At 38.0% G+C, this 72,089-nt stretch overlaps 2 protein-coding genes across 4 annotated transcripts; both read right to left on the bottom strand.

Annotated features, from left to right (window-relative positions):
* Positions 1-18,457: 18,457 nt before the first annotated feature.
* On the bottom strand, positions 18,458-65,327 carry LOC140792319 (uncharacterized). 3 transcript variants are annotated; one of them, XM_073143240.1, is made up of 10 exons: positions 64,929-65,327; positions 54,117-54,208; positions 52,706-53,406; positions 51,330-51,400; positions 40,378-40,467; positions 40,164-40,295; positions 39,907-40,004; positions 38,384-38,486; positions 25,024-25,188; positions 18,458-18,813 (listed from the first exon to the last, which is right to left on the bottom strand). In XM_073143240.1, exons 1-7 carry the CDS (start codon positions 65,310-65,312, stop codon positions 39,918-39,920), a joined length of 1,557 nt encoding a protein of 518 aa, XP_072999341.1. In that variant the 5' UTR covers positions 65,313-65,327; the 3' UTR covers positions 18,458-18,813; positions 25,024-25,188; positions 38,384-38,486; positions 39,907-39,917. The 3 variants fall into 3 exon arrangements, with proteins under 3 accessions (XP_072999341.1, XP_072999343.1, XP_072999342.1); XM_073143242.1 differs by having other exon boundaries at positions 25,130-25,188; XM_073143241.1 differs by lacking the exon at positions 25,024-25,188.
* On the bottom strand, positions 35,153-38,377 carry LOC140792320 (uncharacterized). Its single transcript, XM_073143243.1, has 2 exons — positions 37,180-38,377; positions 35,153-36,824 (listed from the first exon to the last, which is right to left on the bottom strand). Exon 2 carries the CDS (start codon positions 36,803-36,805, stop codon positions 35,357-35,359), a length of 1,449 nt encoding a protein of 482 aa, XP_072999344.1. The 5' UTR covers positions 36,806-36,824; positions 37,180-38,377; the 3' UTR covers positions 35,153-35,356.
* Positions 65,328-72,089: the final 6,762 nt, after the last annotated feature.

Here is a 72,089-nt window from a genome sequence, read left to right as displayed (position 1 = left end):
GACGATGTTAGAGAAAAAGATGGGATGGCTCTTTATGTGCATTTGCCTTGGGGTAATAGTATTAAATGTCTATGTGGCAATCTTAGTGTAAATAATTGATGAGTGATGTATCAACGACAATCTTAGTGAAATCAACTAATGATCATGTTATGTATCAATTTAAAAACTTTTATGTTCTAAATAAAATTTGAAAATTGATAGTAGTTGTTGCTGTTGTAAAACTAACTAGTGATAATAGTTATTGCTGTTGTAAAGCTAACTATTGATAGTAGTAGTAGTTGTTGTAAAGTTAACTATTAATAGTAGTTGCCTGCAAAAACCTGAACTTTACAACAACTAAACGTACAAAATTAAACTGAACTTTACAACAACTAAACTTGCACTTTACAAACAAATGTACAAAACTAAATTTAGAACAACTAAATATACAATAACTAAACATACAACAACCTAGATTTACAGATTATCCACATTTATAACAACTAAACATATAAAATTAAACTAAATTTTATAACAACTAAACCTGAACTACAACAACTGTACAAAGCTTAGTTTATAACAATCCAGATTTATAAATTATCCATATTTACAAATAACATATAAAATTTGCAACCAACCAAGCTTCTGATACTATAAAAATTACATAACCTGTTATGCTAAAAGCTATTATAATCTGATACAAAGCTATTGAATTAACAAAGCTTATGATACAATTACACCATAAGATCTAAAATATTAACACCAAGTTTTAGTACAATTACATAGTGGGAACTAAATAGTAACTCTAAGTTCAAATTATAAAATGAGTAAATAGTAACTTCGAAAAAGAGACAAGATAAAGTATAGTTCCTACTTTGTGAGACATGAGTAACTATTGAGGCATGTGCATTATAAAATAAACAATATTTAATATTACCTATTGGGTGCTACATGCAAAATCATGCATAGCTCTAGTAACTGAATTACTCATCGTTCTTATAGCTATGGATGACCCCAACTTAGTAGCTGAAGTTCTCTCTTGTATCTCTCCCTCTACTCTGTCTAATATTGATATTTCTAGAATTTTCAGCCATTTGTCGTTGCTTTTACCCTTGCCTTGTCCTATTAGCTCCTTACAACTTCTAAAAAGGTTAATGCATCATAATAGTAATAAAACAATATCAATATATCACTAAACTTTGGCTTCACATGAACATACCTTCTCATTTTGAGCTTTCACCCAATCTCTAGTTGGTTGGGATAAATCTTCTAGTGATTTCTTGCAATCCTCCCAAACTAGAGAGACATAGGCCTTAGTAGCCTCACATATAGGCTTCTTGTATACCTTACCAGTGAACTTTTGCCTAAAGTTCTCATAAAAATGTTTAAAACATACTCTATGCTCCACTCATAGAAATACCCCATTGATAGCAGTATCTAATCCTTTTTGACAATCTGACATGAATGCGAGATTCTCTATATTTTCAATACCCTCCTTCAAATATTCCAAAAACCATCTCTATGTATACCCACTTTCAACATTTACTACTGGAAATGTTATTGAAAATATCTCATAGTTTGCATATGCTGTTGTAGTCAATAAATCACCAAAATACTTTCCCTTTAAGTGGCAATCATCAAGTCCAAGATATGACCTGCAACCTGCCTTAAACCCATCTGAACATGCCTTGAAACACACAAAAAATTTGACAAATGATTTATCTAAGTTATCAACATCAAGTTTGATTATACTGCCCGAGTTTCTCTCATTTAACTCTTTTTATAGTACAGGAAAAAACTGACATAATTTTTTTTATATTTCCATATAATTTCTCTAAAGCTATCTCATTTCCTCTCCATACATTCCAATACCCGAGTTCATTTTGATATGCATCCTTTAAACGATCTTTGATAACTTTAGTAGAAATGTCTGGCTTAACCCTAATCCAATCAATAATCTTGTTGCATATCCAACTAGCTTTAGCCATCTTATTTCCACAAATATTGATAGCCTCATAAGTATGCTCCCCTTTCACTATTTTCACATGGATTAGTGTGCCATCATGTACAGTTGAAGCATGCAATCTCCAAGTACACCTTTTTTTTGGCACATTTAATAGTTACATGAAATACAATTGATTGGATTAGTATGCTTCTCATTATGAAGATAGAGCGTCTAAAAATAGTGTTTGATTGTATAGTCACTAAGGGCATCCCTAAATATGTAAACATTATCAAACATGCTCCTTACTACAAGTGATGAATCCTCCGCCTCTAGCTCATATGTGTGGATTCTAAACTATTTAACATCATCCTTAAAAGATAAAATATTTTTAATTTCTTCCTCATTTATAGCAGCATTTTCATCACTATTACACTAGTAGAGCATTCTGAAGCACTTGTGGGAAATTCAATATCATCTACCAAAATATCTACAATATCTGTTTCTCCAACATTATCTCCAACATCATCTTCAACATCATCTAGAGATATATTTGGATTGTCTGCCACTGACTTTGAAGGTCCCTCAAGGCTTTTGATGAATTTGTGTCACGGATCTCAGTACTAAGTACAAACATATCAATATGATCTTCAGATTTATATAAACTAATCATTCTAAGAACATTATGATATGAAAATACAACATTATATGCTTCCCTTGGACCCAGTCTTCTATAACATATACGTAAGACAACTTGCATGTCATTTTTGTTTGATCAAAAATATAATCTAATAGATCTATGAAATTTACATAGTCTCGCTCCATAGTGAATCTCATTTGTCTCCCATTAACATATTTAGATTGTAAAGTACTTCGATTTGTCTTCCATGATCCACCATAGTGGAGCCGTATTGTCGAAACATCACATGAAATACAATTGTGTTGTGTTGGGATAAACAAACTCTTTAACATCTAAAATGAAACCCACGACCAAGAATAAACAAACTCTTTAACAGTAACATAATAATTTATTATGTTGTGTTAGGACCACACATAAAATACAATTAACAAACTACTTTACTTTATAGGGACTATAGAGAAATATTTAAAAGAAACAAATATTTAATTGCTCTTTGGGGATCATACAAGAAACACATTTAACAAACTTCTGTAGAGGGACCACATATAAAATATAATTAACAAACTATTTTACTGTATATGAACTACAGAGATAACATAAATAAATATTTAATTGCTCTATGAGGATTATACAAGAAATACAATTAATAAAAGGACCATATAAGACCAAATGCTTTACAACTTGACAGTAGGAAACATGTCATCCTTAAATGTACTATATAGGGACCATATAAGAAATATGACAGCAGAAAAGATGCTTTACAATATTACTTTTCCCTATCTGCGCAGTATAAGTGTAACGCCTTTGCCCGGCACGGGCACGTGCATGCCCACACGGCACGTGCGACGCAGGCGATAGGATGGGCGGGGCCCGTCACGCACAAATGCTCTCTTGTACATATATAATCATGACATCATCAAAAATTACTTGCTAACATATCCATGATCACATAATCCATCACCAAATAAATCATGCTATTAACAAAATAAATCTGTTAGCATATGAGTATCAAAGTTTATAATAATATACACTAGACCACTGCATAATCTGGTAGGACCCACACAGGCCACAACAAACTATCAAGATACAACTAAAACAACTAATATAAGATTACGCCATAATTCGACTTGTATTATACAAATCATCGTCTAATACAAAAGAGTACAAATATCAAATACTAGTACAACTTAATTTCTATATAAATTATCATCTATACCGTCTCGCATCTATAGCTCACCTGATCTTTGCTCTAAAATATCTCATCAAGATATCTCAAGGCGGTATCATATACCATAATATCCGTGGGGTTAAAAAAAAGAAATAAAGAAAGTCATGAGCAAAATGCTCATTGAATAGATCTTACTCTGAATCAGTGATGCCAAATATAGAATAAATTATGTACTGAATAATATGAATCAGAAAGAGCATCATGTTATATGAATGTTCCTCAATAATACATAAATAAAAAATAAATAACATGTCATGTCATAACTGATAAAATATATAATCCTCGATAATGTATAAATAAATCTCCATGTCATACCATCATCATAACTCTCTCTCAAATATAACACATATGATGCATGCCGATCATGATCATGCTATGATATCAAATACAACTACCTATGATGCATATTGACTATTCGATAATTAGGTATAACAGATGATAATGAAATCATATGCATTTCTCAACATCACGATCATCGCTGACATCTCGGTATAATATCATCATACTAGACCACTGTGCACAGTCAATACCCGGTACCCAGTCTCAACATCATGTCCGAAGGCTCAGAGCATACTCTGCCACCCGTAAAACTATCTCAAATATAACCATACCCTACCACCCGCTAGGGTATTAATATCCATCCAGACCGGGCACTTACATAGTTGATAGAAACCTCATGAGGATAACTCACCATATATGCCCTCTCACGTCCGTTAGTTAAACATCAACTCATCGTTAAGGTCCACAAGGTCTCACATAAGAGGCTTTAGAATCGGAAAATATTTTAGTAGTATGATATTAGCCGTTTACCTAATTAGAATTAATTCAATTAGAATATAAATATTTATTAGATTTAGAATCACTTCTATTTATTTTTTATTACATAACTAGGTCTATATTATAGATACGATTCAAATACTATAATTATATTATTATCATAAAATGTTAGTTATAATATAAGGAGAAGAGGTCTGTTTCCTTTTATATGAGGGTATTTCTAAATATATAATTATAAAATAAAATAAAAGGCTTAATAACTATAAGTATAGACAAGGTCTAATTATAATTAATTTTATAATTCATACACTATCTTGATTAATTAGGGACAATGCAATCTTTACTTGATAAAATAATAAATAAATAACTAAATAAGCCTAGTATTTTATTTGTTTAAGAATAATCATATATAAAGAAATTAATAGAAATACTTAAAATATATATGATGAGGGTATTAGAATATAAATCTAATAATTATAATTTACAAATCTATTTATTAATCTAATAGGCATATAAATAAATAAATATAAGTATTACCTATATTTATACCTAATTAATCATTAATTATAAAAATTATCATTAATAAAATTATATTGAAGAATATATAATATTATTAAAATAGTTAATGTCTAAATAATCTATTTGCATTAATTAAGAAGAAAAATACCTAAATAAATAACATAAATAAAATAAATAAATAATTAATTCAAGCAGTGCTGGGCCGAGCAGAAAGTAGGAGAAGAAGTCGAGGAAGAAGGAGAAAAAGAAAGAAAGAAAGAAAGAAAGAAATAAAGAAAGAAAGAAAGAAAGAAAGAAAGAAAGAAAGAAGAAGAAAAGAAGAAGAAGAAGAGAAGAGGAAGAGAAGAAAGAGAGAAGGTGAGGGAGGGGGTTGCAGACCCGGGCCGGCGAGGAGGGCATTGATCGCTGCTGGCCAGCCAGCGGCTGGCCTCTCGCCGGCGGCTCGGCCCCGACGAGCCCGAGCTCGGGGCAAGAAAGAGATAGAGAGAGAGAGAGAGGAAGAAAAGGAAAGAGAGGGGGAATAAGGGATCTCACTGACGGTGGCGGCTTCGGGGAGGTGGCGGCGGGCCGACATTGGCAACGAGGAGAGGAAGGAGTGCGAGAGAGAGTAGAGAGAATAGAGTGAGAGATTGACAGAGAGAGAGAGAGAGAGATGATTGTATTGTTAGAGGAGGCACAAGACCCCCCATTCGAACTCTCACACCTGCCCAGGTGGAGAAGAGAAGAGTGAAGGGCTTTTGCTTTTGATATGATGAGCGTTTCACCCTCGGTCATCGGTGTTCTAAATCGATCGGAAGTGTGATGCTCATCGATGGTCTCGAGGAGGATGATGAGGTTGTTGATGATGGAGAGTGTCTAGAGGAGGTCCATGAGGAGGCCGTTGTGGAGGGTGCAGAGGAAGATATTCAAGCTGAAATATCAATGCATGCATATTCAGGTACTTTCGCGCCGAGGACGTTACGGGTAGACGGACTTGTTAGAAAGCATTGTGTGCACATCTTTATCGATTCGGGGAGTACACACAACTTTCTAGATGAGAGTTTAGTGAGGAGATTGGGTTTGGATGCCGAACCGACCACGGGATTTGACGTTGCTATTCAAGACGGCACGAAGCTTAAGGCGGAGAGCTTATGTCGCCGGTCGGTATACCAGATACAAGGACATGACATCATTGTGGACTTGTATCTGTTGGCACTGCGAGGAGCGGACATTGTCCTTAGTACTTAGTGGTTACAGAGTTTGGGACCCGTCACAATTGATTTCTGGAGCATGTGGATAAAATTTAAATAAGGAAACAAAGATGTGCGGCTTGATGATGTTCGGTCTTCGCCGATTCCTGCGATGCAGCCTATGGTGGGACTGCTTTGTGCGTATGATTTGGCCTATCTTCTTCAGTTAGGACCAGTAGGAGATGAGCCTCAAATGAGTTCAGGTACTACCATTGAATTGTCTAATTTATTAGATAACTTTTCTAGACTATTTGAGGAGCCACAGGAGTTGCCCTCGAGGCAAACGTCGGATTATCACATAGAGATTATACCTGGGGCTGCACCAGCAAACGTGAGGCCATATCGGTATCCACATGTGCAAAAAGAAGTTATCTCCAAGATGGTAGCCGAGATGCTAGAGCAAGGCCTCATTCAACCAAATCATTGCTCATACTCATCCCCAGTGCTATTGGTGCGAAAAGAGGACGGGACATGACATTTTTGTGTTGACTATCAGACACTAACCGCTATTAATGTCAAGGATCCGTATCCTATTCTGGTTATAGAGGAGCTACTAGATGAGCTTGCATGAGCAACTATATTTAACAAGCTTGACTTGAGGGCCAGGTATCATCAAATTAGAGTTCACCCGGATGTGCATAATACTACATTTTAGACTCCGGACGGGCATTACGAGTTCCGGGTTGGTTTCACCAATGCTCTAGCTACCTTTCAAGGCCTCATAAATGATATATTAAGGCCTCTATTGTGAATGTATGTCTTGGTATTTTTTGACGACATTTTGGTGTATAGCATGACTGAATTGGAGCATTGGCGGTATTTGGAGGACGTGCTGAATTTGTTGAAGCAAAATCAATTGAAGATCAAGAAGTCCAAGTGCCTATGGGGAGTACCACAAGTGAAGTATTTAAGCCATATCATTTCAACGGATGGTGTAGCAGCGGATCCTCAAAAGGTTGCATGCATGACCGCTTGGCCTATTCCTATTACTGCCACCAGATTGAGAGGATTTTTGGGGCTAACCGGATATTATCGTTGCTTCATCGCTGGATATGGTAAAATCGCTGCTCCTCTCACTTCATTGTTAAAGAAAGACTCTTTTAGATGGACGGATGAAGCCACTATAGTCTTTGAAAAATTGAAAACAACAATGACGACGATACACGTTCTAGCGCTACCAGAATTCACCAAAGAGTTCATTGTGGAATGTGATACGTCGAGAGTTGGCATAAGAGATGTACTAATACAAGGTGGACGTCTCATTGCTAATCTTAGCAAGGCTTTATCACAAAAATCTCAGTAATTGTCGACTTATGAGAGAGAGATGTTAGCAATTCTGCATGCGGTGACAAAGTGTAGGCCTTATTTGATCGGTAGACGATTCATTATACGAACTGATCAAAGGAGCCTTTCATACTTTATGGGACAACGTATACACACTCCGACACAGCAGAGATGTGTCACAAAATTGTTGGGGTATGATAATGAAATATAATACAAGAAGGGAACGGAAAATAAAGCAGTGGATGCACTATCACGCCAACCCGATACCGCCGAGCTTGCAGCCTATTATTTTCCTACTTTTTCCTTTCTTAATGAGTTGAGGTATGCATGTACATCTGACCCAGATATTATGAGATTGTTGCAGGAGATGATGGATGATCCGAAGCGTCATCTAGAGTTGGAGAATTGAGGCGGTTTGCTGCTGAACCGCGGATGCATTCGGGTGCCCACAAATGATGGATTGCGGCAGAAATTATTAGAGAACTTTCACCAAATTCTAGAGGCTGGTCATGAGGGTATTTTGAGGACTTATAGGAGGATATCCCAGAGTTGCACGTGGCCAGGATTGAGACGGAATGTGAGGAGTTTTGTCCGTGCTTGCGAAATCTGTCAAAGGGCTAAGGCAACCACATTGAAACCGGTCAGATTACTTTAGCCTCTACCTATACCGGACCGTGTTTGGGAAGATATTTCTATGGATTTCATAGAGGGTCTTCTGCTGGTATGTAGTTATTCCGTTATCTTTGTTGTGGTTGACAGATTGAGCAAGTATGTGCACTTTTCGGCATTGTCACATCTGTTTTCAGCCAAGTTGGTGATTGAAATTTTTGTTAGAGATGTTGCTCGGTTACATGGCATGCCATGCACGATTGTCTCAGATCGTGATTGTATATTTATGAGCAACTTTTGGACAGAGTTTTTCAGATTGTAGTTGGAGTTCTTACCATGGGCGGAGTGGTCCTACAACACCGCCTACCATAGCAGTATTGATATGACTCCATTTGAGGTGGTGTATGGACGTACGACTCCAACGTTACGCGCTTATGATCTAGTGGCATCAGCAGATCAGACGGAGATAGACTTAGCATTGATGGATAGGGACGCCATATTGACGAGGTTGCGTGCTCATCTTAAACTTGCTCAAAACTACATGAAGCAAGTTTATGATCACAGCCATAGAGAGTAGGAGTTCGACATCGACAGTTAGGTATTTATGAGGGTGCAACTGTATCGACAGGTGACCTTGCATCCGAGCGTAACCAAAAGTTAGCTCATCGTTACTTTGGTCCGTTTTGGGTGTTAGAGCGTATTTGTCCGATTGCATATCGTTTGGAGCTGTCGGAGGGGTCAAGAGTGCATCCTGTCTTCCATGTTTCATTGCTGAGGGAGCAGATTGGATATCATGAGGTCGTTGGATCAGTTCTATGGGAGCCATTAGAGGAGACAAAGATCATAGAGCCAGTTTGTGTACTTGCTAGGCACCGCCGACGATATGGTACCAGATTAGAGATGGAGATTCTAGTCGAGTGGCTTGGCAAGCCATCCGATGAGGCGACATGGGAGTTGGAGACTGATATCTTGGAGCGTTTCCCCGACTTTTCACCTTGAGGGTAAGGTGGGGGAAGTGTGGTGGGCTGATACATATAGTTAGGATCTTTTCTTACTATATTAGTTGTTTATTTTTATTAAAATAAAATGCTTGTAGGTCGCGTTCAAACGCAGGAGGCATCACGTTCGAATACCCTTGCGAACGTTTGGATCAGGTTTGCAATTACAGAGAACGCGTAATGTGCGTTCGAACGCCTGCATTGCGTTCACACATATAGAGAACACCTTTTGTATGTTCGAACGCGATCGATGGGAACCTCTAGAATTAGCGTTATTTATTGTTTTAGGACTTGTTGGCTAGCCTCTATATATATGTGGATGGCAGCCAAATTTATTATGCTATTGAAATATTAATTTCTTGCTTCTCTATCATCTATTTACAATAATCTCTCTCCTCCCTCTTTACCATCTTTCCACCTCTGTCGTTGGCAAGGTTTCTCCTAATTTCTAATCTCCCTCGATTGTCGAGTCACCCCTCATCTTTGGAATCTCGACCACTTCGTTCCCTTCGTCTACATCCTTTAACCACATCCATAATCCACCTTTATCTCCATACCCATCCATAACCCTCCTTCATCTCCATACCCATCCATAACCCTAACATCCACTCCATTCGTCACCATCACCATCAACCACATTATTTTGTGTTTTTGTCCCAGTTGCAGTTCGAACCTATGAAGTGTGTATACGAAAGTTGTAGATCAGGAAGTTATGAATCTAATCCACTTGGTTTCGTAATTTTCTAACTATAAGAGAATAATTGACGAATAGTTTCATACGGTTGCACGGACTGCTTCCTGCATAGCCGACCTTGTACAAGAACCCATCAAAAATATTCAAACAGTTTCCAAGAAAGAGAAAGCAAACAAAGCATTAAACATTCATTTGAATGGTTATTAAATGAATTTCAACAAAGAGCAATTAGAAAAAGATGACAAAAACTAAACCAATGTGGAGTATACGAAAACAATGAGGTCCTATAATGAGATGATGTTCTCAAACACTATTAAGATGCTACCGTGTCAAAAACTTACACAATGCCATCCAACCCACACTCACCCCTTCTAAGGGTATATTGCACATCTTTCCTTCTCCACTGTGTTCCTTTCCATCTCTTTACTTCATTCCTGAACTTAGTCTCCAAATCTCATAGGGAAGCAATGGAGGTCTTCCTTCCCGCCCGATCTCCAATAGGCTTTAATGATTATTGCTTTGATTGCTCTATATCTCCTCTCTTCCTTTGTTCCCCTTTTATTTGAAGAAATATAACTAGGCCCAACCCACTTTTCTCAACAGAAAAACTTTTTAGATGATGGTTCATGCCCCAAGTATAGAACATAGATTATCTTAGGTGACAAGAAGAGCTCAAGTGATTTCTTTGTTCGTCTCTAAGCTCATAGTACTAGCTTCCCCATGGAGATGGGTGAGGCTACCAGTGACATACCTTGCCTCCACCAATTCCTCTAGAATCTCAACCCAAACCTTGGTCGAACTTGCAATGGAGATTGGGCATTTTTTTAGAATTGATGATATCATCATGGTGGTTGCTAGAGGCTCTTTTGCTTGTGTTTGTGTTAAATTAGGTCTTACCCAACCCATTAAGCAAAGTTTCTATCTTGGTCTTTTGACAAATACATGCATCATGTTGCATATGAGAATATTTTATCTGTGTATTTTTCTTGTGGTGTCGTTGGTGACAGCTTGTTGGACAACTTCTAACAAATAGGCAGCGCACCCTATTTGAATGCAAGCTTGTTGGACGGTGATGGCTAAGGGAGAGGGCTCTAAGGGACCTCAACTATGTCCTTGGGCCCTTGTTAGGAGTAAGTCTGCCCCTAGAGGTTTTTGTGTGGCCAGTCGAGGTGGCCTTAATCACCCCCAGGGGAAACTCTGCTTGGGGAAGGAAGACAATCGAGTGAACTCGGGGGGTGACGTGTCTGACTTAGGTTCACATGAGTAGTATCTCAGTCAAACTCGGGTTGTGACTCAACTAGGTAGCTCAGTTAAGACTTGTTGAGCTCTAGAGGTGGTGGGCATGTGAAGGCATTGATGACCTCGCATTGAAACAATGCAAACTCTGATGCTTCACATGCTACAGATGTTGATCATACTCTAATAGATCTAGTCATGCCCCTTCCTTCTGATGGTGTAGCTCCCAAGATTGCAATGGCTAAAAGCGAACTTAATCATGAGTTTTGTGCTCTCTACTGCTCTAGGGCCAACGGATGCAGCATTGAAACATGGCACCAATAACTAAAGAAGCGTGCGATCGGATTCATTCATGTGGGGGGTTTTGCTATTGCTGTTTCTAAGCCTAAGCAAATAGGCTCCATTGATGGATTTGAACCATAGCGAATTGGATCTCCTACTAGGCTAGGAACAAATTTTGATATATGTATTAATTCAAATAAGGTAAATAGTATTATCACTAATGATACTCTACTATGTTAGGTATGGATGTTGATCCTATGAGCCAAGGTAACAACAAAACTAGGGTCAACCTAGATCCCTCTTTTGTATTGGAGGTTCATAATGACATGGTTGCTTATGCCACTAAAGCTTTGCCTTCCAAGCCGTTTTGTCATCATCAAACCCTCTAAGAGGAGCTGGACCAGCGAGGAGGGGCTAGGCTAGTGAAGATTCTGTTACGAATTAGATCTAGACCAATCTGGACATAAGAAAATTATTAGAATTTTTGTGGTTGTAGCCTCACGAGTACAAATATAGTGATTTTGGTTTCACATAAATCGAAGGTCGAGATGGAAAGATAAGAATAAAATAGCGAATATAGGTCAGAAAAGGATAGATCGATAAATATTCGACGTTGCGATAGTCGTTAGAGTGTGGCGGACGACCAAAGGTGGTGGTGGATGGCTATAGAGGAGGGTGGCTTGTGGAGGAAGATGGTGGCTAGGGTTTGAAAGATTGGAAGGGTTCTATGTAGGGCTGTCAAAAAAGCCCATGGGCTCGGATCATTTAGAGCTCAGCTTGAGCTCTAAATGAGTCGAGTTGAGCTGATTTTTTGAGCTCAAATATATTATCAAGCTCTAAATGAGCCAGAGTTGGCTTGCCCAAGCTCGGCACAATTAGGCTCGTATATTTTATATAATATTATATATAACAGATTTAGAACCATTGGATCTTAATGATTATATAAGTTAAAACCCTAGCACCCATCCCCAAACTCTCTCAACTGAACCCATTCACCATCAAAACCCATCTCCATGACTCCATCTTCAAGCTTTCCTCCTCCTCCGCCCTGCTCCACCTTTTCTTCCTCCTCTCCTTTGCCATAGAAAATCCTTCACGAAAGACACCGTAGAAAACCCTCCTCTGTTCTCTGCATCGGGAATCCGACGTTGAGATTGCTATTGGTTGCAGTGCGTCCGTTGGAGTCTGGAGCTCACCAGAGAAGAAGGAAGTCGGGGTAAAGGTGTCCAAGGTCCACATCCTCTACATCCTCTATGTCGAAGAGAACATCTCCTCGTCATCCGCTACCCTCAATGTGCTTGTCTCCGCCCTTCTTTGCCACCGTCGTTCGCCTTGTCTAGTCGCATTTAAGGTATAGAGATCGGTCGCTTCTGCCTCTACATCATTTTCTCTCTTCGTGCCTTTCACTCTCCTCCAGCTGCTTCTCCGGCTGCACCACCAGGTCCTTCATTGTCGTTGCCTCCATTTATACCCAATTCTTATCCTTCTATGGCAGCGAGGTTGAGGTCATCCCCAAGGCCATGCTTACCCTCTCCCCCCTCCTATTCCACCAAATTGGCATTTGCGTCTCCTCCCCCATCTCTGTTGACGCCTGTTGAGGAGGATCATCCTCGATTGCTCACGAGTTGTCGAGTCGAGCTCAAGCCTCATTAAGCTGGAGATGAACCAAGCCAAGCTCGAGCTAGAAAAATATACCTCTTGAGCCGAGTCGAGCTGGGTCCATCTCGGTCAAGTTCAACTTGTTTACACCCTAGTTCTATGGTTATGATCTAACAACTATGGTAAAAGATAAAGATGAGTTAATAAAATAACTTAACTAAATTCTCATTCCACAATTATTATTAACACATGACTACTCCTATTTATTGGAGTAGAAATCCTAGCGGATCGGATCCACATGTAGATTATCCAATTTATTTGGAATTCAAAACAATAAGATAAAGTTAACTAACTCAGTTGACTTGACTCGACTTGATTGACTCAATTGACTTGACTCCCATGGTTAGATAATTTGATGAAGCATGGAAGTATTAAAAGGTACATGGAGTTTCAGAAAGCCTTGCAAGCATCTACGAATGTTTTTCAGCTAGGGAAGGATCATCAGTGAAGGCAAACCTAGTTGGAAGGAAACCAAGAAAGATGGGGAATGCTTTTGCGAACATGTAGGAGGGAAGCTAATCTTAAATCTTCTCTTTTACCATGAAGTTAATTTTTTGGAATTGTGGAGGGGCCTCTAAAATTGCCACTTAAAATAAGATGTAGGGAGTTTACTGGTAGTCATAGAGTGTCTGTTATCTTCTTATTAAGGATGTGGATTTTCTTGAAACAGACTATGATTGTGGTGCACAAACTAGGTCATGATTTGGAAATAGCTGCGGTGTCTAGCCATGGCCTTTCTGGGGGCATAATTATGCTATGGAAAATTGATGAAGTAATGACAACTATCCTGCATTGATGCCATCTAAAACCTCCAGCACTTCATTTGTTGTGTCAAGTATCTATGTTAGCACCTCTTACATTATTAGAAATTCTCTTTGGAATGAATTTAATTATATTGCTAAGTCAGGCTTGCCTTGAATATGGGGTGATTTCAGTGTTATGTTTAATCTAAAGATAAAAGATATCGAAAGCCTTTTATTAGGGACATTGTTGTTTGATACTTTGCTTCTTCTGTGGCTAATTCTCACTTAGTTGATTTAGGTTTGAGTGGTCCGCCTTTTACTTGGTCCAAAAATCATGATGAGAGTGTTAAGATCTGGTGTCAAATAGATAGGGTTTTGGCCAATGCTAAATGGCTCCAAAACTTCCCATCGGTATCTGTCACCTAACTCCATCGCTATTTCCTTTTAACCTTGATGTTCTCTCAAGGTTTCAGTATCGTAGAAGGCCGTTTAGGTTTAAACATTTCTGGTTTGAATATCCTATGATTGGAGAAATTGTTGAGAGCACTTTTATACCTAGCTATATTGCTCCTCTTGAAGGCCTGAATCATAAGCTGTGTGAACTTAGGAGAAATGTTTATAGGTGGAATCGTATTGATCTACGAAAGATTGAAAATCTTATTGAGGTTGCGGCCGATCAAATTAAGGAGTTAGCATTCATGAGGTAGCTGGAACTAAAATAGATGTCTAAGGAGTGGGATAATTGGGTTAAAGCTGGAGATAAAAACTTCACATACTTTCATATTGTTGTTCTTATTAGACGTAGACGAAATCAAATTAACTCTTTGCTTCTTAATTTTGGGGTGTATGTTTCTGATTTTGATGATATTCAATTTGCCTTTTCTGAATTTTATAAATAATTATGGACCAATTATGATGATGTGGATATTTCTAATTGAAATTGGAGTATGATACCCTGTATATCTTTAATTGCTGTGATAATTAAGAACTTTCTGCAGAGTATGCCATTGGGGAAGGCTCCGAGGTTTGATAGTTATCATGTAGAATTATTAGCAATATGTGGGTTTGGATGTGTGCAATACCCTAAGCAATTTCAGCTCAGTGGAAGCCTACCGGTCAGCTGGAATCAAACCTTCATGTCTTTAATCCTCAAGAAGGTGGACACCACTATGGTTACTGATTTTAGACCTATCTCATTATGTATTGTCATATACAAGCTGCTAGCCAAACTCTTAGTGAACAGAATGAAATCATTGCTCCTGGTATTATTACTCGAGGAGGCGACTTTCGTGGCTGGGAGTTATACTGGGGATAACATTACTATGGCCCATGAGATTATGCATTATGTGGAATTTACATAAACTAAGGGACTTTACATGCTTGTAAAGTTTGATATGAAAAATGCTTATGATAGGTGAATTGGCAAACTATTTTTGTTGCTTTTTATATGGGTTTTCTGTCTATGTGGATTTCTTAGGTTAAATCTTGCATTGCTGATTTAATTACTCCTTTTTTATTGATCTAACTCTAGATGGATGAAGGGTAATTAAGGTATCAGGCAACTATGTCTTCTTACCTTTTTATGATTATATCCCAAATCCTTTCAACCATGTTGAATGCTTAAATGAATAGGGTCTTTTGGATGGGTTCTTTGTCCATACAAATTACAAGATTTGTTGTATGATTTATGCTGATGATGTGATCATAGTTACTAAAGCTTATACTAATAATTATAAAATTATACAAGATGTGTTTGAGGATTATGGGAGGCTGACTAATCAAAAGATTAACAAAATTAAGTCAGCTTTCTATGTTCCTTCTTGCACTAAACCCCATGTTATTTGTGAATCTCCCATGGCTCCTTTCCTCTTCACTATCCTGGGGTTGACATTTCCCCCACTAGGTTGTGGGCCACTGCCTTCCAAGACACATTGATCACATTGAGGCTAAACTCAATGGTTAGAGAAGAGTTACTCTTTCCCAAGCTGGCAAGGTTATGTTAATTAATTCTACTATTAATGTTGTTCTTGTGTATAAGATGAGTAATTTTGTGATTCCTCTCTCTATTATAGACTCTATTGACAAACTTTATAACGGAGTTCCTTTGAGAAGTCGAGACTACTCAAAAGGCAGAGAACAAACCCTCCTATGGAAGCTGCCCATAGCTCCTTGTATTCGTACCTTTCTTTGAAAGATAGATGTGAGGTAGGCTGCCTAGTAAAGATAGAGTGTGAATATATGACAATTCCATAGAAATCCTCTTTGTTCCTAGATATGATCTCACTTTTAATTCTACTAATACTTCTACCTATTGTATATGGAGAAATATGATCTTCATGACATATGATTACATACTGATCATAAAGGGGTGGAGATGCTCTTTTCAGACTTTATGATACACTTAGTTAGGATCTTTTCTTATTACATTAGATGTTTATTTTTATTAAAATACAATTCCTATAGGTTGCGTTCGAACGTCCTTGTGAACGCCTTGTGAACACCTTATGAACGCGGGCGTTCAAACGCCAGTGTCGCGTTCGCAAATCCAAAGAAGGGGCTTTTTGAGTGCGTTCGAACGCAATCGTGTGCGTTCGAACGCGATCGACGAAAATCCTCTAGAATTAGGGTTTCATATTATTTTAGGACTTGTTGGCTATAAATATGTGGATGGCAGCCAAATTCATTATGCTATTGGAATATTAATTTCTTGCCTCTCTATCATCTATCTACCATAATCTCTCTCCTCCCTCTTCACCATCTTTCCACCTCTACCGTTGGCAAGGTTTCTCCTAACTTCTAATCTCCCTTGATTGTCGAGTCACCCCTCATCTTTGGGATCTCGACCATTTCATTCCCTTCGTCTACATCCTTTAACCACATCCATAATCCACCTTCATCTCCATACCCATCCATAACCCTAACATCCATTCCACCCATCACCACCACTATTACCACGTTATTCTATGTTTTTGACCCTACTACAGTTCGAATCCATGAAGGACGTAAATATAAAAGTTGTAGATCAAAAAGTTACAGATCCAACCCAATTATTTTCGTAATTTTCTAACTATCAGAGAATATCTGACGAATATGTTTCTATGGTTGTGCGGACTGAATCTTGCAATAAATTCAGATCTTGAAGGAATCTTAGCGTAGCCTATCTTTAGTTCCAAATCATATCAATTTGGTATCAGAGCCTTATCAAGTGATATCTGAGCCTAATAGTTTGGTATTAGAGCAGGCGAACCTTAGACCTCCATTAATGGTTGAAACAAGGAAGATAGCATAAACAAGGAGACTTATGGAGAGCACACCGACAAGGGAGGACTAAATGAACGATGATCCTAACCGTGAGGTTGATTCCTTTGGAGCAACTACAGCAGGAGCGAGTCAATCAACGTCAATGCATTCGAATATGGATGAAATAAGGGGCATGTTCCAAACATTGTTGCATAGAGTTGACAACATACAAAAGGATCACAATGAATTCAAAGAATATGTCGTGAATCGATTGGGTTCGTCATCTCCTCGACGATGAACAGAGTTTCAAGAAGAACCAGCGGTGGGACCCTATAGAACCGATACCCCACAGGTCTAGGTGCGTCATATGGGTGTCAATGATCCCCTCCTACCTATGTCTTCACATTATCCTCTATCTCCGTTATAAAACCCAAGACCGGCGGTAGTGGAACTCGAGAGGCGTGCGGCACCGGGGCGTTTCATCGATGAGGAGGATTGGCACTTTGAGGATGAGGTTGATCCCTATGAAGATGGTGATGGACGTGCTCAAGGATTTAGAGAAGGTGATCAATATGTACAAATGTTTAGACCTGAACCAAGGATCTTTCGCGAACCTAACAACGCTATTCGGGGGAGAACCGCACGCTTGGACTTTCCAAAATTCTAAGGCGGTGATCCAACAGATTGAGTGTTTCAAGTTGAACAATATTTTGATTGTCAAGGTACAGCGAAAGATACAAAAGTCCAGATGGCAAGCTTTCACCTCCAAGGAACGGCATTGCATTGGTATAGATCGGTAATTTATGGTGGTGGATTTATCGGATGGGCTGATTTTTGTAGGAGGATTACACGCAGATTTAGAACAGCGGCATATGAAGATTTTGCTATCACATTAAGCAAGATGGTTCAAAGGACTACCGTATTAGAGTACCAAGCTGAGTTTGAAAGAGTTAGTAGTCGTTGTGAGCCACCATGACCTAAACGTATATTGATGAGTACATTTATTTCAGGGATGCGAGAGGAGATATAAGTAAATATTCGTGCTCTATGTCCTACTACTCTTGAGGAGGCCTTTGAGAAGGCCGTGAGGATGGAACAAAAGCATAGGGCTTTAAGGATACCAGCGAAAAATAATTAGGGCAACTGAGATAGGTGGTTTGCACTTAAAACGCCGGTTGGAAATTCTATGATTTTAAAAACAACGACTGCAAGTACTAGACCACGACCACCTTTGAGACCTTCTAAAATGCCCCTGCCTAGCAACGCCATGTGCACGCCCACACGCCAACACGGCACGCGCGGCGCATACGACAGGACGAGCAGAGCCCATCACACACAGATACTCTCCTGTGCACATATAATAATGACATAATCAAATAAAACCTGCTAACCTATCCATGATCACATAATCCATCACCAAATAAATCATACTATTAACCAAATAAAACTGTTAACATATGAATATCCAAGTCCATAATAATATACACTAGACCACTACATAATCTGGTAGGACACACATAGGTTACAACAAACCATCAAGATACAACTAAAAGAACTAATACAAGAGTACGCCATGATTCAACCTGTATTATACAAATCATCATCTAATATAAAAGAGTACAAATATCAAATACTGGTACAACTCAATTTCTATATAAACTATCATCTATACCGTCTCCATCTATAGCTCGTCTCATCTTTGCTCTAAAATATTTTATTAGGATATCTCAAGTCGGTATCATGTACCATAATATCTGTGAGGGTTAAAAAAATAAATAAATTGAGTCATGAGGAAAATGATCAGTGAATAGACATTACCTCGAATTAGTGAAGCCAAATAGAGAATAAATTAAGTACTAAATAATATGAATTAGAAAGAGTATCATGTTATGAATGAGTAAATAAATATGTCCTCAATAATACATAAATAAAATATAGATAACATGTCATAACTGATAAAAGTATATAATCCTCGACCATGAGTAAACAAATCTCCATATCATACTATCATCATAACTTTCTCTCAAATATGACTCATGATGCATGCCAACCATAACGATGCTATGATATCAAATGCAACCATATATGATATATATTGACCACTTGATAATCAGGCAATCAAAAGATAATGAAATCATATACATTTTTCAATATCTCAGTCATCAAAGTCATCTCTATATGTCATCATCATACTAGACCACTATACACAGACAACACCCGGTACCCAGTCTCAACATTATGCCCGAAGGCTCAGAACATACTTTGTCATCCGCAAGGAGTATCTCAAATATAATCATACCCTACCATCTGCTAAGGGTATCAACATCCATCTAGACTAGACACCCTTCTAGCTGATAGAAACCTTGTGGGGATAACTCACATATGCTCTAGCAAACGACATATGTCCGAATGTCTGCTGCGACACAGACTAACGACCTCGGATGTAAGGTCAATAGGATCGCGACTATGTCGAGCGATTAATCATCACCAAGCGCGTCCTAACCCTCGTGCCCACTCGAGTATCCTCATACTTTCGATCAACTATCCTATTAATCACATTTTATGCTTTCCTTCTAAATGACAGATCATATGCATATATCCAGTACAATAACAACTCAATACATAATAGGAATTTAGGTAGAATAGGAATCAAAAGAAAAACAATGCAATGTAATTTTCGATCATGTAGTTAACACATGCATACTCATGCAAATCTATTACATGCATACTCGTGCTATAGATCAATTGGACATAACATTATAACAGTATAATCATCTCTCATCATCTCTATTTATCATCATCATACTCATATCCAAGATCAGCATAATTATATGCATGATAAAAATATGCTCGACTGTAATCATCTCTAGATAAAGTCATATAATCATGCTGGAGGCCAAAACATGTATGTACATAATATATAATGTAACCTAATTTGAGAAAGGCGTTTAAGGGATAAGACTACTCACATCCAATCAGAAAACCCAACATACGTATCTCTCACGTCCATCAATCAACCGTCACACATTACTAGCAAGGTCCACAGAGTCTCAAATAAGAGGGTTAGAATCTGAAAATGTTTAAGTAATATAAAATTAGTTATTTATCCAATTGGGATCCGTCACAAGGTACTATATACCTCCTTATATTTGGATGGTAAACCAAAATCTTAGTTTCAAGACTACTATGAGTCCAAAGATTATATCACTTGGGAGAAATTCGAAGAAATCTGTGCTTGTGATTCGATGACTTGGGTTATGACAAAATTATTGGCGAATTTAATAAATTGAAGTAGGACATCACCGTGATAGCCTATCAAGAACACTTTGAAGAGCTTAAGTCACAAATGTTAGTGAAAAATAAGTTCTTCCCGTACGAGTACTTCGTTCAAAGTTTCATTAGCGGGCTAAGAGAGGATATAAGACCAATGGTATTCCACCCCTCAAACTTTTTCAGCATACTGTATTCATTGCTAAAATGCAGGAAAATTTGGTGGAGTCGACTAATAAGAACCAAAGAATGCTAATATGGGGTTCAACACTTGCTAAACCACCTGTATCAGCCTTCAATCAGACTATGAACAACCCAAACTCCAATTTTGCTGGTTACTCAACTAACAAAGGACCTTCAGCTCCATTGTTTACTCAACACTCGTCAATTGCCTCGATTTCTAGCAAACACTTGCCGAGAACACAATCAAAGCCTAGCTCTTCAACAGTTCTAGTACTCCCTATTAATCGGTTGACACATGCAAAGATGAAGGCAATGAGAGACAAAGGGCTGTGTTATAACTACGATAAAGTCTATAGGAAGGGTCATTGCTGCACCAAACAACTCTATATGATTAATTTGGAGGATCAAGAATTGGATGCAAAGAACCCGGTTGAACTTACTGATCCCAAGAGTCTAGAACTGACTAACCTGGAGATGGGCATATCGCTACATGCTTTGGAAGGGCTATCTTCACCAAAGACCAAAAGAATTCAGGGATTCATTAATAAGAGGGAATTGTGTATCCTAGTGGACAATGGGAGTACACATAGTTCTATTGACCCACTTGCGATAAGGGAAGGGCGATGCATTTTAAAATCAGCAACACCCGTTTTGTTACTATGGCAAATGGACAAAGGTTGGTCAGCTCCTCGCGGTGTACCGACCTATTCTGGCTTATGCAAGGACGCAAATTCAATGCGGATGTGAGAGTTCTACAGCCCGAGGGTTGCGATATGGTGTTGGGTGTCGATTGGATGAAGACTTACAGTCCCATCATATTTGATTTCAACCGACTTAAGCTCTCATTTTCACAAAGATGGATATGAGGTCACCTTAACCGGTAGTGAACCAAACTCCCCTTGTCAAGTGGTATCTGGATCTTCTATTCACAAAATGATTCGGAAGGAGCATTGTGCCTACATTGCGCAACTATTTTCTTTGGACTCTGGACCACTAATAGAGGACTCACATAGCAAAAAGTCCTTTCAAAAGCTTCTTTCAGAGGTCTTTATTGAACCCACTCAACTACCTCCACCTAGAGCACAAAACTACCATATGCACTTAAACCTAGAAGCTACACATCAAACTTAAGGCCGCATCAAATACCTTTTGCTCAAAAGTCCATAATGGAAGGAATTGTATAGGAAATGCTAAAGAATGGAATAATTCAGCCCAACCACAGTCCCTATTCTTTGATCTCTTGGTGAAAAAAAAAAGATGGTAGTCGGAGGATGTGTTGGTTACCGAAAGCTCAATAACTTCACAGTCAAGGATAAACACCCTATACCCATAATTGAGAAGCTATTGGACGAATTGCAAGGGGCCAACGTCTTCCCCAAGTTACACCTTAGATCGGGATACCATCAAATCAGAATTCACCTACTAGATGTTGAGAAAACATCATTCCGCACTCATTTTGGCCATTATAAATTTTGAGTGATGCCCTTCAAGTTTGCAATGCTCTAGCTTAGGAAGACACTTTTTCATCCCTTGATTAGAATATTTGTGCTTGTTTTAGTCGATAACATATTGGTATACAACCACACTTGAAGCTCACCGACAACACCTAGAGCAAGTTCTAAAAATTTTGAAGGACAACTCACATTTTGCAAAGCATTCCAAATGCAGCTTTGCAATAGGAGAGATTAAATATCTTTGTCATATTATTACAGAGAAAGGAGTGGCTGCAGATCCAGTTAATGTGCAACATATTGTGAATTGACCGGTTTCTTCAAACCTTGAGCAGTTGAAGGATTTTTTTTGGGACTCACAAAGTACTACAGAAAATTTGTTAAGGGTTATGAACTAATTGCTAAGCCACTCACTGATTTGCTAAGGAAGGATTTCTACAAATGGTCTACCAAGGCTGAAAGTGCATTCTAAACTCTTAAGTCGGTTATGTCCTCCACACCAGTTTTAGTCTTACCCAACTTTTCTAAACCGTTTGAGCTAGAAATGAATGTGAGTGGCATAGGAGTGGGGGGCTATCCTCCAACAAGATGGCCATCCAATAGCCTACTTTAGCTGAGCACTAGGGCCAAAATTTCTTTCTTACTTAGTTTATGAGAAGGAACGTCTAGGAATAATCATGACTATCTCAAAGTGGAAATCTTATCTTGAGGGGACTCATTTTGTGAAACATACTACTATTAAACAATTAAATATTTTTTGGAGCAGAAGTACACACTTCATTACAACAGAAATGGCTTTCTATGATTTGTGTTACAAGCAAGGCTGACTTAATTGAGCCGCAGCTGCTTTGTCCTGCCTACTAGAGGCAAACATTGTATTATCCTCCTGTCACACCTACTTGGCTAGAAGAGATATTCAACGCCAAGATAGTCTTGCTATGGAGGTACTACCCAAGTTAGCCATATTGAATAACCACGAAGGATACTCCCTTTCACAAGGGATCATTAGATTTTAGAGCGAAATCTATGTGGGAATGAGTTCGATGCTCAGCGGGACTGTAAATGAGGCGCTCCATGCTTCATCGGTGGGAGGTCATTCAAACATCCAAGCTACATAAAAAAGAACTAGACAAATTTTTTATTTGCCGAGAATGAAACAATCCATAACTGAATACATACATTGTTGTGACATTTGCCAATAACATAAATACGCCAACACACACCCCAATGGACTTTTGTAAACCCTACCTATCACTACACTAATGTGGACTAATATTACTATGGATTTTGTTTGGAAGGTAAAGAAGTTATATGGGTAGTCGTGGATAGACTAAGTATGCCCACTTCGTCCCCTTTTCCCACCCTTACACAACTCCACAGTTAGCAAATTTCTTCATTGACCACATCTATAAACTTCATGGGCTATTAGCTACTATCATTAGCGATCGAGGATTCATCTTCCTCAGCAAATTTTGGAGAGAATTGTTCAAACGACTCAGCACATCACTTCATTTCAACACAGCTTACCATCCTCAGTCAAATGGGCAAATGGAAAGGGTACATAGCTGTCTTGAGGATTACCTAAGGCATACAACTAGCTCCAAATCGAAGAAATGGGCAAATTGGTTATCTCTAGCCGGATGATGATATAATACCAGCTATCACAGCAACTTAGGCATCTCTCCTTTTTAGGCTCTCTATGGTTACGCACCTCCATAGAGCTAGGCCTCCTTACAATACCACATATCCAGTAGCTTTACTGGAGTCTTATTTACAAGAGAGGTAGCAAATGGTCCAGTTCTTACGGGAGGAGTTGTCTTGAGCTTAGACTCGAATGAAATAATTTGTTGACTGTCATCAAACTAAGAGACAGTATGAAGTCGACGACTGGGTTTAACTCAAGCTACAACCATCTAAGCAATCATTTGTGCAGATCAGGTAAAACTTTAAGCTAACTGCGAGATTTTATAGGCCTTATTAGATTGTGGCAAAGGTTGGCACAATTGCCTACAAATTCATACTGCCGGACTCCAAAATCCACCTCATCTTCCATGTTTCCTAGCTCAAACCTTATTTTGGTGCAAGCAACACCACAAGCTTAATGTTGCCGCTAACTAATGCTAACGGGGAGTCACTCCACTCGAAAAAGATCTTGGCTCGATGGATGGTGAAATGGCGCAAATGATGGACGAGAGGAGGTGACCTAGGAGGATTACCATGCCATTGTTAGCCAATTCCCAAAACTAAACCCTTAAGGACAAGGATCTTAAGGGCGAGTGACCTATCATGATCCAGAACAGAGGCGTTGTGAGCTATGGAGAAAAGTCCAACACTTTACATATAAGCCTTGTATTAGTGATACATAGATTATCTTTTTGCATTTTAGCCTCGTATTAGTAGCTACTTCATATATACACCATTCGTTAAAACATGTTGTGCACGTGTTATCGGTTAGTGAATCGGAAACTGAGTATAAAAATCAGAAATCCCTAATTCCTTGTAAGCTTTTTATCATCGCAACCTCCATAAAATGAAATAGCACCATCTCAGTGGAGGGGAAGGGCCTAATTCATCTGTTCTTAGGCTAATTGCTCCCGATCCAGTGGGATCTCTGCAATTATAACTCGAATCCATCGTTGTCCAAAATTAGAAACCTGACAAAGGTACTCTTTGCATCATACTATAGATAGAAAACAAGGTTGCATAGATCAATAACATAAAATGGTCCATAAATACATTTCTTCCAATGACTGAGATCGCACCTGGTAGTAGTGGTAGATTATCTCTGTGGTTTGTGGTCGCAAAAGTTGTTTCCCTCTCCTTTAATTAAAAAAAACTTAAAAACATTTCCCCGAAGAAACTTCAGCTCTTTCATAACACGACAAAAAATTATTTATCACTGAGCAGTTTCTTGTTCAAACTAAATATGTAGATTATTGTTCTGGTGCCGCTAAGCACTCACATGGAATTTCCATAATGCAAGAAAAAGTCGGTCCAGAAAGGAATCCAATAACTAGGACTTTAATTTATTGGATCTAGTAAGAGCAAGAGGACTCCCACCTGTGATGAATCCTCTGCAACATATATGTGTGTAGTGGAGTGAGCGATAAATAAAAGTCATACAGACTCATGCATATGGAAAATTGTTGCAATTGCTATAATCCACCTTTTTCTTTCTTGTGCATTATTCCTTACAACAACAAACTTTTGCGGATGAATCTGCTCCTACATGAAAAACCAAAATTTATTCAACTTAATCTTATTATATACATGATGATATGCAGAATTTTGATAACTATAGTGATTTAAGTGAAACCGAACTAAAATTTAATTACTAAAACAAAGGATTTAACAAACTTGTATTGTTTCATATAGTCACTGACAATCTGAATGGTGGTTTAAAGTCCCCTGCATAAAGACATGACCATGAAGATAGATATACAAACCATCAAATTAGGAGATATGCCTCAGTGAAACCATGGTGATTTCAGTGCCATCAAATTTTGGGTTTTTCCCATCCTATGTACCATAAGGTCAAGAATTTCAATGTGGTATTAGCAAAATTTTATGTCAGGCTTAGTCTACTGATTTTGGCGATATCAATTTAACACTTCAATGGTAAACTAACAATTTAAATTCCCTATTTGAGGTTCATGAAGTCCCTAGTAAAAGGGAAACCTTATTTCACCAAACCTTATCTTCAGGGGGAGTCATCTATTATGGAAGATAAGGATTTTTTTCCTTCTCGATCCTCCTCCATCTTCATCTCCTGTGTCTTATTCACAATCTCTCACTCCTATGTCAAACTCTTAGATCCAATCTGTACCTGAGTCCAACTGAAGTGAGCATGTGTCTCCTATTTTGACCCCTATACAGGGTAATAGAACTCTTGATTATAAGGTTCGAGAAAGGGAAGATGTACTCGAGAAGGCAAGGCCCAGCTCTTGATCCAGTGCAAGTACATCTTCTGAGAATGAGGTAACGGTATCTGACCTTCCATTTATAGGACACCAGCTCCCTAAACTTGAAACAAATGACCAAGATTTGCCTATAGGAAAGGAACCCGAGAATGTACCAAACAACCTTTATATCCTCTCACCCATTTTGTGTCTTTCAAAAAATTCTCACCAGGCTGTAGGAGCTTCCTTACGAGTCTGGATGAAATTTCTATTCCAAACAACTTATCTGAGGCTTTGTCTGATGGAGAATGAAGGAAAGTCATGAGAGTTGAGATGGACACATTTGAAAAGAATGGAACATGGGAGTTACTTGATCTACCAAAAGGGAAAAAGGCAGTGGATTGTAAGTGGGTGTTCTCTATAAAATACAAGACTAATGGATTGTTGTTGTGTTACAAGGTAAGATTGGTTACAAAAGGGTACACACAGACATATAAAGTTGATTACCATAAAATTTTCGCTCTAGTTGCGAAAATAAATACTGTGAGGATACTACTATCTCCTTGGCAGCTACCTATAATTGGGAACTACAATAGTAGATGTGAAGAATGCCTTACTACATGGGGACTTGGATAAAGAAATTCATGTGTATTCCACCAGGATTTGGAATACAAGGAAAAAACTGTGCAAGTTAAAGAAGGCATTGTATGGGCTGAAATAGTCACCTCGTGCTTGGTTTGAGAGATTTACCAAAGTGATGACAGGTACTGGATATAAGCAGAGTCAGGGAGATCACACTCTTTTCATTAAACACTTGGCTATAGGGAGAGTCACGGCCTTAATAGTCTATGTGGATGACATAATTGTGGCTGGAGATGATGAAGAAGAGAAGCAAATATTGAAGCAATGTTTGATCGAGGAGTTCGAGATTAAAGATTTGGGGAAATTGAAATATTTTTTGGGGATTGAAGTTGCTCACTCAAAACAAGGCATCTTCATTTCGCAGCAAAAATATGTTACTGATATTCTCAAGGAAACAGGTATGCTCGCAAGCAAGCCAGTTGCTACACCTATAGAGCCAAATCACAAACTTGGAGAATCAGACGAAGAACGAGCTGTAGATAAGGAGATGTATCGAAGACTAGTTAGGAAGCTCATCTATCTTTCTCACACTCGGCCGAACGTAGCATATTCTATGAGCGTCAATAGCCAATTTATGCACAATCCTAAAGAAACTCTGATGCGGACATCACTGATAGGATGCGATGGCATGTGTACCAGCGCAGGAGGCGCCGACAGTTGATGATCCCTCCTATAGGGATTTGGTTCTGTTTTTGATTTATTTAGGGTGTCTTTTATTTATTTTCTATGTAGGGTGTTTTTGCTTAATTCCATTGTAGGTCTATATATAGACCTGTTATATTTTTTTTGAAACTTAATGAAAGTTTATGTGATTTTATTTTCTGGAGAATTTTGGTATGAAACCATTTCTTAGGGTGGAGGTGTGAAACCCCATTCCTTCCCTTCTTATTTTCCTCTTTCATCCTTTTCCACCACGTTTTGCATCACTTTTGGTATCATAGCGAAGATCCTAGTTTATGAACGTCTCTCCTCCCGGGTTCTACGCCGCTCCACATTTATTCTTCGCACGACCAATCGCTCCACGAACACCGGAACGTCAAGAAATCTGGCGCACGACGAGCAAAGAAATTATCGTCGACAAGGAACAAAAAGAGTTTGTTATCATAGCAGAATCACCACCACGTAAGATTCCAAGTCCTTCAAAAATTTAATTGTTGTTGTATTATTCAGTGATCTACTGTTCCGTCATTATTTTTTTATAGATTGAAAAGAAAAGAGAGAGAGAGAGAGAGAGAGAGAGAGAGAATAGCACGTCTCTTTTGCTGTTAAAAAAAAAAGAAAAAGAGAAAAAAAATTTCAGTGTTTCAAATTTTCGAAAATTTTCATTTTTGGCTCTTAATTTCTATTAAATCCCAACCAATTCCTTCTTTCTTTAAACTTCCTACCAAAATTTCTATTTCTTCTCAACATCCCAACAAATCCTATCTTCCTAAACCTCTACCAAACTGTCTTTTTTTTTCTCCTTCCAATATTTCCGATTTTCGAAATTTTCCCTCCCTAACTTGAAACCAACCTCTTCAAATCAGCTCCAAATCCAAACCCATTAACCACCCAACCCAAATTCACTCACACCCATTAACCCTAACACTTCCAACTCAACCCAATCCTATTAAACCCATTAAACCCATGTAACCTAAACCCAAAACCCATTAATCCACAACCCAAACCCTGTTAGACTAAACCCGCAACCCGTTAGTCATCACCACCCAACCCGTTACCCAACTTCAGCCCCAACCTCCCCCTCACTTCACACCACGCCCTAGCCATTTCCCGTCATTGCCGGCCCGGTTCAGCCCAGCCCCGACGACCCCGCCCCGGTTCTGCCCCACGCCGACGACGCCACCCGACCCCACCGCTCCACCCGACGACGTTGTCTCGATGCCATTGCTCCACGACGACACTGCCTCGGCCTGTTTGTTCTACCCGACGACGACGACGCTGCATCGATGCCTCCCACCGACGACACCGCTACCAAGGTTTCTCGACAGCCCACCTTTTCCACCTCTGATGACTACGTTCTTCACCGACGACGCCATCCCTTTGACACCTGCAGCCATCACCGACGACGCCGACGCCCGTGCCGTGATCTCCTGTGCCTCGTTCCCCGCAGTAGCTGACTACGACCATCACTGCCGGACCGTCCGATCTCTCCACTGTCTCGGACCTTGCTGCCGACGTCGCCGATATTGATGCTGACCACTCACTGGTGCTAACGGAAGGGATTTGTACCACAACACATTGTGGACGAAGAGAGGAGGAAGAATGGTGAAAACAAAATAATTAAATTTCAATTTTTTTTCTCAGATGGTCAAGTACCTGCCCTTTTCATCGTATTAAATATTTTTGGGTCATTCTTTTCTAGTATCATCTCTAAACTTTTATAAATTCCTGCTGTCCACAAATAATGAGGGAGAGATTACATAGAAACCTTATATGCTTTATACCTGATATTAAGAGCTGAACTGTGACGAATAGAATATTAGTATTATGTTAATTTTTGGAAAGAAATTTAAAGGGTTTGGCATTTATTAAATATGACTTTTGTTTAAAAACCATTAAATCTTGACATTAGTCTTTGAATCTCCTGAATAGAAAATTTAAATTCAATTAAATATTCATTTTTAAGATTTTCTTGACTGCATAGCATATAATCTCATATCATTTAGACCAAGACATTTGTATTTGGATTAAATTTAGGAGACGTCCGTATTCCATTAGGTTAGAACACTATTTAATTTTGTTTAAATTAGCAAGCATAAAATAAAAAAATAAAAAAAATAAAAAAATAAAAAATAAAGCAATACCTAAATCACTCATTGCATATTAGTGTATGCCAACACGTAGAGGTAAGGCTTATCTCCTCAGTGATTCTAGTGAGTCCAGCAGCAGTATGGATCCCGAACTTAGTAAGAAGCTCGACGATATTATGGGACAACTAGGTACCTTAGCTCAACAAGTCAGAGATACTCAGGATACTTTGCTTGGGTATCAATGGGTGATCGATGAATGACTGTATAGGGTAGAAAGACCCCGTGAGCACACTGCTCCTCAAAATAATCACCGCCTTGACCTTGAACGTGGTGAATCTCCCACTCCTTTACCTCGTCAACACTTTCAAGGGAATAAGCAAGATCCTGATGAACGGTACCTTCGAAGCATTAAAATTGATGCTCTGATGTTTGATGGTCATCTAGATCCGCAGCACTTCTTGGACTGAATCAAAGACATGGACCGTTACTTTAAATGGTATGATATGTCGAAAATTCGTAAAGTTAGGTTTGCTGCCATGAAATTGACTGGGAAAGCAAATCAATACTTGACCAACGTTGAGACTCTTCGTGAGATTAGGGGTGAGCTTCCAATTTAAATTTGGGTTGACATGAAAAATGAACTAAAACGTAAATATCTCCCACCTTCTTATTACCCTAAACTTCTAGACATATGGAACCGACTTACCCAAGGGAGTAAGTCAGCTAAGGATTACGTTGCAGCTTTTGATGAATTGCTTGTTCGGTGTAGCGTGATCGAATCAGAAACCCCTATGCAAATCTTGTCCAGATTTAGAGCTGACCTACATGAAGAATTGAGAAGTGAACTTTTTCCCCGTAATATCGATACTTTGGAAAAGGCCTACAGCTTAGTTTAAGACTTAGAGGAGTCTAGACCTAACCACATCTCAAGAAATTACGAAATAAGACCTCAAATTCATAAATTCTGCATAGGTCCTCATCAAGCCAAATCTACCAATCAATCTTTTAACCGATCTACCCCTAGCCCTTCACAATCCAAGATAGAATACAAGGGTAAGAGCGTCGACAAAGACTTTTCTAAGGTTAATCCTCGGGTCAAATGCTATAAGTGTCAAGGCTATGGACATGTTGCTGCAAATTGTGTGAGCTCGTATAAAATAAGTTTAATTGAGGAGCCCTTCGAAGAAAACTCCAAACAAGACTTTGATGGATATGTTCACCATGTAGACGGTGAAGAAGGAGATTTTGAAGATGAAGAGGAAGAAAATACCCTAGGATGCCTGAGGCACATAGACTCCACAAGGTTACATGTTGTTAGATGTGCCCTCTCTCAACCTAAAGTAAATGATGATTGGAGGCGCAGCTCCATTTTCCACACATTCACGAAAATTGGAGGTAAAAATTGTAAAGTAATTGTAGATAGTGGCAGCTGTATAAATGCCATGTCTTCCACCATTATTTCAAATCTAAATCTAAGAACGGTTTCCCATCCTAATCCTTACAAGGTTTCGTGGATCAATTCAACCACGCTAGAAATAAAAGAGCGTTGTTTGGTTCCAATTGAATTCATGACTTATAAGGATAAAATCTGGTGCGATGTATTGACCATGGATGTGAGTCAAATTATCCTTGGGAGGACTTGGCTATTTGATAATGATCTACATATTTATTGCCATTCAAATATCTGCATGTTTGAAAATGAGGGTAAGAAAATCAAAATTCCTCCATCGCAGCCTAGATGTCGTAAGATGGAAAAGAAGTCTGATCCCATCCACTCGAATAGTAAAGTCAGCTTGATTAGTGCGAGAAGCATTGAACGGAGATGAGTAAAGGAACTCCTATTCTAATTCTTGCTGCTCGAGAAATTCTGAACAAGCCTAGTGAATCTATTCCTTTAGAAGCCACTGCTGTGATTGAGGAATTCTCGGATGTCTTTCTAGAGGATCTCCTAGATGAATTGCCACCAATGAGAGATATTCAACATGCTATCGATTTCGTCCCGGGTGCATCTCTTCCTAACTTGCCCCATTATAGATTAACCCAACTGAACATGCTGAACTCAAACAGCTTTTTGAAAGAAAGCCTAAGTCCTTGCGCAGTTCCCGCATTGTTAATGCCAAAGAAAGATGGAACCTGGCGCATGTGCGTCGACAGCCGCGCTATTAATCGAATAACGGTAAAATACCGTTTTCCCATTCCTCATTTGGATGACATGCTGGATACGATGGCAGGGGCCACGATCTTTTCAAAGATAGATTTAAAAAGTGGCTATCACCAAATTCGTATACGCCCTGGCGATGAATGGAAGACTGCGTTTAAAACAAAAGATGGGTTATATGAATGGACGGTTATGCCTTTTGGCTTGACTAATGCTCCGCGTACTTTCATAAGAGTGATGACTCAAATATTACAACCTTTTATGGGACAATTTTTAGTCGTATATTTTGATGACATCCTTATCTATAGTCAATCTTAGGAGCAGCATATAGATCATCTTCGTCAAGTCTACGCTGTCTTGAGGAGAGAGTAACTGTATGCAAACCCTAAGAAATGTACGTTTCTAACAAACAAAGTTATTTTCTTGGGTTTCATTGTTTCATCTGAAGAAGTGTCTACTGACCCTGATAAGGTCAAAGCTATTAAAGAATGACCTGAACCCCGTACCATAAGAGACGTGAGAAGTTTTCATGGGCTCACTACCATCTATCGTCGGTTCATCAAGGGGTTTAGTACCATTATGGCTACGATAACAGAATGCCTCAAGAAAGATGAATTTAAGTAGTCAGCAAGTGCTACTAAAGCTTTCACTAAAACCCAAAAGAAAATGGTAGAAGCCCCTATCATGCAACTCCCCGATTTTACTAAAGTTTTTGAGGTCACTTGTGACGCTTCTGATTGCCTACTTTAGTAAAAAGCTGAATGAAACTAGACAACGATATACTACTTACGATAAGGAATTTTATGCTGTAGTTCAATCTCTTCGCCACTAGAGACATTATTTGCTTCCTCAAAAATTCATAATCTTCTCTGACCATGAAGCTTTTCGCTACCTTAACTCCCAGAAGAAGCTTAACGCTAGACACGGCAGGTGGGTTGAATTTCTCTAGGACTATATGTACACCTTGCGACACAAGTCTGGAGCAGACAACAAAGCAGTTGATGCACTGAGTCGTTGCATGATTCTTCTTTCAAAGATGAATGCAGAAGTAATAGGGTTTGATAAAATCAAAACTGAATATGAATTATGTCCGGATTTTCATGAAGTTTACAATTTATTAAGCGATGGAGCAACTCAAGAAGTATATGGTTTCATCTTGTAGGATGGCTATCTATTTAAGTCTCGAAAGTTATGCATTCCTAGCACCTTGGTAAGGGAATTTATAATTTGGGAATTGCATGCTGGGGGTTTAGCTGGACATTTTGGGCATGCGAAAACTATTGAAGCTACAGAACATCGATTTTTCTGGCCAAACTTAAAGAGAGATGTTATGAGACTTGTTAGTCGATGTCATGCATGTCAACTCGCTAAGCAGCGAAAGCAAAATACCGGATTGTACACGCCTTTACTTGTTCCTAATTGTCCTTGGCAAGATGTTAGTATGGACTTCGTACTTGGACTTCCAAAGACCATCCGAAAGCATGATTCCGTTCTTGTGGTGGTGGATCGATTTTCAAAGATGGCCCACTTTATACTCTGTTCCCGAACTTTTGACGCCTCTCGAGTTACTAAAATCTATTTTGATGAAATCGTTAAGCTGCACGGGCTACCAAAAACTATTGTATTAGATAGGGATGTAAAATTCACTAGCTAGTTTTGAAAAACCCTATGGCATAAGATGGGAACCAAGCTTCAGTATTCAATCTCTTTCCACCCACAAACTGACAGGCAAACTGAAGTAGTCAATAGGAGCTTAGGTAACCTACTGAGAACTCTTGTTGGCGAGAATCTAAGAGATTGGGATCAAAAACTACCAACTGCTGAATTTGCATATAATAATTCTGTTAATAGATCAATAGGTCTGAGTCCAACTGAGGTAGTATATGGTTACAAATCTAGACAACCTATAGATCTCATTCCTATGTCCCATTATCATAGGTTGTCTGAGTCTGCATCTGCATTCGCATCATATATTCATGACTTGCATAAAGAAATCAGTAACAGAATTGCTCAAAATAATACTAATTATAAAATTCGAGCTGATCTAAGGAGATTCAAAGAATTTAATATTGGAGACTTTGTGATGGTCTAGATACGTCTGGAACGGTTCCCACCTGGAACTGTCAAAAAGTTGCATGCACGAAGTGCTGAACTTTTTAAAATTCTTAAGAAAATTAATGATAATGCTTATATTCTAGATCTCCCTAGTTGTGAAAATTCTTAAGATATCCACCAAGGTTCCCAGTATCGGGATCGGGATCGGTATCGGCTGTCCAGAAAAACGATACGTATCGGCCGTTCGTATCGGATCGGACTATTTTTTAATTATATAAAATTCTAAATATTATTTAAAAATGCAGAAAAATTTAGAAAAATGACAAAAAATAAGAAAACAAAAATTACTCACATATGAAGTCTAAAAACTTAAAAAAATGTATTAACTTACTCAAAATTTAAAACTTTGTTGAATACCGAGCTGGTTCTCGTAAATTTCTATAGTCTTCATCATCATAATCACCATAAGTTTGTAAATATTGATGTCTCGGGACCCGATGCTCCAAAAAGTGATTCCATCATACTAGTCATATTGTATGGATCTTGTTGTGTGACTTGCGTTTGAGGAGGATAATAACCAAAGATTTGGATCTTGTTGTGTGACTTGCGTTTGAGGAGGATAATAACCAAAGATTTGGATCTTATGCCTGAGAATACTGAGGATACTGAGGACAATAACTAGCATATGGATCTTGTGATGGCTCCAAACAATAAATACTCGATGTACCATAATCATAGGAACCAAAATGCATCTCATGACGACGTCGCTGATATGTATATATATCCTCAGTTTCTTTGTCTTCACTCCTTATGCCTCCTTGACTTTCCTCAACAAATTTAGATGGAACGATCTCACCACCATATGTATCATCAGGACTATGACTCGTACCAGCCTCTGCCCTCGTCGTGATCTCTCCCAATATTTCATCTAACCATGGGTTATCTCTGTCATCTAATAACCTGTCCTCCATTTCTCTGATCCATGGAGTCAAGGGGTCTTCTTCATCAAAAACATGATTTAAATCAATCAGTTGTTCATTTTCTGTCTTTCTTCTTAAATTTCTCTCCCTCAATCTCATATTATAATGACAAAAAACTAACTTATCCAATCTTTCCATTGTCAGTCGGTTGCGTGTTTTTGTGTGGATTAAGGAAAAAGTAGTCCAATTTCTTTCACACTGTGATGAAGACACAGTTTGACTTAAAATCTTCTTTGCTATTGGCGTCAAATTTGGTGCCTCCTCCCATCCATAAATAGACCACCATTCACCGAGAGTGTTATGAGATATAGCCACAAAGAACTTTAGCAAGATTGAATTGCCCAAATCTCAATCTATATCTCTCCATCCGAAATCGAAATATATTATTAGCTTATTAATTATATTGAAAGTTAAAACTTGAAACAAATAATAATAAAATTATTTAATTGAATCATAACTCACTTCTTTATCGCACAGATTTGTTTATGAATATCGGGCTCAAGCTTGCCGATTACCTTTCTAACCCCCAACAAGACTTCACTATCATTATTGACATTTTTAGAGAATTGAAATCTTGGATTAAGAAAATACCCCGTAGAAATTTAAAATTTGTAAATTGTAAGCATTCAAATTTTTAAATATTCATAAATAAAAGTAAATTAAAACTTAGAACTTAAAAGCATACTTACCAAATAATAAGTGTATATCTCTATGTAGTTGTTTGTTCCATCTAGAATCAATCATCTTCCACCACTTCCTATAACTTTGGCCCACATTTTTTTTTATTGATTCTTTAGCTATGTCCATTGCCTCATATAAGAAACCCATCTCAGACTTGTCATCACTGTCTACAAGTCTTAATACTTTGACAAGAGGCTCAAATACTGCGGTGGCAATTGTAATATTATTCTAAAATGTATTTCCAAAAGCCATATTTTTCAAAGTTTCACCTAAAGATTTATCTTTAGGTTTCATATTCTTAATTTTCATAGACCACTCCTGTGATGTAAACATCCGCATAATATCATCCTTGTAGCGCATGATGCTCTCCAAGGCTAAAAAGTGAGTGGCAAATCTAGTGACGCCGGGTCTGATGATCTCCCTACCACCAGTCATCTGCCTGAGTAAATTAAGAACCCACCCATAGTTATATATAAAATTTGTTAACCTCTGACCTTCACATATGACCATGTCAATTTCACGCTCTTTTGCAATATCCTCTAACATCAGATCAATACAATGTGCAGCACATGGCGTCCAATATAAATGAGGTCTTTTAATCATCAGTAAATTTCCAGCAGCTTTATAATTTGCCCCATTATCAGTAACCACTTGGACTACTCTTTTTTCACCAATTTCTTGTACCACCTCATCCATCAACTGACAAATATAATCTGCATTTTTGAAATGAGCAGTAGCATCCACAGACTTCCAAAATATTGTCCCCATGCCAGAGTACACTAAGAAATTAATTATATTTCTTCTGTTTTGTGTACTCCACCCATCACACATCAGTGTACAACCAAATTCATCCCAATACCGTTTAAATGTCTCAATATAAGTATGAAGTTCATCTACCTCTGAGTCAAGATATTTAGTAGCAATATCATTTAAACTAGGAGGGGGAACACCAGGCCCTACTGATTGTATAGCATCCACCATAGTGTGATAGTAAGGGCTATCAGCTACATTGAAAGGAATATGGTTGTAGAAGAAAAATTTAGAGATAGCTTTACCAATGTGTTTCTTTGCATTTTTAATTTCTTTGAGAGCTGTCTTGATTGAAGTCTGTGTACGACCCCTTTTTTTTTGAAGATATGTATCCATTGGTCCAATATTTTCAGACTCTGCTGTAACACCAGGAGTCCTATGGGTAGAACTACTGCCCCCATATTCTCTCTCTCCTCGTATATTAGCTGATCTAGATCTCTGAAAATTACCACCAGTGCTTCTTCTCATCTCTTCCTCTTCTCTATGCATATTTTTACTCTCTTTCATTGCCCTCCTCATCTGTCTGTCCTCCTCATTCTCCTCACTTTGCTCACTGCTATCATCATCAATGTGTACAGGATTATGCATCAATTCTTCACGAATCATTGACTCTCTTTGTTGTGCAGATTGTTTATCCTTCTTTTTACCAATTAAATGAGCCAACATCTGCTTTCTAACTTCCAAAGATACTTGAGTGCAAGCTGCTACATTTCCTTGTCTTCCAGCTAAATGTTCTTTCAAACGGCTGACACCACCACTCATTTCCTTTCCACACCAGTTGCATTTAACGCGTCTTTTATCTTGCCCAATAGTGCTGCAATGTTGCCACCCAATGTCGGTATCATATGACTTCTCTTTCGGAGCCATTGATATTTTAGCTTTGCAACTAAAAAACATAAATAAAAATTAAAATAAAATAGTCTCTACTCTCTATCATGCGGAAGAAGATGTCAGCACTTGCCATAAAGCAAGTGCGGCAAAGAAGAATGATTACCGCTGCTGCAGCGGAAGCTGCAGCCGCAAAGGCAAAAAGTGCAAATGCAAAGAAGTGCGGCAGCCGGCGGCCGCAGCGACAAAGCGGCGGACTGCCGCAGTGTGCGCGAAGAAGACTCCGCGAGTGCGCGAAGAAGCACTGCCGCAGTGCGCAAAGAAGACTGGCCGCAGCTGCAAAGCGGCACTTTGCCGCAGTGCGGCACAATGGAAAAAAAAAAAAAAAAAAAAAAACTGAAAAAAAAACTTACCGAAGGTCGCCGGAGATCGAGGTCGTCGGATAACGTCGCCGGAGGTCGAGATCACCGGAGAGATGGAGATCTACTCACTATTCAATCACCGGTGAGAAAGAGAGTAAGAGATCCGTCAGAAAGAGAGAAAGAAAGAAAAGAGAGAAAGAAAGAAAAGAGAGAAAGAGAGGAAAGAGAGGAAAAGAGAGAAAGAGAGAGAGAAAAGGGAGAGAGGCAGGTGGGGGGGTGGGGACATCAATTATTGATGTCCCCCGGGTCGGATCCGGGTCAGATCCGACCCGTTCCCACTGGTTTCGGCTGGGATCGGGATCGGCCGAAACTGGGAACCTTGATATCCACCCATCAAGAGATTATTTAGAAAAATTATGTTGAAAAATTATGGCCTTAATCATAATTCTTAAGAAATATAAGCATTATCATTAATATGTTGAAAACGTGCAAGGTTACAAGTTGTGACGTCTCTCTATTGTTATCATTGTTATTATTTAGAAAGTATGCATATTGCATATTGTTATGGATATTGTTGTTTTTAGTTTAATTTATTCAGCATTAATATAATTTAAAATTTATTTGGTTTTCGAGTGGATTCTACTCACTGAGCTATAATATAAGAACTGTCTGTGGATCTCCTCAGCAAATAATTGTCTACAAATGAAGTGTTTCCATCAATATCTCTTCCTGAAGCAAGTATTTTCACCCCTGAAGCCAGGAACTATTCAGATAAATTAAAATCAAACCTTGCCCATAATCAGATACATTGGGAGTCAGTAGCAGAATTTTGGAACTTCATTTCCAAGCATTATGGAGGCTACTGTTGAAATAACAAAATATTGCATTTTTGCCACATAGTGCATAGTCTTTGCTAATGTTGCTTCTTCAGAGATGTTATGTTTGAAACACTCAAAGAGCATAGTCTTTGTTAATGTTGCTTCTTCAGAGATGTTATGTTTGAAACACTCAAAGAGGTTATGATGTTACTGAAATTGTTCTCTTCCAAAAGAACAATTACCAATAATCTACATAAAGTAAAATACATTAGTGTTCTTTTTGCTTGCTCCAATATTCTAATTTTGTTATTCTTTTGTACAAGTTTCTAAAGATAAGCTGAAATTGAAACTTGACGCTGTTATTGCATCCTAAAAATTTACATGCAATCTGTGTGTTTCCATGTATTTCAATAGTTAAAAAGAGTAGTATATCTTACCAGAGCAAGGTATGTTTCCTTTTTATGAATAACTCACGTTGGATCTAATTCCCAAGCACTAAATTTATACATCTTGTCTACCGCCCTTTACATCCACATCTCCCTGTGACAGAATAATAAAAAAAATTGAAGTTGAAACAGATCACATCTCACAAACCAATATATATGAAGCAGGTTAGGACACTTGAGTTCTTTCTACCAAGGTACTAACTACTAATTGTCTATTAAAAACTCTGAATACATTATATAAGGAGAAATACGAACTTATAAAGTATTAGAAAAGAACATAAAATAACAAGACATTTCTCAAATATTCTTAGAATACTAAAATCATTTCAGTTTAATATCTATCGCTTTACATAGAGGAAGAAAATTGCTTTAGTAGGTATTATTGGTCATTAAACCATTATAAGATAAGAACAGTAAACTTATAAAGAGATGTTTCTCATCTGATGACTTGTCTAAGCCCCTGAAATTATCTGGAAATTATTTGTGTAACTCTACTTTACACATCAATGATCTAAGTTCCTATTATGTATCAGGCAAGAATGTCCAAATTGTAAACTAACCAACAGAAACAACATGTCTTGTTGTTTGTCACTCACATATCAGCGTACCCAAACATCCAGCGTGGTGATTGACGTCAGTGTTTTAGTAAAAGGCATCACCGATGAAGCCTCTAATTAAAAATGGAAGAAAGTTTGCACGTTTAGGAATGCAATAGACTCCAAAAACAAGATCCTATTCACTCTTCCATGCCCATCCCAATGCCAAACAGAGATGCTAATGGTATATAGGCCTAATATACAATAATGAGAATTTTCTCTTTTTTCCAGAACTTTTTCCAAATTGTTGCAGCGCAAGAGAAAAATTCATCGGACTAAAATAGAAAATTCTACTTCCATCTTCAAGAACAGTCTTATAACTGAAGAAGTTGATTAGCAGCATCAAACAACCGACCTCTTGTTGCCTATCAAACAGTATTGAAAATGAATTATTTTATAATATACATAAAACAACGTTCTACAGATGATTCGAGAATTCATACCATGTCTAATATATGTAACAGACATACCAACTAATAATATCAAGCATAAATACTTCAAGCATGCAAAAGATAGAAACTCTTAATATCATTGTATACCATTTACCAAAATGACCCTAATTAAGCATTACTATGTCAAATTGCTGTGGAATCTTTATGTTAAAAAAAAATAAAAACCTCGTAAAGAATGATGCGCTACAAAGAGTCCAAAAATTCACATACAGTAAGAATTAGTGTAAGTGTTGAAGGAGAAAGCATAAACAAGAATACAGGATGACTTCCAAGGAGACAATCATTCTGAACATACAATTAGGAAGTTGGAAAAACCAAATTTTAGAGTCGATGAATATTCAGAAAGTCAGTAAACAATTAGTTAGTGGAACATTAAAGATCCACATAACAATAAAAAATGCTTGATTAACAGCATAAGATTAAATTTCAAGAATAATATTGACAAAAGCAGATATGTTAAGCTCACATGTTCATCTTTCAAACATTCGAGAATCCTGTACTTATAGGACCATCCGAATCTGTTGACCTTATAGTATCAGTGAGAATAGCCGCTGGAAAAATATTCTGCATCAATAAATGATCATTAAAGTAACTTCTCTGAAAGTTGGATTGACATGCTAAAAGCATAAGCATGTGTTATCTCTTCACTATATGATAACACAAAGTGAATGCTCTCTTAATGGGAAAATCAGCCATTCTGTGGAAACAAGTAATCATTCTCACTATCTTTTTTTCATGGAGAAATCTGGTTCGGCATAAAGAATCTATCATTGCACTGCCTTGCCGTTTTCTGCCACTTCTGCATGTCAAATTTAAGTTACTCCGCCCCCAGGTGTACTTGACATATTTCCTTAACTGGATAAAGAAAAATTATCAACAGCTCTTAGGGGAAATAAAATTTGAAAATAAAATTATATCCACTAGGAAAACGAATTACCTTATCCCAATTTTGCTGGGCACGTCTCTGGTTTCTAATAATCCGCATAACATTATCTTCATTCCGCAACTCTTTTATCCTAGACTCACACTGATATAAATGATTCAGTTTCCAAAGTTTACAAAGCATGCTTCCATGCCTAATAGAGTAAAGAAAAGTACAAGCTTGATATTCACATAGAGAAGTTACAAATGAACCTTTTAGAATAGTAACGAGTAACTGTATAAGAAAGAAGAAAATGCAAAGAAGATCAGACTGTGTAGTTCTTTCATGTTTTGTGTATTGCTGCCGGTTTGAAGCAAATTGGTTCGATGAAATTTCAAAGTTTGTTAACCATGCAAGATAATGTCAAAACCAGAAAAAAAAATAAAAAATAAAAAATAAAAAAATTTGGGGGTTGAGAGAGGAGGGTGCGCGTGCTCTACACGTGCAGCCCCTCCCCTCTCCCTCTCCGGCACGGGACGAGGCGCTGTTAAGGGGGGATTTCATCTAATCCGAATCGGATTAGATTTGATCCTTTTCTAATCTATAAATTAAATCCTAATCCTCTCTCTCCTCAACCCCTCCCCCAGCCTTCTTTTCCTCCACCGTTTTCTTTCTTTTCTCACTGTCAAAGTCGTCGCTGTGGGATCAAATCGCCGGAGGAAATTGGGGCCACCACACTCCTCCCCGGTGGTCATTTTTAGTACGTGAGCTTGAGATTTGAGATTTCGATTGTCTTACCTAGACTTAGGTGAGTGGGTTCACTCACATATTTATTTTATTGTATTTCGTATCTTAGTCAGACCATGTAAATTTTCTATGTGCAATTTATTTATTTCACCCTTACGTGTAAAAAATTAAATTATTGCAATTTCTGTGTGCAAATCTATTTATTTTATCCGTACATGCGAAAATTGAATTGTTATATTTTCTGTGTGCATTTAATTATTATATTTAGTGCATTACCATACTTCGTGCGAATATTGAAATTTGTGAAAAGAAAAATGAGACTAGTATTGGTACGACTTAGTGTGACTCAAGTCTATCTGGAAGTCCAGGGGAAAGTCCTAAATTAGATCACTGCGGTGACTTTCTTAGGTGACTCTGGCGGGGTTAGGAAATAGTCCTAGGATGAATAAGAAAACTTCCTAGGTGACTCTAACTTCTCTCAACGGTTAGAGAAAAAGACAGAGTGTGTTGATCACAGGGTGATACCCTCTGATGACCCTGACCGGATCAGCTATGAAGAAAAGTCCCGAGCGTCATCTCGAGGTGACTTCTAGTTGATGTGGATCCACAGGGTTTAGACCCATTGAGACATATGACAGCATAAATATTGAAAAGATATTAATACGTTGAAACCGTGCAAGGTTACAAGTTGTGACATCTCTCTATTGTTATCATCGTTATGGATATTGTTGCTTTTAGTTTAATTTATTCAACATTAATATAAATTAAAATTATTTGGTTAGTGAGTGGATTCCACTCACTGATCTATAGTTGTTGGCTCATGGGTTCTATTGTTTTTGTATTTGTTTATCTATTTCAAGTAATAGTCAGCGGGGCGACTGAGCGAGATGTACCCGGACTCTACCTCCACTTAGGATTCACCTATTTACCTTTCCGCTCCTTTTATATTTTATGCTTTAGATTAGAAGTTTTATTCATTTAGTTTAGAGACTCAAAAACTTTAACATTGTTTTATCTTTATTGCAATTAGTTATAAAATTTAATAAAGCATATTCTCATTTTGTTTATTTATTTTGTCATCGTACACGTAGAGAGTATTAATAAGGCTTCGTGCATCTCAAGCATATTGAGATGCATGGTCGGTCATGATTCCTATTTTGGGTCGTGACAGATAACACCAAGGTTCTACTCACTAACATATTTCTCTAGGAACCATATAGCTATCTGATAGGTTCCAATTGGACGGAGACTTATCAAGCATTATCACAGCAAGAATAATGATGAAAAAGATTACAAACCCCAGCCCTTTGGCTAGTCTTGAGAGAGAAAAGAGAGAAAAGAAGAGAATATTGCCTACCAAGTCCACTTAAGGAAAGAAAATAAACCAAAACCTAATCAAACATGAACTAAACCTAACACGTCTCCGTGGGGCATTTGAATGGCGTGGAAGGTGTGAGAACCCAAAAAAAATTTTTGAGAGAAAAGGGTTGCACGTGCATTCACGTGCAACCCCCTCCCCTCTTCCTCTCTAGCACGCGACGAGGCGCAACAGAGATCTCACCGAATCCAAATCAAATTAGATTTTGATTTTTAATCTATAAATTAAACCTTAATTCTCTCTCTCTTTAAACCTCCCAACCTCCTTTCCCTCTAAATACTCGATGTACGATAATTATAGGAAGCAACATTCTCATGACGACGTCACTGATATGTATATACATTCTCAGTTTCTTTGTCTTCAATCCTTATGCCTCCTTGACTTTCCTTAATAAATGTAGATGAGACAATCTCACCACCATTTGTATCATCAAGATTATGACTAGTACTAGTAGGTATACTATCTCTCGCTGCTGAACTACTTATACCAGCCTCTGTCCTCATCATGGTCTCCTCCAATATCTCATCTAACCATAGGTTATCTCTGTCATCTAATAACCTATCCTCTATTTTTCTAATCCATGGAGTCAAGGAGTCTTCTTCGTCAAAAACATGATTTAAATCAATCAGTTATTCATTTTCTGCCTTTCTTCTTAAACTTCTCTCTCTCATCTCATATTATAATGACAAAAAACTAACTTCTCCAATTTTTTCATTGTCAATCAGTTGCGTATTTTTGTGTAGATTAAGGATAAAGTAGTCAAATTTCTTTCACACTATGATGAAGACACAGTTTGACTTAAAATCTTCTTTGCTATTGCGTCAAATTTGGTACCTCCTCTAATCCATAGATAGACCACCATTCAGCTGAAGTGTTATAAGATATAGCTGTAGCAACTTTAGCAGTACTGAATTGCCCAGCTCTCAATCTATATCTGGTGGGGACACCACTTTTCGTCACGTTTATTCTCATAGGCACAAAAGGGCTGCACCCGTGACCCTTTGGCTTAACGAGAGTTGTGACTAGCCACCTTCTAGGGCTATTTTTGTATTTTGTTGTTTATTTTATTTTGCCTATATAAAGGCTTGTGATCATCTTTTATGGGTTAATGAATATTTTGAGAGCTTTTGCATATTGAGTGTTTGTTGGTAGATTTCAACGTCGGCGGATTCTGACACCCCGATTAGTGGACTCCACGGGTTTGATTATTTTTCCTACTTCTCAACTCTGCAATCAAGATGTTGTCCTGCATCAGTTTTGGTATCAGAGCATATCGTTTCCTAGTTTATGAACGCTCCACCGCCTAGATTCTACATTGCGCCTTATTTTTTCTTCGTCAGATCAATCGCTCCACGAACACCAGATCGCTACGAGATTCGTCGCCTGATAATATTAGGATCCAGATCCGAGTTACGCGAGGAGATTACTTTCAACGAGGAAAACAATAAACCATTACCATTACCAAACCTCTCATTATTCCAAAACCCAAAGCCCGCTAACCAACTAAACCCACCAGCCTAACCTAACCTATCTTTTAGCCTTAGTGAATCGGTAGAAACCTACCCAAAACCGACCCATTTACCCACAACCCACACCCATTTAACTAAACATAATCTCCTCCAACCGAACCAACTCGATCCAAACCCATCGTCATCTTCCTCTTCTTTAGCCCCAGCCCGCACATCCATCATCCCATCTTTGTTCGCCGACGCTGCCGCCGACCTCCACGGACGACGCCACCATCGATATCCACAACCCACTGCCTGCCGTTGCCGCTGCAGCCCCCTGCCACAGCCACTCGCCGCTACACTCCCTGCCGCAGCCACCTGTCGCTACAGCCCCGTCGCAGCCGTCCTTGCCGCTGCACCTCGCCGTATCCTCCCCCTACTGCTGCTCCCCGCCACTGCAGCCGCTGTCACAGCCACCCACTGCTGCAATCCCCTACCGCAGCTGCCTATCCGCAGCCATCTCTGTCGCTGCGACCACTGCTGTCGCTTCCACCACCACTGTCGCTGATCCTGCTGCCTGCTGCCGCTGCACCCCGCTACTGCAGCCCATCTACACCGCCGCCGTCGTCGCTCTACTGCTGCCGTCGCTGCAACCCCTGCGTGGTCCTCCCACTACTGCCCCCACAGACATTGCCGTCGTTGCAACCGCCACTGCCTGCGCTGTGTTTGCCGCTGCCATTCTTGCAGCCCTTGCCGCCACCGCCATCGCTATGCTGCTGTCGTTGCTGCCATTCTTGCAATGGGAGCTTGTACTACTAGTTGGCAATTTTTCTGCTGAGTTTGACTGGCTCTTACTGAAAACTTCATAAGTGGCTGTAAGTTATTCTGGTTATTACTCTCTTATTATTCGCTGTGATCTCTTAACTTGCATATTATCATTTATTTATTGCGTTTATTTTTCTTTAGTGGTAGAGACACATTATATGATTCGTAGTGGTAGAAGAGTCACTCACCCATCATCCCACTCTGTTATGGAACACAATACCATTACGACCAGATTGGACGACTTCAATGCTCGTCTTGAGGCTATTGAGATGGGTCGTGTCCAACAGGAGATCAGGAGTGACGTCGGTGCGTCCAACACGGGTGCCACGCGTGCCGCTCCTAATGTCAAGACCCGTCGACATGCCCCATACTACCCTCACCATGAGAGAGGTCCTGAGAGAGAACCCCATAGGCAAAATTATCGTGAAGATATATTTGATTTTCACAATAATAGGGGGTTTAGAGGCAATGCCGCCTGAGAAAATTTCAAAACTATGATAATCAAATTATAAAAAATATTAAGGTGGATGCCTCAACTTTTGACGATCGCTTAGATCCTACTGTATTTACTGACCGACTCCGTGAGATGGACCACTTCTTTGAGTGGTATGATATACCGAAAAATCGACGCATTAGATTTGCCCAAATGAAACTAGTCGATCAAGCCAAACTGTTTTAGCAAAGTATAAAGCAACTTTTAGTGTGACGAAACCAACCTCCCAAAATTCATTGGCATGAAATGAAAGAAAAATTAAAAGAAAAATATTTGCCACATTCTTATCTTAGTGACTTTTGAATCAATGGAATAATTTTAGATAAGGAAATAGGCCTGCGAGCGATTATGTCTCCCAATTTGAGGAATATGTTGAGGTGTAATGTTGTAGAGGATGAGAGGATGACACTAAGTCGTTTTAGGTGTGGCCTTAACGACGACATTCGAAGAGAGTTTTCCGGGAGGTTACCTCCTTGGATCAGGCTTACACTCTTGCGTTGAACTACGAGATGATTAATAGGCAACAATTGCCTAGGCGACCAATTGGGCGCACCCCTCCCAGTTACGCACCTACTAGCGTAAAAGCTCTACCACCATCAATATCTACCAAAACTACCCAAACTATCGCATCTGCCCAACCTAACAAAGAAAAGGGGCCCCTCTATGAAACTGCATCTGTTAATGACCCTCATTGATGTTACAAATACAGACAAGTTGGTCATGTAGCCTCAAACTGTCATCGAAAAGCCTTTATCTTAGAGGATAGGATGACACTATCGAGGAAGACAAGCTCGATGAACAAGTTTATGAACCTGACCCCGATGATGTCTAAGATAGTGACGAAAATCGTGGTTATAGAGACCATACTGTTGGTTTCATTCGTTGCGCTTTGACGCAACCCCCGGGAGATCGATGATTGGCGAAGGAATGCAATATTCCACACTTATATTAAATGTGGGACAAAAGATTGCAAAGTTATCATCGATAGTGGGAGTTGTAACGCTGTCTCTTCTAGCGTTGTATTTCTCTTGGAGTTAAAATCTACACCTCATCCGAATTCTTATAAAGTATCTTGGGGCAATGATTCTTCCATTGCTATAAATGAGAGATGCCTCGTTCCTATCACATTCCTTTTTTATAAGGAAGATGTTGGTGTGACATTGTGCCTATAGATGTAGGGCATATCATTTTGGGCCACCCTTGGTTATTTGATTATGATGTAACTATTTTTGGGCGTTCCAACTCATGCTCCTTCACTTTTGAAGGCAAAAAGATTAAGATGAATTCTATCTGCCCTAAAATAATTAATAAAGATAATAAGAAAAATACTCCAAGTAAAAAGGGTTTGCACATAATAAATTCTAAAGAATTTGAAAAGGAAGCAAACTAAGGCTTTATTGTGTTTGCCTTGATGGCTCGTGAAGTTAGGAGCACTACCCTTACTCCATCATCCGACAAAGCTGCTCCTATACTAAATGAGCTTCAAGATGTGTCCCCGAATGATCTGTCGGACCAATTGCCTCCTTTGCACGATATCCAATATGCAATTGACTTGGTCCCTAGAACTTTTCTCCCAAATTTGCCATATTATCGAATGAGCCCCAAAGAACATGCTGAACTGCAACATCAAGTAAATGAACTTCTTGTGAAGGGTTTCATCCATGAGAGCCTAAGCCCTTGTGCTGTTGCTGCCTTGCTCACGCTAAAGAATGATAGGTCCTGACATATGTGTGTCGATAGTCGAGCCATCAATAGAATAACAGTCAAATATCGTTTTCCCATTCCATGACTTGACGATATGCTTGATATGATGGCGGGAGCTTCAATTTCACTAAAATTAATCTTAAAAGTGGTTATCACCAAATCTGAATTCGCCTAGGCGATGAATGGAAAACTACTTTTAAGACGAAAGACGGGTTGTATGAATGGTTGTTAATGCCTTTCGGTTTATCAAATGCCCCAAGCACTTTCATTCGTGTTATGACACAAGTGTTTCGTCCATTCATGGAAAAATTTCTTGTAATGACATTTTAATTTATAGTCGATCAAAAGAGCTTTATTTGGACCATTTGCGTCAAGTCTGTATAGCGGTTCGTACTGCTTAACTCTATGGCAATAAGAAGAAGTGTTCTTTTCTTGTCGATCAAGTCATCTTCTTAGGATTTGTGGTTACTTTAGAAGGAGTCCACGCCGACCCTGAAAAGATCAAGGCAATTGTTGATTGGCTGGAATCACGAAATATTCATGATGTGCGTAGCTTTCATGGCCTTGCTACGTTTTATCGACGCTTCATTCGAGGGTTTAGGACTATAATGTCGCCAATCACTACTTGCCCGAAAAAAGGAGATTTTTATTGGAGTAAGGCAGCAAATAAGGCTTTTGAAGAAATTAAGAGGAAAATGACAATAGCGCCTGTACTGCGCCTTCCTGACTTTTCTAAAGCCTTCGAGGTGGAATGTGCCTCAGGCATCGGGATCAACAGTATTCTTAGCCAAGAACGCCATCCTGTTGCCTATTTCAGCGAAAAACTAAATGAGGCTAAGCAAAAGTACTCCACTTACGATAAGGAATATTATGCGGTTATTCAAACTTTGCGCTATTGGCGCCATTATTTACTTCCACATGAATTCGTATTTTATTCCGACCACGAAGCTCTTTGATTCCTAAATTCTTAGAAGAAACTAAATTCAAGACATGCTCGTTGGATCGAGTTCTTACAGGAGTACACTTTTCTACTCAAACATAGAGCTGGTGTTGAGAATAAGGCGGCTGATCCGCTTAGCCGAAGGGTTAGCCTTCGGTCTGCCATTAGCATCAAAGTCACTGGGTTTGACAATGAAGGAGGATTATACAACTTGCTCGGACTTTGGCGAAATCGTTCTCATTTTGCTGATTGATCTGAACTTAGCTTTGGAGAGTTATTCCCTCCAGGACGGTTACCTGTTTAAGGCTAACAAGTTTTGTGTTCCCCATACGTTCATGCGTGACTTCCTCGTTTATGAGATCAATGTCGGTGGCCTATCGAGTCATTTTGGACGTGATAAGAACATTAAGGAAGTGGAGTGCCAATTCTTTGGTCAAGTCTCAAGCGTGACATCGCAAAATTAGTTGGTCAATGTAGGACTTATCAGTTAGCAAAGCACAGAAAACAAAACACTGGACTATACACCCCGTTACCTATGCCTGATCACCCGTGGCAGGACATTAGTATAGATTTTGTCCTGGGATTGCCTCGCATATTTGAAAAACATGATTCAATCCTCGTGGTTATGGATCGCTTTTCTAAGATGGCCCATTTTATTCCTTGTACTAAGACCTCTAATGCATCACATGTGGCCAAATTGTACTTTGCCCATATCGTCAAGTTATATGGCCTTCCAAAAACTATTGTTTTAGACCGGGATGTTCGCTTTATGAGCTATTTTTGGAAAACCTTAAGACACATGGTTGGCACAAAATTAAAATTTTCTACTGCCTATCATCCTCAAACCAATGGTCAAACAGAGGCCGTTAATCGTAGTCTTGGAAATCTTTTGCGCTGTCTCGTGGGTAATCATAACAAAAATTGGGATGCCATTCTTCCTATAACCCAATTTGCATATAATAACTCCATTAACAGGTCTATTGGCATAAGCCCATTTGAAGTTGTTCATGATTTTAAAGCACGCAAACCTCTAGATCTATTGCCTATGTCATCTCATTCTAGAATCTCTAAGTCTGCTAAAGCATTTGCACATCATATTCAGTATTTGTATCAAGAGATCACTAAGCAAATTGAGGCAAGTAATCGCCAGTATAAAATACATGCCGACTTGCACAAACGTGCCAAGGAGTTCGATATTGGAGATCATGTTATGATTCGTCTCAGACCCGAACGATTCCCTTGAGGAGTTTTCGGAAGTTGCATGCCCGTAGTGCCGGACATTTCTACATTCTGAAACGTGTAGATGCTAATGCTTATGTTACTGATATTCCCCCTGATTATGGCATTAGTTGTACGTTTAATATTGAGGATCTAGCAGCCTACCAACCACCTATGCACATCCCCATCGAACTCTATGCTACATCTACTATCCTTCCAAACATCCCTGCTGTGCCACATACTACTTCTCTTTTCCAATCCACATCACAAGAAAAGATAGACACTATTTTGGATGATCAAATAACATCTACTGCAGAAGGAGGGATTCACCGTTTTCTCGTTCGATGGCATGAGCGACCAGAGTCTGATTGTACGTGGATCACTTGCGAGGAGTTACAGCAGCTTGACCCTGACATTTTGGAGTACTATCAGAGCCACTCGACTAGGTCGAGTTTCTTCCACCCTGGGAGAGTGTTAAGCTCTCATACCAATTTGATAAGATCTAGAACCAAAGATAGGTATGCAACGATTCCTTCAAGATCTGGATTACAGGAATCAGTCCGCGCAACCGTGGGAAAATATTCGTCAAATATTTTTTAGTAGTCAGAAAATTACGAAACCAATTGGGTTAGATCCATAACTTCCTGATCTACAACTTTCGTATTTATGCCCTTCGCAGATTCGAACTGTATTAAGGACGAAAACACGGAATAATGTGGGTGATGGTGGTGGTGATGAGTGGAGTGGATGTTAGGGTTATGAATGGATATGGAGGTGAATGTGGATGGTGGATGTAATTAAAGGATATAGACGAAGGGAACGAAGTGGTCGAGATCCCAAAGAAGAGGGGTGGCTCGACAATCGAGGGAGATTAGAAGTTAGGAAATACCTTGCCAACTGTAGAGGTGAAAGGGTGGTGAAGAGGGAGGAGGGAGAAGTCTAGAGAGAAGATAGGAGGCAAGAAATCAATAATCCAATAACATAATGAAGTTGGCTGCCATCCACATATTTATAGAGGCTAGCCAACAAGTCCTAAAACTATATAAAACCCTAATTCTAGAGAATTCTCATCGATCGCGTTCAAACGCGCCCGATCACGTTCGAATGCACTAAAAGACGTTCTCTGTATATGCGAACACGATGCAGGCTTTCGAACGCACAATATGCATTCTATATATGTGCGAATGCGATGCAGGCGTTCGCAAGGGCGTTCGAACGCGACCCCTCCTGCGTTCGAACGCGACTTACAGAAATTTTATTTTAATAAAAATAAACACTTAATGCAATAAGAAAATATTCTAACTAAGTGTATCAGCCCACCACGCTCCCCCCACCTCACCCTTAAGGTGAAAAGTCGGGAAAATGCTCCAAGATATCAGTCTCCAACTCCCATGTCGCCTCATCCGATGGCTTGCCAAGCCACTCAACTAGAATCTCCATCTCCAATCTAGTATCATGTCGTCATCGGCGTTAAGCAAGTACTCGAACTGGCTCTACGATATCTATCTCCTCCAGTGGCTCTGGTAGAACTGATCCAACAATCTCATAATCTCCAATGCATTCTCTCAACAACTCAACAATGAAACATGAAAAATAGGATGCACTCTTGATCCCTCCTGCAGCTCCAAACGATATGCAACCGGACCAATACACTCTAACACCCGAAACGGACCAAAGTAGCGATGTGCTAACTTTTAGTTTTGCATCGGACGTAAGGTCACCTGTCGATATGGTTGCACCCTCACAAACACCCAACTACAAATATCAAACTCCTACATCCTATAGCTACGATCATAAACTTGCTTTATGCGGTTTTGAGCAAGTTTAATATGAGCACGCAACCTCCTCAATATGGCGTCTCTATCCATCAAAGCTAAGTCCACCTCCGTACGATCTGTAGATGCCATTGGATCATAAGCGCGTAACATCGGAGCCGTGCGTCCATACACCATCTCAAATGTAGTCATGCCAATGCTGCTATGGTAGGCAGTGTTATAAGACCACTCCGCCCACAGTAAGAACTCCAGCTATCGTCTCGACATCTCTCCCATAAAGCACCTCAAGTATTACTCAATGCCTCGATTGACAAATAATTCAGCTAGTGCTTGACAAATAACTTCATACTGAGCAAAAGTTAAACTAAATATTTTCAAGATTAACATTGGGGAAAGAATTACTTGCCAAAGCACAATTATTTAAATGCATCAAAAACTCCCAAACAAACAATTATAGAAATGACATATTAAAAAACTGAATGTGAGAAAGAGAACTTACTAGCAGCAAGAAATATAGGAAAATAACAAGGCTAAAGGCATAAAGACCACCAATGTCAGCAAGGAAACCCACTGCATAGAAGAAAAGTACAAAAATTTAAAGGCTTCATATAAGAACGGACAATTATGATTTTTCATGATATACACATGACTTAGCAGTGAATATCATGGATTCAAGTATCGAACGATCCCGATCCATATTGTCAAAACGGATTGGCAATATGGATCCCCACTCTAAATTGTTTGAACGATAGGCCTATACAGCCAATATGGTCAATACGTATCAATTTTTCAAGCACCTGATCCGATTTCGAAACCAATAGTCAGAACCTTGGTGAATATCCATATTCTTTGTTTGCAGCTGCATCTCAGGAGAACATATGTTTTCATATATGACTCATGTAAATGTCTTCTCTAATTGAAAATTATGTGCTCTTGTTATTAATGGTATGAAGAATCTATAAATAACTTAGATTCACTTAAGTCCAGATCAAAGCAATATTAGATTCAATATTCAGATTCTAAACTTTCTCCTGCGTTAAGAACCTCTCGTCAAATCAAATTCTTTACTGATCATGTAAATTAAGCTTTGTGTCCCAATCAGCAGCACCAGCAAACCAATTAGCACAAATATTTTCCAAGTATAATGTATTCTTAAGATGCAACACCAATTTTAAAAGCTAAGTACTTAATTAAATAGATAAAGTCAAATCTAATCTAGTATAAGCTGCACTTTATGACTATTGATAAACATAAATAAATAAATATAGTATAAAATAAATGATCAGTTACTCCTAGCCCCTTTGAACGATTGCTCATTTTCATATATACCACCTTTTTTATTTTTTATGACACTCTAACCCCTCAGTCATCTAATATCTCTCAGCTCCCTGATGGTTTTAATGGAAAACATGAAATGTCTATATTACACCCAATTTTTCTCTTTTTATTTTCTCTAAAATAAAAGTAAATTTGTTCGTCGAGCGTCTAAAATTGATCATGTGATAGTCGAGTAACATTTTCTTTGACGGAAAAATCAAATGGACAACTAAAGGATGGAGAGGTTTTACATAGTTAAGAGAGTCAATGTACCATGAAAAATAAATGAAAGGGCTATGCGAAAATGAGCAATAGTTTAAAGGATCTAGGTATAATTATCCCTAAAATAAAATAGTAAACAACTAGAATCTTTCATTGTTTCTTTTTTTTTTAATTTTCTCTTTCAAGAATACTATTCTTTTCATAGGAATCTACTATCGAGGAGGACAATGAGCAACACTTTAAAAAATGGACAATCATTATTTTCATAGATTGGTTGAAAATTTAGTTAAACGTACAAAAAAAAAATTGTTAAGTAAAAAGAGAGGATTTACTTACCAATCCCAAAGATGCTTTCTTTATCGATCTCCACAATGTAATCAGACATATAGCTAATGTATAATGTGAGATTCATTAAACCATCCTTAAAGCTCTGAACAGATGCTTTGAGGTCACTAACTTCAGAGAGGTAAGAACCAGGAATAAAGTCATGAAACAGAGGTTGTATGATCTTTAAGTTGTCCAGATAACTGAATATTTGAGGGAACAAATGAACTTTCAATATATTCAATTCAGGCCCTCGAAAAGTTACTGGTTGGTCATACGCATAGCTTCCAGATTTTAGTGTGCCACTTACGAAGCTTACATGTCTATCATCCCCATGGTCTTTCGCTGACAGGTTGAACTGGAAACCAACAGAACTGGCAGGATTGTTTGGAAGGTCAACGAACTGCCATGAAATGTAGTAATTTCCTCTCGGAACCCGACAATTATTGCACTTCAGGGAAATAGTTGGTCCATGAGTAGTATTATAGCAAGTATAACTCACATAGCTTGACAAACGGGAAACTTTGTAATCAATGAAGCCAGGAGCTCCGACCACCAAATTTTCAAGACCCCTTAAATTCAAGCAGCTCATGCTAGATATTGTAGTGATGTTAAATTCCATGTCATTTACAAATGAAAGTAAATCTGGGGCATTAGCCGGTCTGACTCTATGAACCTCAATGCTTCTTTTGGCAATAATCTGATATAGCAGCCTGTAAAATGTGAATGACATAGTACGTGTTACAGCTAGTAATTCTGGACTAAGACACTAAGACAAAAATAAAAGGAAAAACAAGAAATGATAACTAATCTTAGAAATATCTGCAAAAAAATTGTATTATGTACTTTCTCCATAAGTCCTTTTCTGTTCTATCTTAGATGGAATAGGACATAATGGTTTGTTTTAGGGTTAATTGTACTTAGATTGTCTGAACTATAAGTCATTTTCACATAGACCACCTTATTTAATTTTTGTGACACTTTGAGCTCCTTAATTATCTAATATCTCTTTAATGGAAAACGTCAAATGACTATTTTATTGTCAACATTTTCTTTTCATTCTTTCATCTAAAATGAGGGTAAAAATGGTCCTTAGAGGACTAAAATTGATAAAGTGATAGTCGCATGACATTTTTCAATGGATAACTAACGAAGGGGCATTTCAGAGGCTTTACATAGTTAGAAGGTTAATCTGTCACGAAAAATAAATAAGAGGGTCTAACTGAAATTGGGCAATAGTTTAGGGGTTCTAGGTGCATTTATCCCTTCTTTTTACCATAAAAGAGGATGGTATAATTAGATATCAAAAATAAAAAGATACCTATCATTTAATTTAACAGTTAAAAGAACAATAGAAACCATCAAGCGTTTATAAGACGACAAGACGAAACTTTTAAAATAAAGCAATGCATAAATCACTCACGCAAATACGAGACCTACAAACAGTATCCAACTTGCAACAGAACATGTCCCACCGAGCTCAGTTTTCCTTTTTGTTACCACCTTGTGCTCTTCCTGCATTCAACAATTCAAGACAAACTTCATTTACAAGAATTTCTCAAAATAATTATCACTCTAGATTGCTATTGATACAATCAGTTTTTGACAGCAACATACTGTCAAATAAAAAATGCATGGACAAACTTAGTAAACTTCTATTACTTTATGGTGATAGAATTTCTAAAACCATATTTAAAACTCTAATGGGAAGTTCTTGTACAAATAAGCTGATGTTATGTCACATGAAGAAAACAAAGAACCAGCAAAGACAAAGACAATTGCTAATGCATTATTCATGGAAATAGTAATCATGAGTTCATGAGTGCGAAAGAATCTAGCTCCAGGATTTCGATATTAGAGAATATTCTTAATGCTCTATTAGTTAGATAATGTTTGTTGCCTTTCCACAAGAAAAATTTCACTGTTATAATGATCAGATTTAAGTAGTACAGAAATCTTTACATCTAATAAATATGAAGGATGTTTGCTACTCCTTGAGTCCTTATTATTCTATTAATAAGTCCAGATCTCTCACTTTCTATTAGGATCCCTGTTGGTCAAAACCCAGTACCACCGATTTCAAACTTCTGTTCATCATCAGGAAATACTGCACTCCCTTTCTATTTTGAATTTAGTTAATGGTTTGTTTTCAAAGTCAGATAGTTCAATAAACAATTCACATCCTCTAATAAATCCAGAAAGATAAGTAGGTCGACAATATGGAAAAGGTACAGGAATCAAGCTAATATAAAGAAAAGACAAAAAAAAATAGATGCATATCAAAAAGCAGGTACTCTTTGCTCTTTTTTCCTTTAACCATCATCATCTTCATATTCTAACTAATTAGCAAAGTAGACTATAGACTATAGAGATCCTCTTCCCGCTGACTTACTAAGAATCAAGATGAATGCTTGTAGAAATAGGTGGAATGGTGTGTTAAGAGAATGGTTAAAAAAATCAGGATCAGGTCTTCCGAAAAAACGATACATATCGGTCGGATCGGCCATATCGGTTGCTTAGATCGGACATTTTTTAATTATTCCAAATATTATTAAAAAATGCAAAAAAAATTCTTAAAATTTAGAAAAAATGATAAAAGATAAGAATAAAGAAAAAAAACTAAGTGCATTGAAACCTGAAAAGAAGAAGAGATTAGAGAGAAAACGAGTGGAAGAAAAACCAAACAAAAGAAAAAAAAACTATCGTGTAGTGAAGAAGAAGAAGAAGAAGAAGAGGAAGAAGAAGAAGAAGAAGAAGAAGAAGAAGAAGAAGAAGAAAAGAGAAGAAAAGAAGATAGAGAGTAGAAAAGATGAAAAAACTGAGAGAGAAATAAGGAAATAAAATAAAAAAATACATATCAGAGTTTGCTGGAGATAGATCTGCGTCGCCCGAGTTCGCCGGAGCTAGATCTCTCCATAAGAAAAACAGTGGTTATATGGTAAAGAGAGAAAAAGAGAAGGAAAGAGTGAAAGAGATAGAGAGAGAAAGAGAGTTTGGATCGGGCCTGGATCGGGATCGGCTGATCCTGCAAACCATGGTCAAAAGTGTTATGTCATAACACAACAATTTAAGTCACTAACAAAGCTATAAAAGCCCTGCCAGAATCAAGCAAACATTGACAACACTAATAGAGAGAACTCCTGAGAAATAAGACTAAGCTATGTAAGTTTCTTTAAACACAAGCATGTATTGATGTGCCGGCAAGGTGCACATGGCATAGGGAATGCTGTTGGCACCTATTCCCCCCTCTCCCCTCTCCCTAATTCTCATTTTCTCTAACTTTTAAAAACCCTAGGTCTATTGACAAACCAATGGAGAAGACGCTGATGAGAAGTGCATCATTAAATCATCTAACAGTTCTCATTAAAACATAGCAGGTCGTGACTTATTTCTCATGATCCTCTTAAAAAAAATAGATCTCTCCTATTTTCTTCATCTCTATCTTCTTTGGTTTAGCTAAGAAGCAGTGTGGCGGCTGGATTTGAGAGTCCATGGATGTGACGGATCAGTGTAGCATTAACAGAGAGGCGGGGCAGCGATAGAGGTAGGTGAGCATCTAATACACTGCTACAAATAAGGACAGACCCATACTGTGAAAAGGCACATGCCTATGCATGGCAATCCTTGAATGCTAGGGTTACTTTTGGCCTTAAGTAAACCAGGACAAGAAAGTATATAAATATTGTACTGAGCATATTCTTCATTTTAATAGACAATATGTATGAGATGAACATATATAACTGTGAGTTTTCCTGATGTATGAGATGAACATATATAACTGTGAGTTTTCCTAATGAAATGATGTATTGAAGCAGGTGCATATTGTCACTAACGTCAACACTCATCAACACCAACAAAGAGTAGCAGAGCATTTTATGTTCCCCATTCATTTCTACAATTTCTCCAATTATTGTTTGGCCTCAAGGAACAGGCTATCTTTGTTACCAACATTCTTGTGCCTTTTCCATAGAGATACACAGTCTTGGAGATCTTACCTCCGTCAAAGAAAACAAAAATGCAGGGTGGAGATATTTACAAGAAAAGATCATAGGGATATCTTTCAAATGCCAAAAGCACCACTATAAAGAGGTGATATAGTTGGAGGAGTAATGATATATTTGCAATTTAACATAGAGAAAATTGTGCTTGCACTACTAATAATGTTTTTTGAACTGTCATTATGAATTGATTAATTGAGAACCCCAGATTGTATGCCTACAAGAACGAAGTGTTGGATATCCAAGTGTAATGGATAAAAGCAAGGATGTAATAATCAACTAGTGTAGATTAAATTGTAGTTTCCATGTTCTCTTTGCTGTAAATATCAATTGCCAAACATGAAACCCTAAACTATTTTTGCCAACGCAAGAAGAACTGTTTCCTGTTGGAGGCAAAAGATAAAGCAAAGGTAAATTTGTCAATAGTGTATTTTGCACTAATATCATTTGTCAGATTAAAATATAATGAATTATGTTTGCTTTCTCCTACTGAAGCAACAGTGGTCAACATGGGAGATCTTTAATCCTACTCTAAGACACCCTTACCTGCACTTCTGATCATTTTCAACTCTTATTTTTGGCAGCTCCTATTCTAATTTTGTGCCCTCTTCATTTTTAATGAACTCAATGAAAAACCTCTAGCTTGGGTCTTCCCCACTATTCTCAGAAAGAAAATATTAGGCTGTGTTGCCTTTGTCAATAGCATAATTTGCTCTGCAAATGTCAATTGACGAAGATAAGGCTACAGTAATCATTGTTAGAAAAAGATTTTAACACTTATGCAACCACTAAATGTGCTACTGTCTCCCAGTCAATAAAATCTATCCACTAAATATAGCTACTAAATTTGCTATTGCCTATAATGAACTATGGTAGCATTGTCAATAGTGCATTTTGCTCTTAAATATGAATCGAGGAACATAAGCCTACATGTGCTAATGCGTAGCAATTTAAAAAAAGGAAAAGAAAAGAAAACTCCTCCCATTATGAAAACGGAGAGCACTTTAGCCTCTCTTCACCTTGGGATAAGTTTCTTTATGAGCTCAATGTGCAACTAACAACATAAGTTATAAAATTATTACCAAAAGCTTAATATACTAAACACCAAAATTCTAAGCCAAAAGAAGAGTGGAAGGATCATGAGGGCAGACCAGCCAATGCCGAGCGGCAAAGAAATCAAGACCACCACCGGCCTCGGAACCAAAACGAAAAACCCCACCGACGCTGGCCGAACAACCTGGCGGCTGCGCAGAGGACGAGCCAGACGAGGAGCGCGGCGACAGTGGCCTCGAGAATGGCGTCCTGCAAGCGGGTATGCCGGCGGAGGGAGGCGAAGGGGAGCGCGGCGGTTAAAGACGCCGACGAGGGAATGACGCCGGAGGCTGCCACCGACACCGACACCCGCAGGGGGGCGTCGAAGGGGACGCAGGAGGTGGCATCGGGAGGGAGGAAGTGGCCCGGGTTGCAAAAGCATAGAGTGGAGTTGTAGAGGAAGGAAAGTGGTGGGCAAGACGAGGAAGGCATCGTCGTTTGTTTTTTGGTTTATTTTCGTGGGGAGGGGGTGCGGGGCGATGGGGTTACAACGCTTCGGAGAGAAGGAAGAAGTGGTAGACGGTTGAATAGTAGTAGAAGCGGTTAGTTGCACAGTGGAAGTGCCGACTGCGGACTGGCGACTACAAACTATGCGTCTAAACGATTCTGAGCGAGCCTGTTTCTCGGATTTTTAACTTCAAAGCTCGGCTCAGCTCTATTCAAGCCGAACTTTATATTAATTACTAACTAAATTTTTTTGGCGTGTTCAAGGAACCAAAGGGGCTACTGCCAACTAAAAATTTTGATCATCCCATAGAGATTACTCTTCAGGATACACCTACCAATGTGAGAATTTATAGGTATCCAAACGTCTAAAAAGAGAAGATCACAAAGATGGTGAAGGAGGTGATGGATCGATGCATCATTCCATCGAGTAAAAGTGCTTAACTCGTCTCCCGTCTTATTGGTGCGAAAGAAGGATGGTGGATGGTGAGCTCGAGCTGAGCTCAAGTCTAAGTTGAGCTTATTATCAAGTCTTATTCAAGCCAAGCTAGATCGAGCCAGGCCGAACTCGAGCCAAGCCAAAAATTATTTAACTTGAATTAAAACTTAAGAGGTTAAATTTTATAAAACTTTACTAAAATTTAAAATTCAAATATTTAAACTTAAGATTATAAATTCTATAGAGATATTGAAGTATTTGACAAATTGTTTAATAGAATGTTTCTGGACATGGCATTATTTGTTATCCAAGAGTGAGCATCGAAAACTTCCCTTTAATCTCTAAAAATCAAGCAACCCTAGATCCCAATCAACCTGGCTTTCCTCTTGCAAATCAACACCAATCCATTTCCTACGCTCCCCGAGTCAATTCACACACCTATCATTCTATCGATCATCAAACTCCTCTACTCCACATGCACTGCTATAAGCCCAAATGCAACCCCTTCTCCAAAGACCCGTCAGTCTACTCACCTCCTCTCATCGTTCTCAAGGACGCTGTCCACCTTCACATCCACCTCTCCAACAAGTACTTCTTCGGCAACGAGCTTGGCCACCCTGAAGGAGGAGAAGGAGGCTTACGGAGGACGAGGACCCGAAGGAGGCAGGCTAATGGCTTGACGAGGAGAAGGAGGAGGCAGGAGAGACGAGCGAGTGAAAGGGATTGAGATTTGTGAATTTAGGAATTAGGGTTTGTCATTATCTATATTGAGCCTAAAATTGAGGATCAAGCTTGGCTTGTCATTACATATTTTTAATATGTAATGATTCCTGAATTATCAGAAATATTTTACTTGATTCCTTCCATTAGAAGGTCATTATATACTAAAAGAAATTTAGAGAGTCATTATGTATAATTTTTTTTTAAAAGTCATTAGTATAAAAGGATCATAGTTCAGTGATGAAAAAGAGATTATCCCTTCTTTCCCTCCAGTTTGATTGGCAGATAACGAGGGCCTTATACAGCAACAAGGATAAATGTATCCTATTATTGTGCATGAAAAACACATCTGATTTTCGTTTTATCAGTTAAGCCCATTTTGATATTTTGTTGCAAGTCAGGTTTTGTCTCCTTTTTTTCTTTCAAATTTGTTCTTCTACCGTTTGGTGCCTTATTAAATATTAATAGTATGCTATAGGGATAGAGAAAAGGGTTAGCGTACTTTTCTTCTTATTTTTTTCATCCCTTACTCTTTTTTTCTCTTTTACCTCTTCTTTTGTATATAAACCTCTTATATGGTGGCTTAGGATGTATGCTTCTTTCCCATATTTATGCACTAGTATTTGCCACAGAGTAAATATGGGAATGAAAGGAAATATTACTATACTCTTCTTTAACTTCTTATATTATCTATCACTCTTTTTCCACATTCTTTTTCTTTTTCTTCTTTTACTCAGAAACAATTCTATATAAGTTTTTTATACGATGAAATGTTACTATATACATTGTGTTCAATATATCTATCTATAAAGTTCTGTATATGAGACATTTTTTTTATTGCTATCATCCTTAGTTTGTAAATAGATAAATCCTAATTTATAAAAAGAATTCCTCTGAATTGCAAAAGGTTAAATACAATTCCAAGGGGAAAAAAAAAGTAGACATGGATCAGCCCTGAAATTTCTATAATTAATTATTTTTCTCTATTTTAAGAGTATTCATCGTCCTAATCTCATTACTACTGTTTTGGGCAACTATTTAAGCAACGTTGGAAGTAAATACACATTAGATCTTAGTAATGATGAAATAAATTTTAAATTTTTTAAATAGGATAGTATCTCTCTACTCCTCCTTTCTTTTCTAACGGTAATTCACAGTTATTTTACACAATTAGATAATTTATAGTTATATTTATACAATTCACAATTATTTTACACTATTTTGTTCTTTTTTATTGCTGATGTTTATATGTAATTTAAGTATGAAATGTGTAATTACATAATTTAAGTATGAAGGTGCCTGATATTCTAATCCTAAAACTAGGAAACATGCTTACACAAGCAACTCTAAATAACACATCCCATGTTAACAAGGACTTTCAACTAAATGCATTATAGCAGATCAACACAAAGGAAAGATAGCACTGAACTAACTAACAAATCACAGGCTTCTTTGTCATAGTCATGCACTAATATTCGCTATGATTTCATATTTAAGTTATAATTTTTTTAAATTATATATAGATATTAGCGAAAAAAGGAAGAATGAAAAAAAATGTGGAGAGGGAATTTTAGAGCTTTATAAAATATCTCAAATGCATAATCATGAGGAGAGATGTATCGAACAAGACACAAATTAAGCCTAAAATATAAAATACATTCTTTTTTTTTCTTAAGTTTGGGACAAGTTTAGTAGTTTTTTTCCTTTCACTCAAGATATGTAATTTAAGTATGAAGTGCATAACCTAAGTACAAAATATGTAATTTAAGTGTGAAATACACTATCATTTCTCCTACTTTTCTTCATTCATTTTTTTCTTGGCTATTGTTTATATGTAATTTAAATACAAAATCTATAATTTAAGTACTAAATCCGGTGAATATTAGTGCCTAAATATAAAAAAGAATTATTTTTCTTTATCAAAGGAGCTGAAACCAGCTTAGATTAAGACAGTCTGAGTAGTAGTCTAAATGATAAGATTACACAGATCCAAGGGAAGCTCCTCCAGTAATCCTTTCTCACACATCACCGACACAATTTTACCCCGTTTGGTAGCCCAATCTGCCACCCTGTTACCTTCCCGCTAGATAGGCGAATCTTAAACTCGTCAAAACCAACCAAAAACTTACTTAAAAGCACTCTCCCACAATTCCCCTAACTCACTATGAATATTTAGCACTCCTAGAGCAGACTTAGGCCAATATGGTTGAGTCCAACTCTACCTTGAGCTTGGGACACCTCTTGGTCGTGGCCATTCCGAGGCCCATATGGAGAGTCTATGCTTCTACTTGAAGCATTGAGTCACGTTGGGTAGGTCCCCAGGCGATGGCCTTTAGGCTACCCTCTTCATCCCTCAAAACAACTTTGAAACCCCCTTGATAGCTATCACTCTACCACACCCCATCTACATTGAGCTTAGCCCATCCTAAACTCGGCAAACTCCACTTCACTTACTCTGCCCGACATTGAGAACCAACCTTGCTCGAGACCTTATCATATTCCTCGACAAGGCAAAGCGCCCAATTGGCAACCGTTTGTAGTGGCAAGGAATCACCACCAAAAATTGCTCAGTATCTCACCAGGCTATCTTTGACACTAAGAGCATTCGACACTGTGGTTTGCACCGTGAGGAGCAAATCATCAGCGTAGAGCAAGTGCGTCAACTGCATGTCCCCCACAACATAACTTGTTAACTGCCCAGCCATGATCTTAGAGTTCAGCATAGCCATTAGTATCTGAGACACCAATATGAAGAGATACGGCGAGAGGGGGTCCCACCATTGTAGACCACATTGGGGTACAATCCACTCCGATGGGGTACAATTGATGAGGAGGTTGTATCTTGGTGATGAGATGCAAGCTGTGATCCACTCCACCCAGCCGCTCAGAAAACCCATGTGGTGTATAAACTTGCCCACCACACGCCAGCAAATGCAATCATGTGCCTTTTCCATGTTGTACTTTAGCATCATCACCGGGGGTCGGTGTTTGTCCTTCATTCAGCAAGTGTGCCACTTCCTGTGCTGCAATGACGTTGTCGCTGATACTTTTGTCATCCACAAAAGCCACCTACTCTGGTTTGACCAAAGACTGTAGGACCGCCTTGAGTTTGCCCACCAACACCTTGGAGACTTTTTTATAGCTCACATTGCAGTGAGCGATCGGGCAGTACTCCTTGTCCCCAATGATGCTGCAAGAACACATGGGTGAAAAAGTGTTGGATGCATGGCCAGAGATTGTCTCCAACAACCTCCCACTATCATTGATAAAATTCAACTGGAATACCATTCGAGCTCGGGAGGCTCCAAACAATCGGTTTAATCTTCTTCTTAGTGACCGGAAGAATCATAGCATTGGCTTCTACTGAGGAGATAGTTGGAAGGGCTGGCCATTGATTCAAATTCACATCAGAGACCGGTGGTCTACCCCCACAAAGCTTGGTAGTCTCTAATGAAGCTTTTGTCACCTCTTGCTGCCCGTGCACCCACTGGTTCTCTAGAACTTGCACTATCGAGATTGTTTGCTTTTGTGCCTAAGAGTGGATGTGAGTTGGAAAACTTTTGTGTTACTATCCCCATCTTGTAGCCATCAAAGTTTGGACCCCTATAGCCATTTTAGGTTGATCTGGCGCTGAGAGCTACCTTTAGATTGTATAAACACCTTAGCTCCACCAACTTAGACTCCGTTGAGCTTCCACCGAAATCAACCCCCTCTAGGCACCTAATCTGATCACCCTCCTCCCGGAGCTTCTGCTCGAGGAATCCACAATCTGCTTGGTCCACTTGCAAAGTTCTTGTCTTAACTTACTGAGCCAGTGCACTAGGGATTGCATAGGGTTCCCAAATGTACTACTCGCCCACAACTTCTCCACATTTTCCACACAATCCTAATATGAAAAAGAATCATGTGATATTTTAACTGTTTCAGTGTTATCTTACATTTGTATTGATATGCTATAATGTGTTTAGTTGGATGTCCTTGCTAAAATAAGTAGTGTTATCTAGAATTGCTTGTGTAAGTATATTCCTTAGTTTTAGAATAAGAAGATCACTCACCTTCCTACAATTATTTCGTACTTAAATTATATATTTTATACTAAATTACACAATATGTTCTAATTGAATATATGAAGCTTTAGCTTCCTTAATAGAGTAGGACACAATGATAGGTTTTTTTTAGTTAAATTAGGAGATTGCATAATGTCTCCTAAATGGATTAAGAGTGTACGCTAATTTAACTAGGAGAATGACATAAGATTTGGGTGCGTATATAAAAATATAGAGGGCTAGACTTCCATACGGTGAGGAGTGGTACATGGTAGATGCACTAAGAGTCCAAGATGGATATGCAAGAGGCACATAAAAGATGCGATAGTACATAGTATCAGGCAGAGGTGTGTAGTGTGTGAGATACACTAGTGGGTTGTTCTATAAAAGGTCATTAAGGAGCCACTAACTGAATAACAATAATATGCGATAAGAGAGAATGAGTTTTTGCATTAGCCAGTTATGTATAAGTGGGTGTGCTTCTTATATTAGTTTATCCTAAATATTTTAGAATCTACATACTTTTGTATCTTACATAGTGAATATATAATTGCCCAGTAGTTTTCTTCTCTATTGCAGAGGATTTTTTAATCTCCGTATATGTGTTTTTGTGATTATTTTATTCTTTCTTAGTGTTTGATTGATCAAATTATACATTAGTGATCGTTTGGTTTCTTGTATTTAGAAATACATGTGTATTAAGAGATACATATGTCTCTATGTATCTAGATAAACAAATGGATTATTTAGTTGATTATATTTCATAACGATTTTTTTGTTAAACCGGTTTGATTAATTATATTCCATAATGATGTATTTAGTAATTAAACAAATGTTTAATTAGATGAAAATAGAAGAGATGAGACGAAAGATAAGTTAGAGTTGATAATAAAATGAGAGGAGAGGAAAGAGATTGGTTGGAATCAAAATGAGAGGAGGGAGTTAGGATGAGATTAGGTTGGGATTAAAATGAGAGGAGAAAGATGGATCCGATTGGGATGGCTAGATGTACTCTTTGGGTATCCATTTAATCCAAGTGGATGCCAAACAGATTGTATCAGAGTCTGATTAATTTTTTAAAATATTATTTTTCAGACTTAATGTGCTAAACCAAATAATAATTTTTTAATTAAATACTATATCTATTAACGCAGTATCTTAAAAAGTTTTCAATCAAATAGCCTCGAGTGTCAAAACACTTTCCGCGGCTAATGTTATACTGCGCGTACAATAAGTAGTATCATAGCTGATCGGTGTGGGATTGAATACCAACAGTATTTCCGACGTGTTATTCCATAATATTGCATGGCTGTTAAGTGTTAATTAATTACTACACTTATAATCTATTGTGTGAGCCTTCCAAGGCCCACTAAGCTAAACAACCTAACCATATGGATGGCACAAGCATATATGGCAGGCAAGCGTAAACATAAACCATAACCATACCCTATTGTCACAAAACCACTACAAAGGAAAGAGATAGAATAAATACTAACCAACAAATGCTTGGTAGCAAACCGGTGGTCTAGGCAACCGATCTTCCAGCGAAGCCGAAACCACACCGTCCTCCCGCCGTCAGTCCTCCCAAATCTCACGGCGGCACAGAAAGCGAGCCAGACGAGCACCGCCACCACGGTCGCCCTAACCACCGCCACCTCCGACTGCAGGATACTCTCCACCGATCCAAGCGGCAGCAGCGTCTCAAGAAACGTCGGGCCCGTCCCTACACCCGTACCGACCACCCAGTCCCCACTTCCGGCGGCCTCCAAGGCGGCGCACCGCCCGGTCTTCGTGTAGTAGTAGTATCCCGGGTTGCACGCGCATAACGTTGAGTTATACTTGAATGAGTTCTCCGGGCATAAGGTAGTAAGTTGGTCCATTTGATAGCTACTGGATCTTGCATAGTTGTAGAAGAAAGGAGCAAGCCAATATAGGATGGGAAATTAAAGGAGACAGCTAAGAATGGGTATCTTTATGAGGTGGTAAAGAAGGGGAGGTGGAAGAAAGGAAGCGGAGGTCGCCAAATGTAAAGATCCTGGAAATGATAACTTGGAGGTGGAATATGCTTTTAAGACAGGGTGGGGGAGCGTATGTAGGGGGTTGGGTTGAGTTCGTGGCATGTGTTTGTTGATCTCTTTTGGCTCCTTTTCGTGCACTTGAGTTGGAAAAGGATTCTCAAGGTAACATTCCTAATTGGAGGATTATTTGTTACAGAGGTAATGCATGGGGATGGCAGGCCTTTTTAGAGAATAAGAATCACAAAACATAGTTTTATGATATCATCTACAAACGAATCCACTGCCCATGAAGGTTGAAAGAGACCATATTCAGCGTATTGGTTGGTAGGTGAGCCTTAAGGTTGTAGACTTAATTTTATTACTCTTAAGATACCGTTTAATAGAATTTTCAATATAGTGGAACCACAACAAGATGAAGCATTAAATCCTCACAAATCTACTCTCTCTCGAATTCCTCCTTTGAGTGATCTCCAAAGAGATTTTTAACTTCTAGGAGTGATGCCTTATTTTCATCAAGATTTTCTTTTATAGCCCCTCAAAAGGTAAGCTACTCAAACTCTAACTCAAATTTAAAATGGGTAACTTTTCCTGACATAATCAAACATGTTTGAATACCCATTCTTCTAGTATAGTCTTTAATTTAATTTGGAGCTCCTGGGAGGACTTTGTTTAAAGTTTGTTCAAACAAACTTCAAATGTTCAAAATGTGATTGATCGACTTCAAATAACGACTATCTCTTGAATTTTTTTGAGCTCTTGGGAGGATTTTATTCAGAGTATATTCAAATGACTTCAAACTTTTGACCTTCACTTCTTCTCCTAAATTATTTTGGATCTCTCGGGAGAATTTTGTTTGAAGTTGTTCAAACAAACTTCTAAACCGACCTTCAATTCTTTAAAAGTTGCTAACTCTATTTAAATTCCAAACTTTATAGGACATTGTGCTACAACTCGTACAATAAAAACAAGAAAAAATTCATCATGACTAACTTTGTCTGGTCATATTTGCTAACTATAAAATCTAACAAATTTCTCTTTTGACAATTTCGTGGCAAACAAAAAAATTTAAAATACAGTATTTTCTAATAATATAACAATTAATAGAGCTATACACAATAACATTATTTAAAAAGATTCGTAGAATCTGAAACATAATATTTTATACCATGTATTCTCTTAAATTTTTTTGAGCTCTCGGGAGGATTTCATTTGAAATTTTTTTAAACAAACTTCAAATGTTGGAAGATTGTTCAAACAAGTTTGAATATTCGACTTTCTCTTGAATATTTTGGGAGCTCAAACTACGTTTGAAGTTGTTTCAGTAAACTTCGAAACCAACCTTCACTTCTTCAAACTTTGCTCCAACAACCTCTGTTTAACTTTCAAACTTCATATGATATTGTGTCACAACTCATATTCTAGAAACTAGACAAAATACATCATGAATAACTTTGTTTGGTCACAAGTCGGCTGATTGGAAAACCTAGCTAACAATTACAATAGTCTTAAAGCTATGACTGAATGTCAGATTCCCTTATTACAACTAATACTTGAGACTCGATTGATTACCTCCTAGAATATATTTAGTGGTGAATCAAGCAAATGGATGGATAGAGGGAGATAAAGTTTGTTGTGAAGGGTTTCATCCAAGAATATGGTATAGATTATCTCTCTAAAGAAAAGAAAAGAAAAAAAAAGAAAACAAGAAATATGGTATGGATACGAGAGACTTTAAATTTATAGTATGACTAACCTTTATTAGATGCTTCTTTGCAGCTGTTGTAATTTGTCTTTAGTAGTTATTCCAAATGGACGCTAAAACTGGCTTCTTAAATAGCAATCTACAAAGAAATACTCCCATCTCAAAAAAATCTTACAAAGAAAGACTCTATGTTGCCTCTAGATAGCGGCGGCAATCTGGTCAAGTTAGTCGGATTGGAGTTGGATCATGATAATACAAATTAAACATCACCTATTTATTAAACATGTTGCACATGTCATAAACGGGTTATCGGGTGGCATAGGTTATTCAAATACATATAAGTTATTCGGGTTATAAATAGGTATAATCAAATTATAAATAGATTTTTTGACTTATAAATGGATTTTCTTGGATTATAAATGCATTTTTTTTCGTATCATAAACGAGTTAGTCGAGTCTTAAGCAAATTGTGCGGGTCATAAACAGATTAGTCAAGTCATAAACATATTATCGTGTCAAAATGGGTTACGTGTTATAAACAGTTAGGCGAGTTGGATCATAAACATATTAAATGAGTTGAGGAAATAAAAATAAGCATAAGCTCATTAATAATTGGGTTAGATAGGTTAACCTATTTACGACTCGAATTCAATTAGACTAAACACAAACTAATTTAAAATTTGGATTACAAGTCAGATTATTAGGTTGAGCCAACTTTTGCCGCCTAGCCTTCAGACGTCATTGGGCACCTCCCATACAAAGTTTGCAAGTTTATTATTTGATTGTAATATCAATCTAGCTCTTACAGCTTGATTGACTAAATTCAGCTCTAAGATTATTTATTAAAGATTTTCTCTAGTTCTTATGATTTTGCACTCTTTATTTAGAGAAGTATATCTGGTATTATTCTTCTGTCTTTATGTTGATGATACAATTATTATGATGATACTACTAGCATATATATTCAACACTTTCTTAGAAAATCTTAGTAGCATTCTTGGTCTTCATATCACTTGAGGTACTAAAGGTTACTACTTCTCTTACACCAAATACTTATATGATTTTTTTTCCAACTTAAGCTTGATTAATGCTAGTAAGACAGTTAACAATCCTTTGGAGTTGACGCTCCTCTCCTTATGGGCAATTAGTTGGCAGTATTATTTATCTAACTCTCATAAAATCATATATTAGCTATGTTGTTTATTCCATTAGTTAGTTCATGGGTGTTTCTCACAGGGTTGGAGAGACGCGAATATAATTTTATTCTCTAGATATGGAAAGCAAAAAAAAAACCGAGGTCAAAGATTTTTTAACATAGGAAAACCTCCCATGATAGTGATAAAGAGGAAAAAATTGCGGATCCGATCACGCACAAATCAATCCACTAAAATGTAGATACATTATTCACTTACAATCCCCACCACTAGACACTCATGGTTGTTGAACTGAAGTTGAAGTGTCGATAGTGGGAGTAGACAAGCGCTATGATAAAATAGAATGCACACTTGATAGATGCACACTCCTTTTAACTTGAGTGATCCTAAACCTCTTATATAGGTGAGAAGTAACATTTGTTGTTCAGACTAGTAACATTCAAGCTCCATCTTTTTTGCTTGATTCAATCTTTTCTTACTAGTGATGTGCCCTAATCATATATATGAACCTAGATTGCACAACTTGATACAAGTGTATTTATCTACAAATTTACCGTTTATAGATGAGACATACAATTTGTCTCTTCCTTTGAAGAACAATTTGCTGACGTTTTTAAAAAGGGATATGTTAGGTTTATTTGTACTTATGTAATTTGCAAATTGTATTTCAAAACATAATTTATATTCATGTAATATGTTTAGATTTTATATATGAGCATATGCACAAGATATGAGATATTTAATGAAAAATATTGAACTGAAAAATTAATTTTAAAATTAAAGTATTCGAAATAATTTTAGAATCGTTATTAAAGTGCTTAAACAGTGTCATAATGGTTAAAAAAGTATGAAATTTTACCTAAAGGCACAAAAACAGGCACTATGCATTCAACTATTTAGTCTGCCGTTTAAATAGGGCGTTCGAATGCATTCAGGCCGCGTTCAAACACACCCTGCAAGAGTTCACACCATTTTTACACATACAGAGAGCTTATTTTGGCCATTCGAACATACCTGCGCAGGCGTTCACACATACAGAGGTGGCGTTCACACATATAGAGGTTCATATTTGGCCGTTCACAACGCATTCACACTTTAAGTCACCGTGTTCGAACACAATTAAGCCGCATTCAAATGCACCAACGTAATTTACAATTTTTGGAGTTATATGAGACTTGATTTGACTTAGATTTGGCTTTATCTCTAAAAGTTATTTATCTTATTTCTAAGAGAATTTGTGGAGAATCTTTGAAAAGATATTTATCTTATCTCTAAGAGATCTTATCTTATCTCTAAAAGATATTTATAGTACTTTAAGAGATATTTATCTTATCTCTAAGAATATAAAAGGGTTTAATCTAACCCTAGAATGGAGGATCGTCAAGTATTAATCTAGAGATCATCTTTTGGAGGCATTAGAGATCAATTCTCAGCTTTAAACGGAATGTGCAGAATCTTACCCATCTCAACGTATCTACATTTGATCTGGAAGAACTATGTCTCTAGGGTCATTAAGATGAAAGTATCAACCTCGAGGGTCATAGAGGTCTGAAAACCTAACATGAGAAGCAGTGTGTCACCGGGTCTAGCGAGCAAGGTTGGTATTGATTGAGTCGTGGGGATCGACGGGTGATCTGTAAGCTTCTTGTTAACTATTTTAGTGATTGATTTTAATCTAAGTTTGGATCAATGGTTTTTTAACCCAGCTTTGGGTTTTTTCACGTAAAAACTTTTGTGTTTGTGATCGCTTTATTTTTCACATATTATTATCAATAGCGTGTAATAGATCTCATCTCATAGGGCATTACATTTTTCAATTGGTATAAGAGTATACCTAAGTATTCACATAAGTTTCAGTTTTTTTAGGATAACTATACCTAAATCTCTTGAACTATTGCCCATGTCACATAGACCGCCTAATTTATATTCTGTGGCACATTGACCCCTATACTTTATGAAAATTCCAACATGCCGATTTCATTAATTATTTATTTATTTCTTCATTAAAAATGTCATGTGAGTCAATTTTAAGAGTTTAGGATCTATTTTAGAAAATTGAGAGAGAGATGATTATTTGATTTTTTTTTTTTATTGACACCATCAAAGGTTTTAGACTTGAGAGATATTAGATAATAGACAATAGGAGGAGTCTAGGTGTAATTATTCCCTCTTGCAAATTTACACATCTAGCCAATTTTGTAATCTTGTCTAAACTCATGATGGCTAACTGATAGGGTAAATTTTACATGAGGATTATAAGTTTCAAGGAAATGTAGTGACTAAGATTCTAATTAATTAGGGGATTTCTTATTCTATTAGCCCCCATTTGGTTTGAGTTCAGGATGAGTCCTTGAACTTGGTTAAGGACTCCTAGCAAGTTTAGTAACCAAACATCTTTTTATTTTTAACCAAGTTCACTCCCTAATAAATAGAGAGAAAATTAAAATAAAACTTCATATAAACTCAAAATTCATTTTATTTTTATCCTTCAAATGACTTAAATATATCATTGAAACTTAAATATAGTATCTCCATCAAAACAAGTAGTGAGCACCACAAGGAGTTAACCTAACCCTTATCATTATATCAACCCAACAAAATAAGACTAACACCCTCCGGTTCCTAAAATTACAAAGGGCCAATTCTTAACTGTCATCCAATATCAACGAGTTTTCTGCACCGACACCCTTGATCCATTTTTTTTTTTTTTGGTTTTTTAGCTGCACTTTCTCCTTAGGTTCATGCCCAACAAAAAAAAAAGAGAAATAATTTTATAAGAAAGCTCCTTCCATGATGTTAGGTTTTTATTGTTGGCAATTGTGTACAAAATATTCTAAGTGTATTTATACATGTATATGAACTTTTATATAAGTCTAGAAAATATCTGTTTTGAAGAATTGCAAGATTATTAGAGAAAAGTTTATGAGTAGACATCGCGTTCACACCGCATTCACAGCGCGTTCTCATGCGTTCACACAGACAGAGAGCAGTGTTTACAAGCGCGTTCGAACACGGGCTCATGCGTTCGCATAGATAGAGAGCAGCGTTTACAAGTGCGTTCGAACACGGGTACATGCGTTCACACAGATAGAGAGCAGAGTTCACAAGCGTGTTTGAACACGGGTACATGCGTTCACACAGATAGTTAGTGTTGTTTCTGTGTGCGTTTGAACACAGTCTAGGCCGTTCGAACGCACCCGGGCCGCGTTCGAACGCACCTACGAAGTTTATAATTTTTGGACTTTCGTGAGTTCGGATAAACTTGGATTTGGCTCTATCTTGGAGATCTTATATAAGTACAGTGATGCCCTAACTCTAGGATGGTTGAAGAAGCAATTTTGAAGGAGAATTCTTGAGGCTACATCGGTTCTTCAACTAACAAGGTCCTACTCTCCTAAAAAGCTTCATCTTTCTTCTTAAGGGTTATTTAGACGAAAGATCAATCTCGAGGGCTACTAAGGTTGGATATCAATCACGAGAAGTAGTGAGTCGTGAGTTCTAGCGAGCAAGACTGAGAAGAACAAAGTCATGAGGATCGACGGTTTGTCTTGTGAGTCAGTTTTGTAACTGCTACTATTCTAGTGATCCGAGTTTGGATCCGTGGTTTTTTACCGTTTGGGTTTTTCCATATTAAAATCTTGGCGTTCATCTCTGCTTTTATTTTTAATATTTCTTCGGACTTTTACTTAAGCGAACGAGTGATATCATTACCTAGGATTTAGGTACATACGTGTGTCTATGGGTTTTTTCAATTGATATCAGAGTAGGTTCTCTCACATGTAG

The sequence above is a fragment of the Typha latifolia genome, chromosome 7 (genome assembly GCF_019914945.1).
Source record: "Typha latifolia isolate L0001 chromosome 7, TyphaL0001v2, whole genome shotgun sequence".
In the NCBI taxonomy this organism is placed as follows: domain Eukaryota; kingdom Viridiplantae; phylum Streptophyta; class Magnoliopsida; order Poales; family Typhaceae; genus Typha; species Typha latifolia.
The sequence above is the reverse complement of the archived record's forward strand: the minus strand, read 5'-3'. Positions and strand labels throughout refer to the sequence as shown.

What these genes read in the sequence shown, in the direction of transcription:
- LOC140792319 (XM_073143240.1), bottom strand. Translation starts at nt 65,312, where the DNA reads ATGGACCAACTTACTACCTTATGCCCGGAGAACTCATTCAAGTATAAC. An exon ending in TTTGTAGGTCTCGTATTTGC is followed by an intron (nt 53,407 to 54,116) that starts GTGAGTGATTTA and finishes CACATTTTACAG; the next exon opens with GCTGCTATATCAGATTATTG. An exon ending in AGAAAGCATCTTTGGGATTG is followed by an intron (nt 51,401 to 52,705) that starts GTAAGTAAATCC and finishes TCTTCTATGCAG; the next exon opens with TGGGTTTCCTTGCTGACATT.
- LOC140792320 (XM_073143243.1), bottom strand. Translation starts at nt 36,805, where the DNA reads ATGGCTCCGAAAGAGAAGTCATATGATACCGACATTGGGTGGCAACAT.